The following is a 71,580-nucleotide window of genomic DNA, read 5'->3' as shown; positions in this document are numbered from 1 at the left end:
ATCACATGCTGGGAAACGGGTTCGACTCCAACAGCCGCATGGTTTCCCTTCCATCATAATTGCGCTTCTCAACTGTAACAAAGTCATTTTTTCTCTATTAAAATCTGGGCTTTGCTTAACGAGCTAAAGTCAATTATTACGTAAATTCACTCAAAAGCAACCACACACCAAAGGGTTAAAATGAATACACCAAAATTTAACAAAATGCAAGCACCATATTCTAACAAACTCATTGAGTTTTCATTTTTCTCTCAGTAATTTTCTTAATGGTATGATTCAAATGTAGTATCCTATATACTTATATAGTTCATCCCCACTAAGTATAGTTAATACTATTTCTCTCTTTTCTCATTAAGCCACGTCACTCCAATTATTTCTAGCCTTTGGATAATAGATCTATGGTTCAAATTGTCTCTTATTTCTTCTCTCATAACTCCATGCAATCTCAATTATTTTTAGGCTCAAAACTCATAAGTATCAATTTATTTTAGTTTTAATAATCATATTGCATCTTATTTGTACATATTATGCAACTTAATTTCCCGCAGCAACGCGACGGGTATTCATCTAGTTTTTATTCAGGCTGGACCCAAGTGATTTTTTATGGGGGTGATTCAGATTGTTGTTTATGTATTTAAGATAGACCGAAGATATTTGTCACATCCAGATTTTTGTTTCAGGATTTATAAATTATTTAATAAATTATTATTAGAATTTATATTAAATGTTCATTAATTTACAAGTGAAGTTAAAGGTGGGAAATAAAACTTCCTAAATATAAAGCATGGATGGATTTAATTTTTATTAAATTCTCCATGGTTAATTATACTCTCTGGAATATTCTCGGATTTTTCGGAGCTCAATTCCTAATTTTTAATCATACAAAGAGCATTTCAGTAATTACCCACATATTAAATTAATCATTAAATGGTCTAATTATAATTTTTTTAAGTACTTTGAGTGTCCAAGTATTTTTAGGATTTTTCTTGAAATTATTTGAGCATTGGAAGTATTTTTAACAATTCAAAGATCATTTAAGTGGTTATTTTAATTGGAAAAGGTTTTTAAAAGTCCCTTTTGGTTTTGGGCCGAAAGCCGGCCCAAACCGCTCTCTCTCTCCCTCGGCCCAAGTCGGCCCAAGCCGAGCCGCCCGCGCGCACGCGCTCGGCCGCTGACAGGTGGGTCTCACCTGTCGGACTCGTCGTCCTCCTCGCGCCGTCGCCCGGCCAGAACCCTAGCCGAGCTGCGCCGCCGTCTCCTTCCAAATTCGCTCGCGCCTTTCCTTCTCCGGTGAAATCTATAGAGGGGAAATGATCTTCGGGATCTTCTCTACCTTTTCTCTTTTGGAATCATCAGCTAAAATCGTTTGGAAATCCGTGGATTCGAGTTCGATTCGGATCGATCTCTCTCCTCCGAACCCTAGACTTTCCTTCGCGTTGCCGGTCGCCGTGGGCCTTCGCCGCCGCCTCCTTGCCCCTATAAAAGGACCCCCAAGCCCGCCGCTACCCGCTGCCACCCTCGCTTTCGCCTCTCGTCGCCGGTAGAGCCCTTGCACCGTGTAGCCTAGCGCCGCCGTCGTCGCCGTTCGTCCAGCCGTGCGCCGCCGCCACTCCCGTCGTCGTCGTCGCTCGGGAAGGCTGCCGTCGTGATCGCCAAGCCGTCGCCGACCTCGTCTGCCTCTCCGCCGTCGCCGTAGGTCGCCGGAGCATCGCCGTCGTCGTCAAGCCGAAGGTCGCCGCCGCTTCTTCCTCGATGCCGTCGTCGTCCGTTGATCTTCCGCCGTTGTTTTGGTCACCGGTGAGTTCGCCGCGTCGCCCTCTACGTGTTGGTGTCCTCTGTTCGCGTCGTCGCGCCGTCGTTCGCCGGCGAGTTTGCGCGCCCGAGCCGCCGCCGGTGGTGACGTCACCGCTGACGTCATCGTCGTCGTCTCTCGTGGTCTGGCCGTGGACCATTGGATCTTGGCCGTCCGTTTTGGATGGATGAATCTCGGCCATTCGTTTCCATGAGCCGCCGCCGTGCACCCGGTCCACCGCAAACCCTAGCCGTTGACGCAATAAACCCCTTTTTCCTTTTCAAAAATAATTCATTATTGAGTCGTAATTCAATTAAAATCCATATAAGTGTTTTAATCCGATTTAATCTTTGAAAATTCATAACTAATTCATCTTAGCTCGGTTTTAGTTGGTTCAAGTCTCTAAATTTTTCTAAAATTGAGATCTACATGTTAAAAATATCCACATGTACTGTTCATGCTTGTTTATGTGCTGTTTTGGTGTTTTTGCTCTTTTCTGTTTAGATTCCGACGTTTCCGGAGAGTTCGTATTCGCAGGAGAAGAATTTGAAGAGTTCCAAGGCCAGCAAGGCAAGTCACACAGATCCTAAACACCATCCTTTGAGCATGTTGATCCTATATTTAAATTCTCTATTTATTTCAACTGTGCATTTATTTTCGAATGTCACTGGGTGGTGTAAATCTATTCCTTTGTTATGGCCTGTTTGCATTGATTACTCTATTCCTTGATACCTTGGGATATTATAATTTGACTAGTTGAACTTTATATATATTGGTTTAGCTAGATATTAGATATGATTGCTTAGCCATGCTTAGAAACATTAGCACACTATTGGGATAACTTATGACTTACTATTATTTAATGATGGCTTAATGATAGTTCACGATGGTCAATCGTGATTGGTTAATTAATTACTTGCCAACTAAAACTTGATAATGGTGGGTTGTGAGCACATGGTTTTGAGAGTCGTGCTCATGACAATTAAGGACTGGTTCGCGAGCTACTGTTGTGAAACATTAACCATGCCAACCACAAGCCAGCGTGGGCAACGGCTTTACCTTTTGTATAGCATGGTTCATTGCAGAGCACCAGACTGAGAAGTGGCGGAGATAAGCCCACGGGGGTCGCTGGGGAGTCCATGCCTTGTTTATAAGGGGGTGATTATGATCCAGGAATGGTGCACTGTGGTGAGTTGTGTTGTGCAGGGGGTATTGTCACAGCCTCTATTCGGGTACTTTCCAGTATCGCGACGCATGGTAGACATGATGTTGAGGCTGTGTCTTGTGGGTACAGTGGTACACCTCTGGCTAGAGTAAAACTATTCGAATAGCCGTGCCCGCGGTTATGGGCGGGTTGAGCAATGTTTTTCGTGATTAGTCTCACACCTCTCACAATAATTATTGATGCTATAACTGGTAATAATTTGTTTAGCTCCTGGTTTGGAGTTAGATCTGTACAGCCGGGTATGGTTGTTCAGGATGGTTGGGCCTGTGCAGCATGGGTGTGCTGTTCAGTGTTGATTAAAATTTCTGATTAATTACTCTACTGTTTTACTACTCTTAACTCTTTGCTAAATGCTGCTTTCGCAAATGAGACTATATTATGCCATCCTTTGGTATCCTTGTGCATTTGCATATTTGCTGTGTGGCTTGTTGAGTATGTCATATGCTCATTCTTGCAATAATCAATCAACCTCAGTTGAAGAAAAAGGATCCAGAAGGAGAAGGCGTTTGGCTTATACCCCAGTTGAGCTGCCTGTGGAAGTGGAGCTGAAGCCATCGCTAGACCGTTATTCCGCTGCTGTTTTCTTTTCTTTTGTAAGTATGTAACGTTATTATGATGGATTTGTATATTAAATTGTCAGTTTGTGTACCTCGGCTGATTCCTGGACGAGGATTTTATGCACAAATTAGTTTGGAAATTATTAGTGAATTTTCGGGCGTGACAATATTGAGTTTTGGTTTTTTCCCTTGTGTGTAATTCTTTTTACTGGTGTTATTCAAGTGTATTTTTTTATTCATAAGCATTAACATGATTTTTTTAATGAGTAAATTTCATAAAACCTCACATATAATGGTCCAATTTACACAAAACCTTAGAAATTTTTACAATGACACATAACCCCGGTATTATGGTCCTAAAATTTCACCAAACCACGTTGTTAACCAAACTGACGTACTCCTACCTCAAACATTAAAAAGCTTTACTTACATATATATATATATAATATTTTATATGATTGATAAATAACTCATAAATTTGATATGTGATTATATAACTCAAAAGTGTGATAAATCAAAGTCAAAATTATCAATACTATGGTTTTGCCAAACTTTATGGCCATCATAGCTGGGGTTATGTGTCACATAACAAAACTTCTATGGTTTTATACAACTTAGACCATGATACATATGGTTAAGTGAAATTTACTCTTTTAATTGATATTACCTCAATGCCGGGTTGCGGGCGGATAAAAACGGACGTGGGGACTCGGGTCAGAAATAAATATTGACAGTGATAAAATGCACCGTAAAACAATTATTGTCCATGTATTGCAATGGTTGAAAATTTTCACTGCCATTTTCTCAATATGTCAGGGCGGAGTAAAAAAATACTATTTGTAATTTGTGGAATAAAAAGTTTACTATTTGTAATTTGCAGAGTAAAAAATTACAATACACGTGCTGTGTTGGGAAAAAAATGATGGATGTGGACATTATACGTGTTGACAAATCAATCACTCAACGATGAATGTGGAGTGATTTGTGTCAGTAAAAAAAATAACAGGATTGGCGCAAAGAGTTGAACCTGACCAAAAGTAAAAAAAAAAAAAACATACTACTAGAATTTTTCTTACAGTTTTGCATTGAGACACTGCAGTAAACTTTTTTTTACTTGCAACGGGCTGAAGCGGTGAGGGATGGATAAGTCGGAGGGAGGTTGGAGGAAAAAACGAAAACGGAATCGCTAAAAAACTGTCGTAAGTTTTCTAGGAAAAAACTTTCAAATGTAACTATATATATATACTATATATATACTTGTAGTGTAACTATAATATAATTACGTTATAGTTATATTGTAACTACATTGTAATCTCTATATAAGTTACATTATAACTGCATATATTATTTTAATACTTATATACAAGTTATATTATAGTTATAGTGGAATTATATTACAATTATACTCTAACTAGATTTGAAAGTTTTTCCCTTAAAAAACTTACGACAGTTTTTTATAGTCCCAAAGGAAAATAAAGGAAAAGGGTACAGGGGATGGAGATAAACGGAAAAACCAGAGGTCATGATAGATCTCTAGAAGGATGAATCTCCTCTGCAACACTGACTTGTGTCATTGAAATGTGGACCAAACAAGTGTGGGGTTCACATGTCAATCACTTAAGGTTAGAGGACACTACTCCTGAGGATCTATTTCCATCTGCACGAATGCAAAAGTGCTACGAAACCAGTTGGTGCCCTACGCGCCATGTAATTCCTCTTTGCAGCGAGTAAACATTTCCATGTGAGCTACATGCGGATCTCATGAGTTACATGCAATAGGCGAATGTAACCGTGTAATTATGCTGCAATTATACTCCTTCCATTTTTATTTATGACATCATATAAAAGGTTAGTAATAGTTATATTTAAAAGTTTTTTTTAAAAAAAGAGAAATTTGCAACATATATTTAGATATCTACCACTCAAATTGGTAGAGATGTAAAGAAACAGAGTTCACTCTAAAGTTTGGAAGTCTAAAGTTTGAAAGTTTGGTTGAAATTGGAACGATGTGACTGAAAAGTTTAAAAAAAAACTTTGGAACTAAACAGAGCCGTAGTTGACATTAGTCACTAATAAAAGCTCTTTTTTTCTTAATCTTCAACTCAGTCAATAGAAGTTTGTTATACATTCCAACCGTTGGAACGTAAGCAGAGAGACAGGATCAGCTGAAGGAACGAGCAACCTAAGTATACTCTTCATAATGTCACGTAGATGCAAACGCTGAAATGTCTTCAACCCTAAAGATTTGCAACTAATAGATACCAGAATTCAACTTTTACTTTAAATTTTGCTCTAGCTAGGTATTGCATCGATGATGATCCCTTCGTCGAAGGATTCATTGAGGTTAGTGTTGACACACTTCATAGCTAAGGCGCATAGATGCAAACTTCTCAGCAATTCCCCCTTTATCGACAGATTCATTATCCATGCACTCAACTGACATCATCCTCCTCCCTGCATGCCGCACGCTCAACGGTAGCAAGTTCAGGAGGCTGAAATGGAAAAGGGGTACAAAAATAACAACTGTCAATTAATCTTTCAAAACATTAGCAAATCGATCAACAAATCTTTACAATTCACATACTTCTCTAAAGCTCCAACTGCAACATTGATTTTCTCTCTTAGAGCTCTAGCACATGCTGATGAACCATTCCAACAATATCTCAAAATCAAGTTCTCAATGAATCAACAAATTGCCTGTCAATAGCAACAAGCGGCACACATGTCAAGATACAACATATCAGCGTATCAAATTAGCATAACAGCTACAAATTACCTGTTGGTCCATTAATTTATCCATATCCTTGGCCAAGTGAGTCCCTAAGAAAGTAAGGGCATAGAAGAACTGTTAGACAACACATTTGCAATATAAAGCAGATGCAGTTTTTTTCAGTAATACACCACAAAATGTATATACAAAACAAAAATCCATGAAATCAGAAGTACTAATTTGGTACCATTGCACACGCTTCTTTACTTCAAAATGCTCCCAGTAATTAAACTAGCGAAGAATTAACATATGGTTTTGCATCTTTACTGGAAAGCATATAGAGAAGATTACCTAGAGCCTTGTTGATCAGGTGCTTGGAGAAGTCACATTGCTGGTAGATGCGATGGAGATGATAACTTTCTTGCGAAAAGGGCGATATTCCCTCCAGCCTCTTGCTCTCAGTGTTGACAGCAATGATCCAACCGTCTGGATCATCATCCTTGATCTTGGTCATCATGTAAACAACATCGTCACGGTACAGATCCAATGTGGGGAATGAGCTCAAAACATTGTTCAGGGCAAGCTTGCGCTCCTCGTAGTCAAAGATCTCAGGAAACAAGCAATCAGGAACACACGAGTCGGCTGCAGGCAAGAGGAGGCTAGCAGAGTCGACAGTGCCGCACGGCTCCCATTGCCAATAACAATCATCATCTGAACGGATGATCCTCCTCTTGAACATGGTGGCCTCCCATCCACGGTTCAACCGCGCATCGTTAGGATCCAGGTGCGGGAATCCCATCTCGATGAACTTGAACCAGCCATCATTCCTGCAGGTGACATCACGGACATGATCCACGCAAGGTCCATCGGGGCTGCCTGAGTCCACGTTGTTGATGGGCATCAATGGCGGCAGACGGATCAGGCTCACCTCGGGGGAGTCCCCGGGGACCGAGTCGAACAGTAGGATGCTGTTCCGGAAATCGACCCAGGCCATTGATCCTCCTCGGACGACGCGCAACACCTTGGTGGGGAAGAAGAAAGGGTCGAACGCCTCCATGGCGCCGCGGCCCAGATTCGCGACAACCGCTTGGTCTTGCTCGAGAAGATATGCAGGTGGAACTGGAGCTTCATCCGGCGATCATCACCGTCGTCGTCGTCGTCGTCGTGGAATCCCCATTCGGGGTCGACGACGAGGCAGTGGTCGCCACGGGACAAGACGCCGGCGTGCCTGGACACGACGTCGAGCGGGTTGGGGCGCTGGACCAGGAGCTCGAGAGACGGCGGCGGCGCCCCGGCCGGGCCCGGCTGCCTGTAGACGAACCAGTCGGTGGCCATGCATCGGTCGGAGCGGTGGGGGAAGACGACTCGGAGGAGGAGGAAGGCGCCGTCCGAGGCGGCGACGGAGGGCGGCGACCTGGAGAACTCGCCCGCCGTCAGGCCGGCGGGGCAGTGGACGAGGCAGCGGGTGAGCGCAGGCGGATCGGCGAGCGCGAAGGAGACCTCGATGGGGTGGCCGTCGCTCGACCTCGCCCGAGCGGTGGTGGTGGTCGCGTTGTCGCGGCGGCAGCGGCCGGCGTGCGCGACGGTGTCGAGGAAGACCCAGTCGGCCGGGAAGTCGCCGGAGCTCCGGGAGGAGGTAGCGGGTTGGGCCATGGGCGAATCGGCGAGAAGCAGAAGCGCCGGATTTGGGGATTAGGGCTCGGGGGGTGTGTGCGCGCCACTGCTGGATTCGTATCGGTTGTCAAGCCCTGCCCAACTACGGCCAGAATACTACTCCATCTTCTTTTTTTTCCTTTTCTTTCTGAAAAGGAATAAGTTCACTTGAGGTCCCTTAATTTGCTGCCGAGTCTGAAATTCGTCCCTGCACCGCAATATCAAACATGACGCGTCCTCTCAACTCCTTAAACCTGCAAATAAGGTGTCAAGACGGTTTGGACAACGGTTTTAGCCTACATGCTGCTGACTTGGCACTTAAAGTCCAAAGAAATGTTATAAAACCGGTCTCGATAGCACATCGAAAACCAAACGAAAGAGACGGCATTGGAGATCCAAACACGATGAAGATACCGAGGCATGATATTTGCTAACAAGGTTCAGCCGTAGTCTACATCTCTAGAGGCTCTGATTACAGGTGCTCCTCCCGATCCAGCATATTACATCGTATCAGAGTTACAACTACCCACGACCCGATGCCGCCAATAGCCGCTCCCTCTCGCTATGTGTCGACCGTATTATGAGGGTATTAGGATACGTTGGTACTAGGATCTACACGAAAATGCATCAAGCACACAAAAGTCAAGGATTATACTAGTTCGGACCCCTCAAAAGGTAATACCCATACTACGATTTTGTTAGCAGTGAAATTTGGTAAGCCCGGAGTAGTCATCGGCTTATAGTCAGCATCGGCTTCGAAGTCCTGAGATTAGCTGATGAGAGTTGTCAAGTCGCCAGTTGTCAGATTCTTGCTATATTCGGTTAAGGAAATTGATCTACTAAAGGAAGCTTATCCAGAAGAGACCGAGTTCAAAGAAAATGCGGCATGGCAAGTTATCTATTAATTAGGAATAGTTTGTTAGTTTCTTTTTATCTTTAGGAAAGTGTGTTTAGTGTCCGATAGGGACTTTATGTTTTCCTTTTATCTTTAGGAAAGTTTCTTTCTTGTCCGACAAGAACTTGTATCAACCCATGGGTATAAATATGTACACCCGGGGTCTATGTAATCTATCTCCACGATCAATACAATTCGGCGCATCGCCACCTTTTACCTTTTTTTACTTTATTTTATCGTCCGGCGGGACTTGGCACCTGACGCGGGGCTGCATCGGTGTTCGATCTCCGGCTAAGGGGTAAGTCCAATGCTCCACCGGCCCAGGCAATTGTATCGTCTACGTCGGCGTCGTTCAAGGCTGCATCAGTACATTTGGCCTCTTGGATTACTCTGGTTTGGATGATATATTTGCCTACCTATTTATCATATGTCTATGTTAATCTAGTCTTAGCATCTCAATTTAGCTCTATCGGCTGTCTCTTGTTTTAGGGTTTTTGCCGGTATCGGCTAAATCGCCTTGCTAGATTAGATTAGCTTAGGCATCTACCACCCTGAAAACTCAGTCAACGGCTTGATTGTCTAGATATTATGTTTCTTTTCATACTTAGTGCTGCATTAGTTGAGTTTGATCTACTAAGTCGTGCTTAGAACCATAATCTCTAGCGTGCTTCTTGACTGCCAATAAGGGTTTCGTCGGGGTTTTAGCCGATGAGTTATCTGGACGTTGCATCGGCTTGTAAGGATTGCATATACGTACATATTGGATTTAGCCGATCGCAACAAAGGTTTCAATGTTAATCTAATATTGTGGATTTAATGACATCGGACCTCCAGCCGATGTATGCTTTAACCTTCGGATCGGTGCTTATTCTGTCATAACAATGCTAGCCAATTGGTTTATACTGGACTATATTATTGTTATATTTTATTATCAACAGCCGATTGCCTTTATATCATCATCTACATTGGACATATAGCCGATTGCTTAAACCCTATTGCTATCGGCTGGTATCGGCATCGGCTATTATCAACTATCGGCTGGAACCACTCAATCGGCTTGTCAGCCGATCGGCTGTTTGATCTACTGTTTACATATCTTGTCAGTTGCAGGATCAAACTGACTGACACGCCCGCATCTCATCATATTTGAACCTGCACTGGAGCTAAGCAGATCTCCCAGGCCGGTGTGTTCGATTTTTTCGTCAACAGATTTATATAAAAATATGGACAAAAACCATAGAGATTACAATAGAGGAACAATAGAACCTATCTAGATTACCGACTAGAACCCATCGAGAACGGCCTGACGAGAGCCGTACTATTAAGAACATCTCCAACAAACTCTCCATCACACTCTCCAAACCAAAATTTTGCAATTATGAATAAAAGTTGCACTCCAATAGCCTCTTCGTCCTACTCCACAAGCCATTCGGTTGACCAAACTCCTTCCCTCAATGGCCAAACTTTGTCAACGTACTCCACTTGCCATCCGTGGGTCCCACTGCATATTGCTACCGCACACCTCCACGCCACAGTGGCCTCCAGCTCGCCGTCGCGCTAATGAAGTCGCCGCTGCCGTCATCGTCATTGTCGTCTGCCGCTGCTGTTATTAGCGCCACATCCAGCGCTTCCCCCTCTACTCCGTCGTCGCGTCCTCCGCAGGCCTTCTCGCCGTCGTGGTCTCCCACTCGACGTTGCCCCAACGAGGCTGCCTCCACCATTGTCGTCTACTGCTACGTCGTCAGGGCCACATCCCACGCATCTCCCCCGACTCTGCTGCTGCGGCCTTCGAGCGCCTCCTCACCGATATGGCCTCCATCACCTCCGCCCCTACGCGGCCTCTAGACCATCTCTGCCCCCACGCGGATTTGGCTAGTAGTGTAGACTTAGGGACCACCGCCGTCTTCTCCCGGCGTTGATTTCTGCCACCTCACCATCCTTCAACGCGAAGGAAGCCCGTGGCAACGACGGGATTGGGGGTAGACGAGAGGGCGGCAACGAGCTTGAGCGCCACTATGCCCATCGATGACCTTCCTTTCATCAGTGTTGGCCACCCCGCCTCGGACGCAGAGAGGGAGAGGGATGGGGAGGAGCTCGGGGATAGTCCCAGTGGAAGAAAAGGAAGAGGGGAAAAAGATGAGGAAGAAGAAGGAATAGTAGAGCCTGACATGGGCCTCAATATCAAAGACTCAGAGTAGAGAGGATAGATGGAGAGATTTTTGTTGGAGTGAGCCATGAGTTTGGTTTGCCAAATTAATTGGATAGTTGGTTATATGGGTATTTGGAGAGTATGATTTGTATAATCTGTTGGAGATGCTATAAGGGATGTTGCTTTGAAACGTATGATTAAAATTGGTGCTCAAGTTTCAGATTTGAAGTGAATGTTACTTTGTATTGTAGTAATATCGGAATATCTGATCGATTGGGTTTTCCATTCTGAGCGAACTTTTTACCCTCGCATGAAATTAATGGTCTGTGAGAAAACTTAAGACGCAAACGCAAGATGAAACTATGCATAGTAGAAAACGTATGCATAGTAGAAAAGAAAACTACTAGAGAACACGGTATGTTTCATAGACAGTTATAGACAGGACGAAAATGAGATGCCGAACTTAAGACGATATGTTCCATAGACACGATCGACCAAATCACTTATAGCTAAAACTCTAAATAACCTGCAGCACACGTATCAACTAAACGTGCCGAGCATTGCACACCAAGTATTCCATCGACAATAAGATCCAACCGAATCAGCAGAGAGACTAACGAACAAGGTCGGCGTAGAGACGAATGCGAGTGAGCTGCCCAAAGCAATCTTGGCATGGCCTGGCTGGGGCCGCGCTACGCGCCGGTGTAGATGTGGAGCTTGCACGCGACGACGACGATGGCGAAGAGGACGAAGAAGACGATGGTGTGGACGACGGCGGACTTGCCGGTGACGCGGAGGCTGCCGAAGTCGACCCACCGGTGCGTCCCCGGCAGCTCGATCAGCAGCCCCGGCGACAGCACCACGAACAGCACCACTCCCACCACCACCGGCGCCCAGTCCTGCATCTCTCTCTCTCTCTACCACTTCACTGCGATCGATCGATCGATCGATATCTAGCTTAGCTGAACACAAATCCTGCAGTTTGTGTAGTGAAACACTGATGAAATGTATGTGTAGAGAGCAAAGAGTACAAGAACAAGATAAGGCCGGGAGAAAGGGAGGAAGGCGAAAAGGATGAGAGAGAGGAAAGAGGAGATGGAGGAATTATGAGTGAGAATGAGACATGGACATCGTCCATGAGGGTAGTTAAGCTAGCTGCTTTGATGGCCTGATGCTGAAAGAAATAAAGGAGATCACGAGTGAGAATAAAGATGGATATGAGGGGTTGAAGACGATGGAAATTAATCGTCAGTCGTGAGAAGTACACTGCTAGAGGTTCCTGTTGGATGAGGGCATTTGATTACTAATTGATTGTCAAGTGTCAACTTTTCGATCGATTATTTTGAAGGGCAAAATTATTGGCGATTGGTTTTCTTGTTTTTAACCGGCTTAGCCTTGATTAGTTTGACTGCCTACAGGTTTACTACTGTTAGTGGTACTGAAGAGATCTGTATCAGGTGATAAAATGTCTGAATCGCTTACACGTACTACTGGTTATCTGAATGTGAATTCTCTCTCTCTCTAACATTAAAAACTTGCCTTTATGGGATGGGTTCTTCAATTCTACTTTCATTCAAATGAAACGAAATGAATATAAACGAAGTGAGAATAACTCGACTGAAGTTATTAAGTTCCTTGTGACCGAGATTATCCATCAAATTTAAGATGTACGTTTGCAACAAGTGGTTACATTTACAGCTAATTATTTTTTTAAAAGTAAGTGACATACCAAACGACATAGAGGCATATGTGGTGATTTTATCAATGCTAAACTATATTGGTCCAATCCCTCAGATATGCTTACATGCGTAGGATGTGCATGTGCGTGTTCATACATGTGAGTGCGTGCGCAAGTATGTGAACCCATGTGCTTTTTTTATCATGTTTCTAAAAAAGATAATATAGACCCTCTATTTTGGAACACAATCATGCAAGATAACAGTAAAGTTTTCCCTTGAATAAACTATAAATTGGCTATAAATCCACCACCAATTCCCCTTATTTAAACTCCCATTTTGTTACTCGTACCAATTGGTGCTAAAACAAGCCGTAGTCCCTATGACACCCCTATTTGTACACGGCGTAATTTTTGTCAGGCCCATGAAATGGGGTTGTCGGCCCATACCAGTTTGACGGGAGGAAAAAGTACACCGAAGGTCCCCCAACTTGTCATGGAGCTACAAAATCGTCCTCCAACAATAAAACCAGATATCCAGCGTCCCTTAACTAATAAAAACCGGCCACAATAGATCTTTTGGTGGTTTTGACACCGGTTTTGTCCTACGTGACGGCTGATTCAGCGTGGGACCCACGTGGGTCCCACATATCAGGCTGAGTCATCTATCTTCCCCTTCTTCTCTTCCTCGGTTCCTCCTCTAATGGGGTCGTCGGCCCATACCAGTTTGACGGGAGGAAAAAGTACACCGAAGGTCCCCCAACTTGTCATGGAGTTACAAAATCGTCCTCCAACAATAAAACCAGATATCCAGTGTCGGTGACATGGGACCGGGAGTATCATGACTAGAGGCTTGGGCAGCCGCGGTCACCCACGTGGCCTGACTCCCTCGGGGGGGTCGGGCCCGAGGGAGACGTGCCCACCCCCTCCTCTGTCTCCCCGAGGGGTCGGGCTGCTCCTGTTTCGGCCCCGAGGGCTGGGGCGCCCTGACACCCTGTGGTATTGGCGCCACATGTGTGGGTTAGGTGGGCACAGCGGCGCTCACCAAACCACATTTATTGCGGAATGGACAAGCGCGCCACGCCGCATTTAATGCAGCACGGCGCACGCATATCCGGTCCGTGACCGGTCGCAGTGTGTGACCGGTCAGATCGCGGGTTAGGTGGCAGCAGGCGGCCTGTCACACGCCTCGCCCCGTCCCGTCGGAATGATGAGAGCCTCTTGGCACTCGTCCCTAGCTGGAGCCGGCGTGGTAACTCCTGGAGTTAGCACGTCAGTCCCGGCTCGATTCATGCCAGGCTTCATCGCAACCATTGCAAGGAAGTCACTGTATGAAGAAGGGCAGATGTGCGGCATGCTAAACTGACACGTGGTGGAGAAGAATGACCGGTCTGTGACTGGACTGACGCCGGTCACGTCATCGGCAGACAACCGTGCTCCCACGTTGCATCTGCTTCCGGCGGAGTGGAGGTAGGTATGACCCATCCCATCGGAGGGTCATTCAGACAGCGGCCATTGAAGATCTCCTCCCATTAATGAAGAAATGACAGGGTGATCCCCTGTGTCCGACGAGTGACGGCGCTGGGCATCACTCAAGGACAAGCGGTGATTTAGCTTCCAGGCGGAGGCGCGAGTCAAGATTTGGTCAAGATAGGGTGGGTCCCCACCCAAAAGAAGAGTAGATAGAAGTAGTGCATGTGGTATCCCCTTGAGATATAAAAGGAGGACCTTGCCCACCTAAAAGGGGGAGAGAAGGAGATGGAGAGAGAAAAGGAACCAGAAGAGAAGGAAAAAGAGGGGTTCTAGAGCTTGAACTCTCTTGCTCTCCATTTGCTCTGTAACTCCTTCACACACAGATCCACCAGAACACAGGAGTAGGGTATTACGCTTCTCAGCGGCCCGAACCTGTATACATCGCCCGTGTCTTGTGCATTTGCTCTCTCGCGAACGTTCCACAGATCGAGGGTGAAGAACCTCACTCAGCGCACCCGGCCGAACCGGCAAAGGGGGGGCCTGCGCGGTCTCCCGGTGAGGAGCCCCACGCTCCGTCATCTGGCGCGCCAGGTAGGGGGCGCGTGTGTTTTTCTAAGCCCTCGTCCTCTTTCGTGTGCGCCAAGTTTCTCCCGCTCAGCCCAATGGCCGAACGGGCAGTGGCGCACAACCTCTCTCTGAGCGCTAGCGGTGACGACAGGGAGCAGAACCCGCGCCGTCGAGCTCGTACTCCATCGTCCCCCTCTCGCCGAAGTCTTGGGCGGGAGGAGGCGCTCGAGGGGGTCGAAAGATCTGCGATTTCGCCACCCACGGGTAATGGAAAAGGACGGCGAGACGGAGAATGTCGCCTCCTCGTCTACGGCGATGGCAGCACGCCCCAGGGCGCGCTCCAGGCTGCGGGCGCGCTCCTGCGTCACCCGCCCGTCGTCCCCGATCCAGAGACTCCAGCTCGACGTTGGCTGGATGACGTGGCCGACTTGGTCATGACGGCGCAGCAGCGCCTAGGCGCCGGTGGGCGGTCCTTCGCCCCCAAGGCCTCTGGCGCTGCTACCACCGGCTCCGTGTCGTCGAGGCGGAGGGTGCGGCGAGCGGCGGCCGTTACCCGCCGTTCGTCCGCTATTCCCTCGTCAACGCCTCCGACCCAAGAAGATGTGCGTGGGGGGCCGGATGCCCGCCTGAATATTGAGCGCCGGCGCAATGGTCGTCGTGCTGCCCACGCAACGGAGGGCGCTTCCTCGTCCGGAGCGCCACTTCGGTCCGGGCATGGGGGCCAGCCTCCCATGTCCCCGGTTGGCGGTGCCGGCTGTCGAGCCTTTGTGGCGAGCCTTCGGAACGTCCGTTGGCCCCCAAGGTTCCGGCCCACCATCACCGAAAAATACGACGGAAGCGTCAACCCCGCCGAGTTTCTCTAGATCTATACGACGGGGATTGAGGCCGCCGAGGGTGACGACAGGGTCATGGCGAATTTCTTCCCCATGGCCCTGAAAGGTCAGGCGCGGGGTTGGCTGATGAACTTGCCACCCGCGTCGGTACACTCTTGGGAGGATTTGTGCCAGCAGTTCACCATGAACTTCCAGGGCACATATCCGCGCCCAGGTGAAGAAGCGGACTTGCACGCAGTACAGCGAGGGGACGATGAGTCTCTTCACTCGTACATTCAGCGGTTCTGTCAAGTCCGCAACACCATACCGTGCATCCCCGCCCACGCGGTGATCTACGCGTTCAGGGGGGGCGTGCGGCACAATCGCATGCTCGAAAAGATCGCTTCCAAGGAGCCCCAGACCACCGCGGAGCTTTTTCAGCTTGCGGACCGTGTGGCTCGCAAGGAGGAGGCCTGGACCTGGAACTCCTCTGGTTCCGGTGTGGCAGCTCCGGCCGCCCCCGGGTCCGCCGCTCGGTCAGGGCGGCGGGACAGGAGGAGGAAGAAGAGGTCGGCCTATTTCGACGACGAGGGGCACGTCCTCGCCGTCGAGGGCGCTTCGCGGGCCACCCGAAAGGGGAGGCCTGCGAGCGACAGAAAGAAGGAGGCCGGCGCTCCCAGCAGGGAGCGCCCGACCGGCAAGTGGTGCTCCGTGCACAACACCTCCCTCCATGATCTCGCGGACTGCCGCGCGGTCAAAAGTTTGGCTGAGCGGACGAGGAAGTGGGAGGAGGAGAGGAGGCAGGAGCGCCGTGAGGGCAAGGCCCCGGCGGCCCCCGCCGGCAACCGGCGAGGTGAGGCCAAGCAGAAGGCCCCCGCCGAGGACGTCGACGATGGCGACGATAACCTGGGGTTCCAGGAGCCTCAGGCCACTGTCGCCACCGTCAATGGGGGAGCGTGCGCTCATGCTTCTCGCCGGAGCCTCAAGGCCATGAAGCGAGAGCTTCTGGCCGCGGCCCCTACCCATGAGGCGACGCGGCGGGCACGATGGTCGGAGGTGGCCCTCACCTTCGACCAGACCGACCACCCGCCGTGCGTTGCCCGGGGAGGACAGATCGCGATGGTGGTTTCCCCCACTATTTGCAATGTGAAATTGAGGCGTGTCCTCATAGACGGGGGTGCAGCCCTCAACATCCTTTCCCCCGCAGCCTTTGACGCAATCAAGGCCCCGGGGATGGTGCTCCGGCCGTCCCAACCGATCATCGGTGTGACGCCGGGGCACACTTGGCCGCTAGGTCATATCGACCTCCCGGTCACCTTTGGTGGTTCCGCCAATTTCCGCACGGAGCGGGTGAACTTTGATGTGGCGGACCTCAGTCTGCCCTACAACGCGGTCCTGGGGAGACCCGCGTTGGTGAAGTTCATGGCGGCAGTCCACTACGCCTATCTCCAGATGAAGATGCCGGGCCCTGGTGGCCCCATCACCGTCCATGGCGACCTCCAAGTCGCGCTTGCTTGTATGGAGCAGCGCGCGGACCAGCTCGCCGCGGCGTCCAAGCCCGAGGGTGGCGACGAGAGGCTCAGCGCCTCCGTCCCGGCCGCCCCGAGGCAGCGGATGATCACGTGCGACGAGGTCCCGGTCAAGGAGGTTGCCCTGGGCGACGGCCCGTCCAAGACCACGCGAATCGGTGGTCTTCTGGACGACAAATAGGAAGACGCGCTCGTCTCCTTCCTGCGGGCAAACGCCGACGTCTTCGCCTGGAGACCGGCGGACATGCCCGGGGTCCCCAGGGAGGTGATTGAGCACCGTCTCGCCGTGCGGCCGGGCGCAAGGCCGATCCGGCAGAAAGTGCGGCGGCAGGCCCCGGAACGTCAAGCCTTCATCCGCGAGGAGGTGGCGCGACTTCTGGAGGCCGGATTCATCCGTGAGGTCATCCATCCGGAGTGGCTGGTGAACCCGGTCGTCGTCCCCAAGGCAAACGGCAAGCTTCGGATGTGCATCGACTACACCGACCTCAACAAGGCATGTCCTAAGGACCCTTACCCCTTGCCACGTATAGATCAGATTGTCGACTCCACCGCGGGGTGCGACCTTTTGTGTTTTCTAGATGCATACTCTGGTTATCATCAGATTCGCATGGCTAGGGAGGATGAGGAAAAAACTACATTCATCACCCCCATAGGAACTTATTGTTATACGACAATGCCTTTCGGGTTAAAGAATGCAGGACCTACTTTTCAACGTACCACTCGAATTTCTTTGGGTAGCCAGTTAGGACGCAACGTTGAGGCTTATGTTGATGACTTGGTTGTGAAGACGCGCAACCAAGAGACCTTACTCTCGGATCTAGCGGAAACTTTCGAAAGTCTCCGCTCCGCCCGCATAAAGCTGAACCCCGACAAGTGCGTGTTCGGTGTGCCTGCGGGCAAGCTTCTCGGGTTCTTGGTCACTGCCCGAGGCATCGAGGCCAACCCCGAGAAGATACAAGCTATAGAGCGGATGCGCCCCTCCCAGCAAACTTAGGGATGTGCAATGCGTCACCGGCTGCATGGCCGCCCTAAGTCGGTTCATATCGAGGCTGGGAGAGAAGGCGCTACCCCTATTTAAGCTCCTCAAACGTTCCGGGCCGTTTACTTGGACGGAGGAGGCTGAACGGGCCCTCACTCAGTTGAAGGCGTACCTCAGTTCTCCCCCGGTCCTGGTCGCCCCGAAACCAGATGAACCGTTGCTACTTTACCTGGCGGCAACCCCGCAGGTGGTCAGCGCGGCGTTGGTCGTGGAGCGCGACGAGGACAACCCTCGCTCCGCGCACCCCCACCCTGTGTCGACTCGACCCGGGAGAGAGCAGGGAGGAGAGGCCCCCGAGCCGAACGGCGGCCCGAGGCCCCCGACGGCCGGAGCTGGCCCTCTGCCCGCTTGTCCGACGGTGCCAGGCGCCCCCGACCCCCAGGATGGCCCCGGGGCCACTGCGGGAAGGCCGCGCTTGTCGCCCTCTGACCCCGAGGTCGTCGGCACAGAAGCCGAGTGCGCCCCGCGCGGCCTCTCGGACGAAGAGCACCCTGTATCGACTCGACCCGGGAGAGAGCAGGGAGGAGAGGCCCCCGAGCCGAACGGCGGCCCGAGGCCCCCGACGACCGGAGCTGGCCCTCTGCCCGCTTGTCCGACGGTGCCAGGAGCCCCCGACCCCCAGGATGGCCCCGGGGCCACTGCGGGAAGGCCGCGCCTGTCGCCCTCCGACCCCGAGGTCGTCGACACAGAAGCCGAGTGCGCCCCGCGCGGCCTCTCGGACGAAAAGCGCCCTGGAGATGCGGCTGGCGAAGGGGATCGGCCCCGCCGAAAGGTGCAGCGGCCCGTCTACTTCGTTAGTGAGGCCCTCCGGGACGCCAAGACCCGATACCCTCAGGCCCAGAAGATGCTTTACGCTATTCTGATGGCTTCGAGGAAGTTGCGCCATTATTTCCAAGCGCATCGGGTCACAGTGTTTACGTCTTACCCCCTCGGCCAAATCTTGCATAACCGAGAGGGTACTGGACGGGTGGTGAAATGGGCAAATCGAACTCTGCACTTTGAACCACGCCACGCGATCAAGAGCCAGGCCCTCGCCGACTTTGTGGCAGAGTGGACCCCAGCTCCCGAGCCCGTCTCCATCCCCGAGGCCAGCTCGGGCCCCTCGCAGCTGCCTCACACCGCCTACTGGGTGATGCAGTTCGACGGGTCCCTGTCTCTTCAGGGTGCCGGTGCGGGGGTCACATTGACCTCGCCGAGCGGAGACGTCCTCAGATACCTGGTCCGCCTCGACTTTCGGGCGACCAACAATATGGCAGAGTACGAGGGACTCCTTGCGGGACTCAGGGTGGCAACTGGACTGGGGATCCGCCGCCTCCTGGTGTTAGGCGACTCCCAACTGGTCGTTAACCAGGTCTGTAAGGAGTACCGGTGCTCTGACCCGCAGATGGACGCTTACGTGCGCCAGGTGCGGCGTATGGAGCGCCATTTCGACGGGATAGAGCTTCGGCACGTGCCCAGACGGGATAACGCGCTCGCCGACGAGCTCTCAAGGCTCGCTTCCTCGCGAGCCTAGACCCCACCGGGCGCCTTTGAAGAAAGGCTTGCCCAGCCGTCGGCGCGACCCGACCCCCTAGGGGAGACGGACGCGCCTGAACGGCCCCCGAGGCCCGTCGGAGTCCAGGCCTCGGGACCCGAGGGGAGCGCTCCCAGCTCCCTTAGATAGATTGCTTGGATCACTGAGATCCAGGTGTACCTCATAGATAAGACTCTACCCGAGGACCGCGAAGGGAGTGAACGCGTCCAGCGCATCTCCAAGCGCTACGTGCGGGTAGAAGGGACCCTCTATCGACGCGCGGCTAACGGAGTCCTCCTGAAGTGCATTCCTCGGGAACAAGGCGTCGAGCTTCTTGCCGATATCCACGAAGGCGAATGCGGAGCCCACTCCGCCTCACGCACCTTGGTTGGCAAGGCCTTTCGCCAGGGTTTCTATTGGCCGACGGCTCTCAACGATGCGGTTGACCTGGTCCGGCGGTGCAGGGCGTGCCAGTTCCACGCCAGGCAACCCCATCAGCCAGCCCAGGCCCTGCAGACCATACCTCTTTCATGGCCGTTTGCTGTCTGGGGGCTCGATATCCTGGGTCCGTTCAGGCGGGCCCCTGGCGGGTTCGAGTATCTGTATGTCGCTATCGACAAATTCACTAAGTGGCCTGAGGCTTATCCGGTCATCAAGATCGATAAGCACTCCGCGCTTAAATTCATCAGGGGCATCACTGCTCGGTTTGGGGTGCCTAACCGTATCATTACGGATAACGGCACCCAGTTCACTAGTGAACTCTTCGGTGACTACTGCGAAGACATGGGCATCAAGCTCTGCTTCGCCTCCCCCGCCCACCCCAGAAGCAATGGCCAAGTGGAGCGCGCCAACGCGGAAATCCTCAAGGGCCTCAAAACCAAGACCTTCAACATCCTCAAGAAGCACGGCGACTCGTGGATCGAGGAGCTGCCAGCGGTGCTCTGGGCAAACCGAACCACGCCAAGCCGAGCAACCGGGGAAACGCCTTTCTTCCTTGTCTACGGCGCGGAGGCGGTTCTCCCATCTAAGCTCACCCTGAGGTCCCCTCGGGCCACCATGTATTGCGAGGCTGATCAAGATCAGCTTCGCAGAGACGACCTCGACTACTTGGAAGAGCGAAGGCGGCGCGCGGCCCTCCGAGCCGCGCGCTACCAGCAGAGCCTGCGGCGCTACCATCAGCGCCACGTCCGGGCCCGATCACTCTACGTCGACGACCTCGTCCTACGCCGCGTCCAAACGCGTGCTGGACTGAGCAAGCTCTCACCAATGTGGGAGGGTCCGTATCGAGTGATCGGCGTCCCCCGGCTGGGCTCCGTTCGGCTGGCCACGGGCGACGGCACAGAGCTGCCTAACCCGTGGAACATCGAACACCTTCGTCGCTTCTACCCCTAGTGGGGGTCGGGTGTCAGGTCTCGGGCTCAGGCCAACCCCGCACCCCCCCCCCCCGGGCGTGCAGGGTTGGCCGGGGGCTACCACATACAGATAATTGTCTTTTTTCTCTTCCGTATTTCAATAAAAGCATTTTCGATTTCCTAAGGACTGTGTTTGTGCCATTGTTTCCTTTTGTAGAATCTTGACTTGAATTAGCACGCTCGTGCTCGATCCTGCCCTCGGTGGCCCGGGCCGGCTAAAATTGCCAAAAGGGGCCCAGAACCGAGCCGTGCCCCGGGGCGTGGTGAACTCCGGGGGGGAATCGGCAAAGGCCCACAATCGGGTCATCCATAACCCTCGGTCACCACGCTCCCGGCCTGGCCAGTCTCGACATGTGGATCTCCCCAGGCACTAGCTCCGACCCGCGCCGCTTGAGGCTGGGACCCGGGCACGAGCCCTTGTTCAAGCCAAGACACAGAAGGACCGCGGCACAAACCATCCTCGTCTCATACACACAACAAATAGAATTGACACAGAAATTTCCTCTTTATTTGATTGCAGATTAAGTTAGTCTATACAAGAAGGGGGCCCGAAGGCCTCGGAAGAAGAAAGAAAAAACTATATAAGATTGACATGGGCCTGGGGGCTCATTCTGACACGCCCGGGTCGCCGGCCTCATCGCCGCTGTCGCCCTCACCGCCGTCACCGCCCTTTTCGTCGGAGTCGAGGGCGAACGCGAGCCGGGGGGCCGTACCCTCGAAGCTGTGGACGATGTGGTCGGCAGCGTCCTGGACCTGCGCGCGCGCGTCGTCCTCGGTCCCGGGAGGAAACTCGTCCAGCGCTGCCCACGGGGAGAAGTCCGGGTCCCTGACCTGGTAGCTTGCCAGTACGAGCTCCACCGCCCCCCGGGCGAGGTCCCTCGAGGATGACTTGATCGTCTCCTCGAGCTCCTCGGGGAGCCGCTGGAGGGTCCCGGCCATCTCTGAGAGGCGCTGGGCGAGGCCCCCCTGGTTGGCGGCATACTTCGCAGTCTGCCCGCCCCAGAGGCCCGCCTACCGCCCGGCACGGTCTAGACGAAAGACGGCGTCCCGAAGCATGCCGGGTCCTACCTCGCCTGCCAAGCGGAGGGCCTCGACCTCCCCGACGGACGAGTCCAACGCGCCCTGTAGATCGGCGATGGTGTGTTCGGCAGCTGCGAGGCGGGCGGCTAGGTCGCCGTCGCCCGCGGCCACCCCGCCGCTGCGCACCCTCGCGTCCAGTTCCTTCACCCACGCCTCGAGCTCAGCGGCCCGCTGATCCAGTGCGGCCCTCTCGGCGCGGGCGCCTTCCAGATTACGGCGCGCCTGCTACTCCCGCGCTGCCTCGCGGAGGGACAGGCTGTCCGCCAGCCGCTGCGCCGCGGCCTCGGCCTCCTCGAGAGCTCGCTCCCGCTCGGTGAGCACGTCCTCGCGGAGGCGGAGTGTGGACTCCTCTTCGGCGCAGGCGGCCTCGTGCGCCGCCAGCGTTGCCTCCCGGATGGCGACGGCAGCCTCGCGGTCTGCCAGGTCCCTCTCCCTCGCGCGGGCACGCTCTTCCAGCGCCTTGGCGCGAGTCTCAAGGGCCTCTTCGCGCCGCCGGGACGCCGCCTCGTTCTCCGCCGCCCGCCGTTCCCGTGCAGCGGCGGCGTCAAGGACTCCCCGGGCGGCGTCGAGTTTCTTCTCTAGCTCCGCCGCCCGGCTCCCGTATTGGAGGCGGAGATCGTCCCGCGCCTCGTTGAGCACGGCGGTGGCGATGAGGGCAGTCTGCCGCTCCTCCTCCACCTCCCTGGCGATCTCCGCCAGCTCCCTCCGACGGGCCTCGAGCTCTGAGGCATGCCGGCGGTGTGCCTTGCGGCCCGCCTCCACCATGGCTTCCACCGAGCGCCGCCCCTCCTCGACGCGCGCCCACGCCGCGTCGAGCTCCGTCCGCTCTGCCTGCAGGACCTCCATCTGGGCACCTAGCCCGTCCAGCACCGTGGTGTTCGCGGCGGCTAAGGCCTGCAGGAGGGGCTCCGCGTTCAGTGGGGCAGCGGAAGGCAGAGGGGAGAGCCGCCTCGGTATGGGCGCCGCGCGGCTCGGCCCGCCGATCGACGTGCCGGACCCAGGGGCGTCCCCCGAAGCTGGCTCGTCCCAAACGTCGCCCGAGGGGTCGGGCCCGAGCGGTGCGCCCGCGACCTCGTCGTGGGTGGCCTCGGAAGTCGTCGTCACCTCGGGCGGAGTCGGGTCGGGGGTTTGGCAGCCCGCTTGGCGTGCGCGCGCCACCTCCGCCTCCCGGACGGACTCCTCGGCCCGGCGGAGTTTGGCCTCCTCCCGAGCGGCTTCCTCAGCCTGGCGAACCCGGACGGCCTCCTGGGCAGCTTCCTCGGCTTCCCAGAGACGGTCTGCGGCTTCTCGCCGGTCAGCCTCCCGCCTCCGGGCCTCCGCGGTCGCCGTCTCCTCGGCCTCAGACTGGCCGGACTTGGAATGGCGGGAGGGGCGCGACGGGATCTCGCTGAGGCAGAAGAAAAACCAGAGGACAAAAAGAAACGGGTGAGTGAAAACTTGCCTTGGGAGATGGGAGAATGAATACGGCCGCAGTGGGCGCGGGGACGAACCTGCGAAGAGGTCGGCTAAACGACCACCTTGGGAGGAGATAAGGTTTCCCCGGCATGGTTCGGTCTCCCTCATCTTGCGGAGCCGCTTCTTCTTTCGCTCCCCCTCGGGCTGTGACGTCGGCACGGCACCCTCCGGGCGCCTGCTGCTGGCACGCGCCGCCCCGCCCCCTCGGGGAGGATATGGGGAAGGGGTACCCTCCTGCTTCCTCTTCCCCCAGGCGTCGGCAGGGCGGCTGCACCCCGGGCCCCCATCGCGGGGCCCAGAAGCACGACCCCCTCCCGGGGTAGATTGTTCCCCCCTGCGGCTCCCGCCCGCGCCATCGTGACCTCGAGGAGACCGTTCCTCCGACGCCCCGACCGCCTGCATGATGGTCAGGATGTTGGCGCGATCTGGATCGCTGCAGAGGGGGAGGACTCCTTGGGGGATGAGGGATGCCTCCACGGAGCTGAGATTCAGCACCCGTTGGACCACCATCTTGAAGTCCTCAGGGGCCCAGTCCCATCTGCCCCCCTGGTGGGTCCTCATGTAGTCCTCGGACCCGGTGTACTCCCAGGCGCCCCGAGCGCGCCGCTGGAGCGGCACGATCCGGCGATGAAGGTAGTCGCCGTACACCATGGCCCCCGTGAGCCCCTGGGATCGCAGACCTGCCAGGCGGTCAAGAACGGCGTCGTAACTGTCTCCCAGATCTACCGGCGCCCGCCAGTTGGAGGCCTGCGCCGAGGGCTGGCTCGGAAGTCGGAGGCGCGCTTCATCGGCGAGGGGGGTGTAGAACCAGTCGCTCTTCCAGTCGTCCCACTTCTTGCGGAGGACGCAGGGAATGTAGCGGTTCAGCACCGGCCCCCGCGGCTGGAAGTAGCAGCCACCAACTACCGACGGCGGCGACACCGGCTGTACGGTGAAGAACCACCGGAACAGCCGGAGAGATGGGCGCACCCCGATGAACATCTCGCACAGGTGCGCGAAGATGGCCAACGTCATTACCGCGTTGGGGGTGAGGTGCGCCATCTGGAGATCGTAAAGCTCCAGAACATCCATGAAGAAAGAAGAGAATGGCGGGACCAGTCCTGCCATTGCGAAAGAAAGGAAGAAGACGGACCGCCCCGGGTAGTGTGGCGCCGGGCGTCCCTCACCCAGCGCGACCACCTCCCGGCCGGTGGCAGATTCCGGCATGAATCGGCGCGGCAGCCCGGCCTGCCTCTCGCTTACGATGCGGGAAGGCGGCAGCACGCTACCGTCGAGCGGTGCGGAGCCCCGTGCCATGACGCCGGCGGAGGAGGAGCTTGAGAACGAGTGAGTGCGGCAAGGGTAGGGCACAGGAAACAAGGAGTTAGGGCGCAAGCGGCGAAAGCAAGGGGAATAATGGCGAGAGGAAGGAAACGAATCTCTTCCTTGGCGCCTTTATACCCTTGCCAACGTTATGCCCGGCTCCTCGTTTCCCGCGCCCACTATCTCGCCCCCTCGTTTCTCGCGCCCACGTCTCCACTAATCCCACTTGCCCGTTTGCGGCGCACGAGACGGATGTGCGGCCGTGGCAGTCGAGATGGAACATATCGTGCGCGCGTTAACTACGCTCGCCGACCGAAGCGCCATCATCATATCTCCAGGCGAAATGAACCGGCTCGTCCCGATTCGCGCGCTACTCGAGTAATGTAACGGTCTTGAAGAGGCCACTCATTGTTATCGGTCGTTTTTCCCTAGCCGATGCGCGCGATTTGCGACCGCTGGGTTCCTGCCCGCCTGTAGAGAGCGGCCCCACCTGTCACCAGGTCTAAAGAGTGGCGTCACGCCCGAGCGCTTCCCTCGAGAGGGGCGAACGCCCTGGCATAACGCCGGGGGCTACTGTCGGTGACATGGGACCGGGAGTATCATGACTAGAGGCTTGGGCAGCCACGGTCACCCACGTGGCCTGACCCCCTCGGGGGGGTCGGGCCTGAGGGAGACGTGCCCACCCCCTCCTCTGTCTCCCCGAGGGGTCGGGCTGCTCCTGTTTCGGCCCCGAGGGCTGGGGCGCCCCGACCCCCTGTGGTATTGGCGCCACGTGTGTGGGTTAGGTGGGCACAGCGGCGCTCACCAAACCACATTTATTGCGGAATGGACAAGCGCGCCACGCCGCATTTAATGCAGCACGGCGCACGCATATCCAGTCCGTGACCGGTCGCAGTGTGTGACCGGTCACAGACCGGTCAGATCGCGGGTTAGGTGGCAGCAGGCGGCCTGTCACACGCCTCGCCCCGTCCCGTCGGAATGATGAGAGCCTCTTGGCACTCGTCCCTAGCTGGAGCCGGCGTGGTAACTCCTGGAGTTAGCACGTCAGTCCCGGCTCGATTCATGCCAGGCTTCATCGCAACCATTGCAAGGAAGTCACTGTATGAAGAAGGGCAGATGTGCGGCATGCTAAACTGACACGTGGTGGAGAAGAATGACCGGTCTGTGACTAGACTGACGCCGGTCACGTCATCGGCAGACAACCGTGCTCCCACGTTGCATCTGCTTCCGGCGGAGTGGAGGTAGGTATGACCCATCCCATCGGAGGGTCATTCAGACAGCGGCCATTGAAGATCTCCTCCCATTAATGAAGAAATGACAGGGTGATCCCCTGTGTCCGACGAGTGACGGCGCTGGGCATCACTCAAGGACAAGCGGTGATTTAGCTTCCAGGCGGAGGCGCGAGTCAAGATTTGGTCAAGATAGGGTGGGTCCCCACCCAAAAGAAGAGTAGATAGAAGTAGTGCATGTGGTATCCCCTTGAGATATAAAAGGAGGACCTTGCCCACCTAAAAAGGGGGAGAGGAGGAGATGGAGAGAGAAAAGGAACCAGAAGAGAAGGAAAAAGAGGGGTTCTAGAGCTTGAACTCTCTTGCTCTCCATTTGCTCTGTAACTCCTTCACACACAGATCCACCAGAACACAGGAGTAGGGTATTACGCTTCTCAGCGGCCCGAACCTGTATACATCGCCCGTGTCTTGTGCATTTGCTCTCTCGCGAACGTTCCACAGATCGAGGGTGAAGAACCTCACTCAGCGCCCCCAGCCGAACCGGCAAAGGGGGGCCTGCGCGGTCTCCCGGTGAGGAGCCCCACGCTCCGTCATCCAGCGTCCCTTAACTAATAAAAACCGGCCACAATAGATCTTTTGGTGGTTTTGACACCGGTTTTGTCCTACGTGACAGCTGATTCAGCGTGGGACCCACGTGGGTCCCACATGTCAGGCTGAGTCATCTATCTTCCCCTTCTTCTCTTCCTCGGTTCCTCCTCTAATGGGGTCGTCGGCCCATACCAGTTTGACGGGAGGAAAAAGTACACCGAAGGTCCCCCAACTTGTCATGGAGTTACAAAATCGTCCTCCAACAATAAAACCAGATATCCAGCGTCCCTTAACTAATAAAAACCGGCCACAATAGATCTTTTGGTGGTTTTGACACCGGTTTTGTCCTACGTGACAGCTGATTCAGCGTGGGACCCACGTGGGTCCCACATGTCAGGCTGAGTCATCTATCTTCCCCTTCTTCTCTTCCTCGGTTCCTCCTCTCTCTCTGCGCCTGTAGGTCGGTCGGCGGAGTGAGTGGGGAAAAGAGGAGCGCGGCGCCGCGATGGCGCCGCCGGCGGCGGCCACAGTGGGGAAGCCCGACGGCAGCCCGGCGGAGCTCCACGACCTTGCGCGGGCGTCGACAGGGAGGCGCGGGCGTGTGCAGGTGTCGCGGGCGGCTGGAAGGAGCGAACGACGCGGGCATCGACGGGGCGAGGCAGGAGAGGAGGAGGATGGCGCCGCGACGGTGGCCGGCGGTGGGCGGTGGGCACGGAGGTCAAGCTCCCAGCCCTCAACCGAGCTCGAGCAGAAGGGAGGTGGTGCTCACCAACGCTAGTTCATGGTGCTGCTCGTTTTCTCAGCTCGATACTCTCCCGCTCGTCAAGCTCCACTACTTGACCGAACAAATCGCGGCCACGCTGACTCAAAACAGAACGAGCAGAAAACCATGGGAGGAGGGAAAATAGCTAACAAACTTACAGAAATTAAATAAGAGTATAAGATCAAATCCCAACTGACAGAAGTTCATTTATTTAACACATACCATCTTCTCCGGCACCACGGCAGCATCATGATGGGCCAGATCACCCCACGGCGATGGCGGCAGCGCCGCTTTCCGCCGCTGACATTCCAATGGACGGTGCACCCCATCGAGCTGTGGAGCTGGTTCGGCGTCTCCGGCGGTGAGCAGCTGAGCTTGGCGTCCGCTACACCAAGGTCAAGCTAGTCAGCGAGTTCCTCCAGCATAGCGGTTCAACTACGGCACTGTCATCGCCAATTCGCTGTTGAGCTACCCGAGGAAATCCGGCGACGCCGTCAACGAGATGACGAGCCTGTCCAACCTCACCGAGGAGCTCACGCTCTACGTCCCCACCGTTTCGGAGCCATTCCCACGTGGACGGTTCGGGTGGCCATTCCTTCAGCTCAAGATGTTCTCGCTTGGATCGCTTGTCGGTCGAGCCTCGCCAGCGTCGTTTCTAGGGACGCCAGTTGCAGAAGGACGCAGTGGCTGATGAACCCGCAGCGGCGCTGCCGACCGTCTTCATGGGCGCCTGGGCGGCGACATCGTCACCGGCCACTCGTCGGTGGATGCGGCGTCAGAGCTGGAGCTGCTCCCATCGACGGAGTCCGTGAACACTCACTGGTAGAGAAACCATCTTTGGTCGGTCGACCCATATCCACAATAGTCCCGGTTCCATTAAAAACCGGGACTAAAAATGATTTTTAGTCCCGGTTAATAAGAGGAAGATCTTTAGTCCCGGTTGTTGTTACCAACCGGGACTAAAAATCATCTTTACTCCCGGTTGGTAACTCCAACCGGGACTAAAGTTCATTTTTAGTCCCGGTTGATTCCATGTCAGGCTGTGTCAGGGCCTTATGATCTTTAGTCCGGTTAGTAACACCAACCGGGACTAAAAACCTATTTTTAGTCCCGGTTGGTGTTACTAACCGGGAATAAAAATCAAAACACACTATATAATCCATAGTACCGATCCTCTTTTCCCGTCCACACAACAAACTCCTCCCTCTATCTCTTTTTTTCCTCTCTAACTTCTTATCTCTTTCCTTATCTCTAACTCCCCTCCTCTCCTTCCTTTTTTCCTTCACCACAGTGCAGGCGGTCGGCGCGGAGGCGGCGACGCGGGGGACGGCGCGGAGACGGCCTGCGCGGCGGTCGGCGCGGCAGCGCGTGGGGCCGCGCGGCGGCGGCGGTGGGCGGCCGGCGCGGCGGCGCGGGAGGCCGCGCGGCGGTGCCGGGGGCCGCGCGGAGGCGGCGGCTGCGGTGGGCGGCCGCTCGGCGGCGACCGACGCGGCGCTGGCCGGCCGGCGCGGATGGGAGGAGGGGAGGCGGCAGTGGCCGCCGGCCGGATTTTTTTTCTTTTTTTTTTTGAAATGTGAATCTGTGATGTATTTTTGTGTGAGATGTGAATCTGTGATGAATTTTTTAGAACCCTGTGATGTAATTTTTTTAAGAGTTTGTGATGTATTTGGAGATGATTTGTTTGAGGATTTGGAGATGTTCTGTAATATGTGATGATTTGGATATGGGAGGGGATGGTGTGAAATCAATATTCAATATTAAAAGCAGAAAAAAAAAAGAAAAAATATCTTTAGTCCCGGTTGGTGTTATCAACCGGGACTAAAGATTCTCCCATCTTTAGTCCCGGTTGGTAACATTAACCGGGACTAAAGATTGATTTTTAGTCCCGGTTATTTGAACCGGGACTAAAGATAGCGATCTTTAGTCCCGGATTCGTAGTCCCGGTTGGAAAACCGGGACTACAGGGGGTTACGAACCGGGACTAAAAAGCATTTCTCCACCAGTGACCGCCTCGCTCGGCGCCTCCCTCACATTCCGTCCTGCTACCGTCACGTCTCCATAAAGCCATCGCCGCCCCGTCGGGCGAGCGCGGTGGCGGCGGGTGAGCGTGGCGGCGGCTGCTGCTGGCGCCCCGTCGCTGCCCAACTCCGGCGGCGCCCGCCCCCTGCTCCGCTTCGGCCGCGCGTCTCTGCCTGCTCCGCCCGCGTGCCCGTCTTGGCCCCGTCACTTACGCGCTGAAGAAGACGAGAGAAGTGAAGAAAATAAAAGAGAAAAGAGAAGAAAAGGGAAAAAAAAGAGATGAAGTGACATTCTGACATGTGGGGTCTACGTGGGTCCACGCTGACTTAGCCTCCACGTAGGACAATACCGGGGTCAAAACCACCAAAAGACCTATTGTGACCGGTTTTGATTAGTTAAGGGACGCCGGATATCCGGTTTTACAGTTAGGGGATGATTTTGTAACTCGATAACAAGTTGAGGGACCTTTGGTGTACTTTTCCCCGCATTAGCTGACATGAGAGATCTCGTCGGCCCAACAATCGGCCGGCCGGGCCGGTGATCCGTACGGCACCGGGCTTGACGGGCCCAGCTGTCAGCCTAAACCCCCCGACGCCTCGTCCTCGTCCGGTGCCTTCCAGCCTTGCGCACGCCATCGCACCGCCACCGTGGCCCGGGACCGCCCGCACCCGACCCCACGCCACTGATCCCGTGGGGCCCACGCTTGCCATGGCCCACCCGTCATCGGCACCGGGCGCAGCAGATCTGAGGTGGGGGCCCACTCTCCTCGTCGTATCCTATTCCTACCTAGCGCAGCCGCAGTAGTGGTAGTAGTACCCCACTCCAGTCCACTACTGCGCCGCACAAACGCCATTTCCCCAGAAGAGAGCTCCAGATTGGAATCTCGAGAGAGGGAGGAAGGGGGAAATGGCGGACTGGGGGCCGGTGGTGGTGGCGACGGTGCTGTTCGTGCTGCTGACGCCGGGGCTGCTGTGCACGGTGCCCGGGAGGGGGCGGGTGGCGGAGTTCGGGAGCTTCCACACCAGCGGCCTCGCCATCATCGTCCACGCCGTCCTCTACTTCGCACTCCTCACCATCTTCCTCATCGCCATCGGCGTCCACATCTACGCCGGCTAGCTATGTACTACTCCTTTCACTGATTGATTTTGGTGGATTGGTTGGTTGTCTGGTGAATTGGGGATCTCGCGTGTGTGTTTGCTGTACTAGATGTCATACTGTCATGTCAGGTCGCTTGTGTTGTACTAGTACGGCAGAATCAAAGGGTGTGTAGTAATTCTCTTTTGTTCATCTGATTAGTACTAGTACTACTAATTTGGTGCTGTACTACTGTGATATTGTTTCAGTGTTTTTGGTTGTACTAGCTAATTAGTTGCATCATCGATCGCTTTTCTTTTTTTTTTTTTTTTTGGTTCTGTTTATTTCGTTCGCGTTTGATACTTGGATTGGGAAAATGCGATCTGTTCTTTGTTCATGGAATCGAATCACAAATTCAGAATGAGGAGGGGTTGATAAGCTTTGGCGGCGATTGGCTACTTACTTAGCACGACTTTCTTCTTGTGTTGCGTATTCCTGCCGTGAAAAAGGGGCTCGCTTTGTGTGTGTGTCGGTGGCACAGGCACACTGCTACCGTGGCACGCATGAAAGATTTTGGGCCTGTACGTATGCTCGTTTTACACAGCCCACCGCAGCAGCCGCTTTCGCTGCCGCCGCAAATAAGCAGCAGATTTGCTGTCTATCAGATGCGGCCAAACAGGCCTATTAATTCAAACTTCTGTTTTTCTAAAAACGCTCTTTACCGCTATAAACCGTACACACGCACAATCTCTTCATGAGTAGCAACACCCGGCTGTTTTTAATTGGTGTTTGGGACTTAACTTTAGTCTCATATTTAAACACTAATTTAGAGTATTGGTGTTTGTGGCACGTCCATCCTACGGCGGCACGACGCGTGGGCACGTACGGCCAGCTCCCACCCCTGCCGCCTCCGCCTCGGCCACCACCCCACTCCGGTATATATGTATAGTTCTCCGGATAAGCTGGAGGAGGAGACCCATATGGCCATATGCATCAGATTCAGAATTAGACCAAAGCTGCTACTGTTTGTGTTCGTCTTCGCTGCTGCTGCTGCTGCTGCTGCTTCTTCTTCTTCTCGTCGAGTCCCGGGTATGGTGTGGCCTCTGCTCTCCTCCTGCTATAGCTGAGAGCTAGCCGCGTCCAGGTCAGTGTCAGTGCCACTCTGCTTTGTTCTTGCATGTAAGCTCAAGAGAACGCTTCGGTTTTCTACCTTCGTTTGAACGTAGAAAAAAATCTTTTAGTGAAATCGGTTGGAGTTCTTCTCATTACATTTCTAGCTTCTGAATTCGTCCGTTCTTTTTTTTACTGAAAAGCGCAAAATATATTCATCCGTCTAAAGAGATGCTCTGAAAGTAAGGTGAGATTTGCGGTATGGGTTTATGAGAGAAGCGAGAAACCATCCCATCCATCCTGCTGGTTAAATAAAATACAGGTGAAATGGGGTGAAGAGGGATAGAGGAATTTTATGAGGTGTGAGTGTGACGCAATTTCTACGAAATTTTTCAAAAGGTTTGATCGAACTGATTCCTGCGCAATACCAGGTCCGCGCCATTCTACTCGCATGCATGGAATCTGAAGTGACGCTTCAGCGTTTTGCTTCTTTTGAACGTACAAATTTTATAGGGATTGGTTAGACTTTTTCATTAAATTTCTTCTAAATCCCTCCATTATTGTTTTTTTAGTGAAAGAGCAAAATTCATGCGTTCTATAAGAGGCTCTAAAAGCGAAATTTCCGATCTTAAGAGAGAAGCTTAAGAAAAATACTCCATCCAATGTTTAAAAGATTGGTAAAATGGGGTGAACCTTCCTTTGGAATAGAGGTTTGGCCGAATTCTACGAGTTCTCTATACATTTTGTGCATTTGAAAAGGTTTCGAACTAATTCATGAAAATTTTCTGAGCTCGAAGAATGGCCCGTGCCATCATCCCCTGTCAGTCTGTCACCTGAGCTCATTATCCTTTTCATGTGAGCATATGAATGTCTAGCTAGCAGTCTACTCTCTGTCTTAAAAAAAACTCTAATCCTAAATTCACAATGTGGCGTATTCTCGAAAAACTTCCTAATGTGGATTTAAAGACAGACAAAGGACACCTAAATAATAGCAAAATAAGTTAAATTGATGAATGGGTAGGTGAGAAGTATTGAAAAGATAAAACTTCTCGATTTGCAGACCGATGGTAGGTAAGAAGGTAAAAAGCTGGTTTCTTTTGGATAGATTTTAAACTCTAGAAATTGGTTTATTATAGAACGGAGGGAGTAGCACAGCGTAGCAGGTACATCGATTGGTACTTTCTCGGTATTAAAATATTAACTTTTCAGGTTGGCAGGAGTATTAAGAAAATAAGTGAAAATGATTGGAGAAAGTGTGTGATTGGTTGAGAGGAGGAGGTAGGTGGAGAAATAGATTTATTTTGAAACAAAATACTATGCTAGAAATAGCTATATTTTGGGACGGAGGTAATAGCAGTCAAATGTGTGCCATAACTTACACTGCTATGAATGAATGCAGTAGGACCGAAGATTATTACTTAGGCTGAGTTTTTTTTGCTAGCTTTCCCAACTCACTTCTTCGTTTTCCGTACGCACACTTCCCTAATTGTTGAAGGGTGTGGTTTTTTTTAAAAAAATTATATATGAAAGTTGCTTTAAAAAATCATATTGATCCATTTTAAAAATAAATACTTAATTAATCACACGATAATGAATAGCTCTGTTTTGCGTGTTTAGAGCGTGAGTTACTCCCTTTACCGAACTCAGCCTTAATGGTCTGGTCATGTTTTGTTCTTTGCCAACGCCAAATCTTAGGCAAAACAACACTAGGAATTGGTTAACTGCACTAAATACTCATCCATTCATGAATATAAGCATTTATAAGTTGTTTAACAAAGATTAGAGATAGGAGAAAAAATCATTTTAAATTGCTTAGGTTCGTACTCTAAACAAGCCAAAAAATGCCTAGATTATCGTGTTGAAATCAGTATCTCACAAATGTTTATATTGCGTACTTCATAATTTGAATTCAAGAAATGTGTATGTTTATTAATGGAGGGAGTATAATTTGATAATGCCGATGTTTTTTTCTACAAATCAAATGTATAGCTAATATTTTGGTGTAAGCAAACCCTTTTCTTTTCTTTTGCTTGATTCAGCTATATGCATACAATAAACCACACAGGCCGTCCAATCACGACATGCTTGAGCCTCACCGTCTTAGGGTCAAGGATTATCAATAACCAAACCATATGCGTCTTCTTTCGCATGCATTGCACATTAGCAGTAATTTGCAGGCACAGCCAGCCTTATTAATATATATACGGATACGTACGGACACACACAGCGTCCCTCGGCATGAACCGCTACAGTAGTAAAATTATTAGCACAGTAACTTCCCAGCAACAGTATAACTTCGAAACATTGTTTACGGCTGTAAACTGTTACTACTACGCTGTGTTATGGGCTCGGATTGCTGTGCTGCAACAAATGGTGTTTTGTCCACGTCTACTGCAGCTGACCCGCGTCCCGGCACGGCACGTTGAGGTCGACCGCCGGCGGCGGCGTCGTCCGGTGCCGTTGCTCCGCCGCGCCACCGCCACCATCGTCACGGTCGCCGGTGCCCAGGCTCAGGCGGTGCCTGAGCACCACCTCCATCTCCTCCTCCTCCTCCTCGGCGCTCTGCTGGCTTCCTCCTGCTACCTGTTTCTGCACACAAAGCAGAGCAGGTGTGTCACAATTATTTCAGGTTTTGCAGAAAGATTGAGAGTGTTGTGAGTGATGGAGTAATCACTGCAATCAGAGTCACCTTCTCATGATCAGAGGGCATCTCAGTGGAGTTGCTCTCTGTCTCAGCAGTCGCCGGTTTCTTCTGTACCTGCAAGAACATGCGTAGCATATGGTCATTTATTTTGTCCATATTGCCATCTGGCCATCTGGTATTCTGTTTATTGCTGAATTTTATCTCTTTCTTTCAAGGGTGTTGCTGCTGCAATCAACTTATCAAGATAAACTGGAGGTCCTAGGGAATGGAACTCATTAAGGTGCACACAGAAATCTTTCCCGCATGAAACACATACGGCTTGTGCATCTCTGAATTTTTCAGTTATGCAAAATAGTGCTTGCTGAATGTTGCTGCCGGTCAGGCCGTCAGTCTGGTAAAACCAAGGGATCAACTTAAGCTAGTCTTTTGTGAGGAGATTTCATCAGATGGCATGCACCAATTTTCACTCGTATGGTCTACACATCGAGCTCAGTGTATGTTTTTGGCTTTTAGAGATAACTTACGTTTTACAAAACTTAGTGCTGGTACTCAGTGCATACCTTTTTCTGCAACCTGGCAATTCTATCTGCCACCACCTGTGTCCATACAAAGGTAGTTCGTTAGATTTGAAGTGAAACCGGTTGCAAATCAAACTGAAATTATCTTAATGACACTCAAAGATGGTGAAATGCCGCAAGTTCAAACATCCACTGTTTGCGTTCACAATGATGTACAGGCATAGTACGTATTTTCTGTCACCAGGAATGCAGGATGGGGCAACTAATATTGACTCAAAATTGACTGGTTCGAAATACTTGATTAATATTGACTCAAAATGTGTTTCTTCTAGACTCTAATAATGAATCAGCATCAGCTGAGAATAGGAACATTTTGGATACACCATTCTTCCAAATTACCATGTGAAAGAGACTAACTTGTGAGTTATGAATCACTGGAAGGGCCAGGCTGAACAAATTTTTGGTATTTATATCAAGTAAAATAGTGAGACAGCCATGGAAAATCTTCCAAGGTAAAATAGTAAGGTAAAGACTTTTCCTGGAAAAGAACTGGAATGTCTACAAAAAATTCTTTAAGTGACGCACATAATCTAATGAGTTAAAATAAATGAAATATTCATGTTCTACAGAGATACATGTTGTCTTCTTCTATTTTGTCTATTATTAAGATACCACATACCTTTCTTGCCCTTGTCCACCTCAGTTCATCTTCCAATAATATTTCAATTTGGCTAATCTGGTCCATGTTTAATGTGGATATGTCTTTTTCATCAATAGGTCTGCAACTTGGTCATATTAGTCAAATGTTCGATAATATTTTATTTTGTTAAAGTTGTTACTTGCAGAGACATTTATCAGATACCGCATGTCATCATTGATTGGTCCTTTATCTATTGTTTCCTTGAGAACTTGAAAATCCTTGCTCTTCCTCTGGTACAATAATTATCATCAGCATCAGCAAGAAAAATTTCATAAATGAAAGTGTATCTGTGCAAGTGTGCATGATATATAGTTAACTTATCAGATAAAATCACTAAAATCACAACTTCATTCTTTTTTTTGTTTATACAATTACATGGGTCAAATTTCAAATTTGTAACTAGCCATACACTTCTTTTAATTAGTTGAATTTTCTGACAGCGCCTGTTTGCCATACTTTTTAAAATGTTTTACACAGTACGAATGACTACTCTGTTTGTCTTAAGTAATGATGATGCTTCTACTCTGGAAAAAGGTAAATATGTTATAACCATAGAAGATTTGATCTACTAGTATAAATAAATTTATGGCACATGATCAGAGAAATTATATATCTTTTTTATCTTCATTAAAAAGAGAACAAATACACTTCTTATATAGTATTTTATTTCTGTTGCTATTGTCCTCATTTTACCTTTTGCAGAATGCACCTGCCATGTACTCCTTTTTGTGCTGCTTGAGAGTGCTCATAACGTTCCACAATGTTTTCAATACTGCAAAAAATGTTGCTGAGTAAGTGACATGAAGTTATAGAGAAAATGAGTGGAACAATTACAGGCTGAAGAAAAAAGAGTCATAAAAGTGAATAGGTGGATGCTCTCTCTTTTTCTTTTATTTCCCGAAAACGCAAAAGATTTGCATATCATTGCAGTAAGAGAAAAGTGGATGAAGTTCATGAAAAACCACGGCCTGCATGCAAAAGGCCACCCACCAGTATCTTAGATTACAGCTTAATTTTCATATAACCATTTCATGACCAAACACAAGTTTTGCACTTTCAGGGCACCAGATGAAGCACTTTTGCTCCAGCTGCGGCCCACTGCTTTGCTCCTTTTGTCATCGCCATAATCAGTTGTGACCGGTTTTTGCTATCAGGATTGAAGATGTGATTATTTCATTCCTTCCAAACCAGTGTTCTTAACCTATCTAAACTCTCCATATGGGATTAGTCCCACCAACACCACACCATGGACCATATGGGCCTATGCTCTTTCTGAAGGTTGAGGCCGCATATGCGTAGCATCCTACTTACAATTCAATCCTCTGTAAAAGGAGGTGCCCTGGTTGGAATGTGTGAGTTTATATGCTAGCAACAACCTAGCTACACTTTTCATGTGGGACTAATCCCCACACCATGGGCCACGCATGCCTTCACTACTAATGGACCGGGGTATTATAGATCACCACAATGCTTGGGTCAAGCCCTTGCATCTCAACAGCCACCCTTATGTCACAGGTCTAATGCCAAAACTATAGCATGTTTAACGCTTCCCTTTTCTGGCATATGGACTTACAAATGTGTTGATACAGTGTTGGGAAAATGAATTCAACACATTATGTGTCAATCCATTTGTCCCTCGAACACAAGATATTACTTGCTATTCTACAAATGAAAGTGGATCCAAGCTTGAAGAATGCGGACATTGCTTTTGACGTTCTTCTTTGTAGCCCAAACTATGATTCTTAGCGTTGAACTAGTGCCAAAGCCATTTCACCCTTATAGTCCTTGTATTTCCAGATTGTGAATAACCATCCTCTATGCGAAGTTGGTGAGCACATTAGACCAAGCTAGCCAACAACGCTATCCCTTGGCATGGCCATGGTCCCATGACCTCTCAGAAAGAACCTTCTTGTGGTTTTGTTAATTGGCTTGGTAGTCCATTTAGTTGGCTTCATGGCGACTAGTAGGTAAATTGGTATAGAAGTTAGGATTGACTTAATTGGTACAATTTGTCTGTTTCATAATGAGTTAATGACAAAAGCCAGACGAGAAGAAAAAAAAAGGATCATAGCATGCAATGATCAGTTAGTTAAAAAGACCAGACCAAAATAAACCGGTGATAAATATATATATTTTTTGCTTCGCGCGAAAGGAAAGGATATAATTCATGACCATCTAGGTTATGTGCGCAAGAGTATGTTGATAATTGAAAGTTAAATAACTTGATACTTGCAATTTTTACCTCATATACCCCTAAATTGAACATAAAAAACTAAATATAATATGTTTGAACCAAGTTATTCATCGTTGGTTGTTCTGATTTCTAGCTTGCACCAACTCGGATTTTCTAATTGGGTTCGAATGGGTTGAGTTGCTCTAATTTCTAGCCCAACAATCTCCTCATGACCTTATCAATGACTGGCCGTAAATTTTTTTCATATGCCCATAGGTAGTCCTAGATATTTGTAAGAAAATCAGCCAATCATTTTCTTGCCTTATGCTTAGCGATAGCGCTAGGCATGATGGCTATTAAGGATTTAGCTTCGACCCGACTCATCTATTGCATCATTCTTTGGAGTTACAGGCTAGTTGGAGTTACAGGCTAGATAGAACATATAACTAAATTGATTTACTTACTAGGATGTGTGGGATACCTGCAGTTAGGGACCGCAATGAGGCTCCGTACCCCATTACCTGTCAGGGAATTCCTCTATTAGGTGTTGGAAATGGGCCAACTATTCCCCCCATGTGAAAGGAAATAGGTCACATGATCATCCTATCGGGTATGTTGGGCCAGGGTGTTTCCCCCTTCTCCATCCCCATTCCCCATTGGAGGCCCAACATGACTGACAAGTAGGCCAAACATATGTATAGCCACATGTTGGTGCATACTAATCCCAAATACCTTTCATTTTCCTTGCCATTCTACCCCAGCCACTACCTCCTACTCTTTTTTCTTGTCCCCAAACTCAAGACATAGAGGCACGACTCATGCCGCTACACGGAAAGCTCAACGCCGCAGGGAGGATGACCTACCCTCCCATGGGATTTAGTGCCTAGCGATCCCCTCATAAGGTTACTTGTCAACACTTTCTTTCTTGCTTGGCATGCCGCTGTCATCGGATAATTCTTGAACTAAGGTTCTGGTACCGTGCTTCACATTGAACCATTGGTGGCACATGATTTTGGCTTCTTGAAGCATCTACTACAGGCCTACAGTACGTCTTTCCTACTCAACCAGCTCGAGTGTATGTGTATTCAGGTTGTGGTTCTTACTGCCTAGTGAATGAGTAGATTCATAGCAATTCAAATGGGGACTCCTTTGTGATAATTGTTGGCTTGACATTGTTGCAATGTATTTGCTCCACTGATCATTCAGAGTAGTTTGCTTGACCAATGCTCCCCAATGATTCGTAGGATCTCCTTAGTTTTGCATAGCTTCAAGCGTGTTGGCTTGATGAGAAGGGCTACTCTATGAAGAATGTTTAGTAGGGAGAAGAGCCCTTGGTGTTATGCTTCTTGAAGAACGTGTTTTAGGCATCGTTACCAATATGAATATTGGTGGCAACAAGGGGTCTCCTTGGACTCCTTATTATTCCGTTCATGAGGAATTACCATTGAAATGATTTGAATGCTTGAACTTACCAAATTTGAAAAAAAAAAAGAAATGGCATTCTTACGTTGTGTAGCTTCTTCATTGTTTGGTGTACTAATCGAAGTTGTAATGTGTGAAGCGGCCTTTTATAAAGGCACTCTAGTTCTTCACAATCAACTTCATAGTAGTGCATGTTGAAGTGCCAAGATATTCGGGAACAACTTGGAGAAGATGAGAAGGAAGCTTATTGTCCAATAATACCATAAAGTAGTAGCATTAGTTTTCATAAGAATCAATGGGATGAATGGCCGATTCGACTTCTTAAAGCTAGTTACATCTATTCAGAAATGTCGGTTGGTTGCCGTCAGGATATCTTTCATTATTGTTTGCCATCATTGGTGATAGAAGAGGCTCAAGAAATCATCAGGTCCTTGTCTTCTCTTCTCGTCTTGCCTAAATTTCTACCCACACCTCTTTCTTCGAGGACTTGGCCTATAGCTATGCATACTTGCCCTTTTTGCCTCAATGAAATTTAAATTCAAGGAGTTGGGTTAGTCCTGTGGAGTACCCATTAGGCTTGTGGACTAATGCGCCAACAAGGCCCATTCTTCTTGCGACCATATGGTATGGTATTATCTAAGAGTTGTTAGATGAAGGTGTGCCAATTGCGGAGAGTTGTGTGGTGATGAAAGAAAGTAGTGTTTGCACCACCTTCTTTGATCAAAGCAATCCTCACTTGTTGCCAGGCTATTGTTTTTCGGAAGGGAACAAAGCACTAGTAATTCCATTTTGAACTCCTATCACCAATCACTCTAGTAATGAGAATTTCAATTTCTCCTCGAGGATTCTTGTCTACGGTAGGACCTTGCTAACTATGGAGATTTACATACTGATGTTATGTAATTTCTTGTTAGTTCAACTCTATAATTCCCTAGTAGTTTGATGCAAATGTCTATCTCGACAGTGAATATGAGTGGCGATCGAGCATTGGTCCAGCTAAGCTTTTTTACTATTTGGTGGAAACCTCCTATTTTGCACTAGAAATATTCTTTGTGAAACCTTCCTTTGCTCTGTGTTGAGTAGGATATTTCTAGGAATAGTGAACTATTGTCAAAGACCATAGGAGAGAGGGCGCGCAGGAGGAAGTTATTAGGAAAACATGTTTTCCCATGATAGGTAGGGGAAAGCACGATTAAATCACACCAAGATGTGCCTTTCTCTATCATTCAACCTATTGATATTGCGCCTATTGTGACTGAGTTCCTTTAGCTCTAGATCATCCAAAATGCAACGAAAAAGACCCATCATGTGCCTATTGGAAAAAAGAGTTATTATTATCCTAATTTTGATAGATCAAGGTTATGTCGCCCACCAACATCCAAGGGTCAGTGGTCAATCTAATGTTTCTGATCTCATCAAACAAATGGATTTTATCCACGTCATCCCGTGGATCACAATTGATTGTAGTCCAATAGCTTGCTCCATATGGGAATGAGAGCTTTGTTTTGAGATAATTCCCCATGGAAGATGATCATGGATGTCACTGATGTCGAATACCCCTAGTATTGCAGCATGAGAAGTAGTAGAAGCGATCATCTAGTTCATTTTCCTAGAGGCTGATGACCAAACACTTAGTTCCATTGACCATGTGCAGATAGCTTCTCATTTTACCAACATGCTTAGCCCCCCTCATATTTACTCTTCATGAAACTATGGTTCACAACCACACATCGGCTAACAAAGCCTCTACATGTAGGTGCGAGAGTGACAAAAACCTTATTGTGCTCCTTATCTAAGGGTCTCCAGGGACATCGAAATTGAACAACTCCGCTAGGGCCTAATGGCTTGGATATGTTCGTTTCTTAGAAGTTTCGACAAGATCTGTTTATACTCAGTAACTACCGTATATGAGCTAGTTCCCACAACAGAAAGACAGGGGTGGGTCTAGAGGGGATCATGGGCATTCAATTGAATACCATGTTTTTAGAAAATATCTCTCCATTTAAGTATAAAACTAAAAAGATACATCCTAGTTTTCACCAATGACATATTATAGTGTAAAGTTTCAATACCTACCATCAAAACCTTGCCCTGCCTTTGCAGAAATATCATGCCCAAATGCTTCGAGAATGCCATGTAGGATTCTAGCGGGGAATTGCTATGAGATGTTAGTTGTCAAAGAGTAAAAGTGATCTTTGAGGATATCTTGGATCCATCCTGTGTAAATACCATTACTCATTCGTCAGTTGCGAGATTTGGTCGGGGAGCTTGTTTGCTTATCATAAGTATGCTAGCGGCCTAGCCTAAGGCAAATTCGCTCCACAGGCAAAAGCGATCTTCGGGGGTTGGGAACATTAGGGAATCCGAGCCATATGGCCACTATGATTTTTGATGGCCCACGAACATGCCTTGAGTTGGTGACCTTGGAGAAGTGCGTTTGATCAGAGCTTGCTAGGGCGAGAAAGTTGATCCAATGGCTCCTAAAGACAGGGTACATCCATCCTTTGGATCAAACTACCTTCTCGATCAACGAGTAGATATTGACTGGTTTGGTAGCCAAAACACAAGCCACACAAATCAAACCTTTTGTCTCACAAATCCCATATCTTGTGTTTGCTCTAACTCAAGATGACTGATTCGCTAGAAGAGAGTCCATCCCGACTATCAAAAGGAAGGACGAGACACCGCCATAGGTGATTGCTTTGTATGTTGTTTAGTGAATGTCTCTCGGCATCCACCAGCCCATTGCTTCCTCCTACATAGTTAGTCGACCAATTAGCGGGACCCTAATGGAGGACTTCCAACTTGGGCAATGAACATATGTTTTATTACCCTTCCAAGTAGAGGAAAACATACTAGACCATGCAATGTGTCAACCTAGGAGGTTCCCTTGTATAGACCTATTGATATGGACATCCCTACCATGCTTATGGTCACTAGTAGTTCAACTATCCTTTAAGTTGAATATATGATACAAAGATGACTCACCCAACCTCATGCACGTCAATTGATCTATTAGGTAAATTCGTTCTTAGGCTTGCACAAACATGATTTATAGAATATAATGAAATGTTACTTGATTTTATTATGCTTAGGAATGAAATGAAGGAACATAAAGCAAAAGGATGAAAGTACCACTTTGCTAGTTTGGTCTCCTAGACAACCACGACTAGAAACAAGCATGACTTTTGCTCCAGAAGTTTGCTTTGGGTCCTAATTAATTGATGGAAAAAAAAACTCTCTTCATCCTTTTTCCAGTAGATCTGGGTCCACCTCCAAACTCCTAAGTCGGCTATAATGAATGTAACAATGTCGAACTATTCTTGGAAACGAGGGGAAAATGGGAAATGTAGCACCTCCTAGCCCTTATCCTATAAATAGGTAGTCACCCCTTAAGGTAGGGATGCAAGCGGGGCGGGCAAGCGGGTATTTTTAGCCCGCTTATCTCACTTTTAGTTTATTTTTTTTTCTAAATTTTATACTACCATGTGGGAAATGAACTAGCAAGCGGGTTTTTATGTGGGTAGCGGAACTACCCACTTGCATCCCTACCTTAAGGGTTCCCATGTAAATATAAGACTTCCCGTTTGTCATATTCGACTTTTCCGTGTAATGTATGCGTCGGCAAGATTGCCCATTTCTTAGTTTTGGAAATTCACCAAGTTTGTGTTCAGATTAAAATCCTCATCTTATATTCACAAAGTTTGGCTAGCCTTCATCTTGCTCTTGCTTATTTTTTTTATTGCTTGTAGGGCTGAAGTTGACCGTGTGCCACAAAGAGCAACAACTTGGCACATACACAACGGGTGTGTCAACCGCTAAGGATCAAAACTTCATGTAGTTGTAGTTTGCTCGCTAACATCTCTTTATATAACTGAGAAAAGTCCGTAGTTGATCCCTCAACTATGGCCTTGGTCCAATTTTCACCTACTTTTGGTCCATCAACTATTAAAATCATCTATATTTTATCCTTGGGTCCAAACCAAAGTGGGTTCGATGATGATGCACTTGCATGGAGTCTACATGAGCAAAATAGTTATCTCATATCATCGAAATATCAGGATATTGAAAAACAACACCCATCCTCAAGATATGAGAAGGCCAACTTGTTTGAGGAGAGGAAATATGGGTTTGTACAACTTTTTTTGCCAATAAAAAGAATTTTTCACGTGGTTGGGCCCTTTTTATTGTCGTTGCTATCATCATCGTCATGCTTCCCACCGCGCATGATTACAACGATGGTAGACCACAAATTGCAACCACACCATATTGACAAGTGTCCCCTATGATCTTTTCTCGACTAAAAGGTATCAGTTTGGTCTATCACTGGAAGTGAGCTCCCCTTTGTGTAAAAAGTTTGTGTAAAAAGTGTGCTGAAGAAGTGCCTACAATGAGTGTCGCAATTATCGTAGTAAGAGGATGATAGTCCACCATGTCCACATTCATCGCTCGATGGTGCAAACTTCTAGGAAGCCACCGACTATTATGCTCGGTCCTTAACCGTAGTTTGTTGAAAGCTCCATTGTAATCAAGGAACATCTTACTCCTACTAGATGTATCTTCAACCTACCAAGAGATGGCCACGGTCTTCTCCTTAGTGATTGCGCATGCACCGGACATGCAAACAATACTAGTTGGATCTTCAGCCTACTCATAAATGAATTGAGTCTTATTATATGCTTTGGCGATTGCGCATGGATTTGTTAGCAAGCAATCATCTAAAAGTTCGACGTAATAGAATGCCATGGTTTCTAGGTCAATTGACTTGATCTAGCAAGAACCTTCAAGATGCATATGGATGAGGTGTCGCAATATCTCGCCTAGCCTAGTCCATGGGTTGAGGGCAAGCTTGAAATTTGCGGCATAGAGGAGGCTATTGCAAAGAGTCAAGTCTAAAAGCTATGAGTTCTGGACACCAATGAGGAAGTTCTTGTGAAGGAGGGAACTAAGCATCTTAGTGGTGAGATGCTCCATTCGGTTCTTAGTGCTACCTCCATCTCATCTACACTCATTGACGAGCGTGAGGCAAAGGCATTAGCTACCAACACATTATGGAGTGCAACGTTTATTGAGTGCATCTAGATGGACAAGTTAAAGACACACGTCTCCTTACTCACTAGAATAAGGGGTCTTCAGGTTGCAACACAAAATAATTGTTCACACGTCGGCCTGATAGTGACAAGTTGTTCATGGTGCCCCATTGCCCTCCACTAGTGCTAGGGAGGGAGGGGAGGAGAAGGCTATCGAAGGCAGTGACAGATGGAGATTTAGGCATTCCCTTATTGGCGTTCAATGTGTACTGAGTACGTGACTCAACAACCACATAGATAGGGTGCCACAATGGCCTTCTGAAATTATGCCATGAAGGCAAGCAAATTCTCTTAGGCCCCGGTGGTCTCTATTGCACACTAGCTAATAAAAAACCCCTTGACGAAGATGTAGAAGCTCCAGACAATGCAAAGGTTGTGCAAAATGACCCATAGGATGTTGAGTAGTAGAGGCAGAAATGTGAGCAATCTTTCAATGTGTGGTCGGACTCTCCACATCCAAAGCATCACGATAGTCGACAACAAACTACATGGATATGATTGACAGAGAAGCAACTAAAGTAGAGACAGTCGAGGTCCTTGGTAATTAGGCTATGATGCAAGAGGTGGGTGACCAAAGGTTATGCTAGGGCACCTACATTTCTCAATTTGCGAACCTCTGATGCCTCCACCTCCGTGGCGAAGACTTCCTCACGATACTAGCAATCAACTGAGCTACCAGTGGCAACATCTAAAAGAGTCAATAGAGAAGGCCTTCGCATGATGTTAGTCATAGAAAATAACCAAAGAAGCATAGGTTATAGTGACTATGATGTTTGGATTTGTTAACCTATGTCAACAAGACATGCAACTAGGATTGTAGACCTCCATCCGCAAAGTAGACAACCTCATCTTTGTTGTTCCAGGTTAATAGCATACCAACCGTATATGAAGTGACTAAATCCTCGTTTGGGATCAATGATTTCCACAATCTACCCTTGATGGTTGAGTCCTTCGGAAGAACCACTGCATGAACTCCATCCTAGAGGGCAACTGAAGTCGTAATACGACATATAGTGTAGATGGAGGATGAGGAGAATCAACGACAGTAGGGGGTGACCGAAGCAATGGAGTGGCAGCCGAGACTAGAGTGCTCGCTAGTGAAGGGAGTACAAGAGAAGGGGACCTAGGGTGGAGATGATTCATCAAAATCCACTTTACAAGAACTACATAAGTGCATTGTAAAAAAAATACATAATCAAAATTAAGCTAACAAATATCCCCAAAATGCAAAAGATAACTTTACGATATACCAAATATCAACAAAGGGCAGAAAATAAGAAACAAAAATACATGTAAAACAATTTCCAGAATTGAAGGTAGGGAAGATATTGAGGCTTAATTTTGCTTCTACTTTAATCTTGATTGATGCCATGTTATGGTCATATTGATGAACATAGAATATCTTGAAAATTCTTGCTTAGTTATCAAGGGGTTATGCCACAGTAGAGAAGGAGGCAACTCCTTCGTAATTTGGGAGGAAGACCCTTGCTTGTATCATGTCAACTAGTTGGAGAACATCACGATTTTTGTTAACCCCCTGCCCCCTTCATCCTCCCAATGCATGTGAACTAATGGTGCAAAAGTAGACATAGAATTGTAGGAGTAAGGACCCTTCAATCACCATGCTAATGTCTAGGTTAGTATGATGGGACCAACGCCTAACTTCATGAAAACAATCAAAGTGAAGAGATGCTTCTGCAAAGCTAATAATTAGGAAGAGTTCTATGAACTGACAATTACAATTTAGATTACTTTGGTAGGTCCATGTAATAGTGATTACACTATTAAAGCACATTCACATAAAAGAAATGCTCTTGGTTCAACCATAGCTCACATCTAGTATCGCTATCACCTTGACACACTATGAATATTTTAGTGAAAGGGGGGGATATTAAGAATATTTTATACACCTTCATGGTTAAAGTTGAAACAATATTTTAGTGTTGGCCAAAATAAGATCTATGGCCACGAATATGCAAAGCCATATGCATGATTGCGTGCCACATTTAGTTAATGACAATGAAATGAAGCGTCTAGGACATAGCATATTTGTTTACAATATTTCATATAGTCTCGTTAATGTGTCTTTACAAAGTAGGTGTTTTTTATGATAGCATTATAATATACTAAGCATTGTACCCATAAAATGTGTAGAAAAATGTTGTCACAAACATCAATCCTAAAACTTCAAAACTTAAGGGAATTTCTCTAGTATAGACAAGAAAAAAAATGTCAAAGACATCAAACTCCATTCAATCAATCATAAAAATGGTTCAAGCTTGTCAGGATCATACAAGGTCCACATCTGAAGTGCTTATGGTAGTGATGCAACTTATCATTTCAATCCTCGTGTAAAGTCAAATTATTAGTTAATCCATGTGTAAAGTGAAAACATGTGGAGGTACCATTTATTCTACTCCCTCTGTCCCAAAATAAGTGCAACCATAGTTTTCCATGCCTAACTTTGACCATTCGTCTTATTTGAAATTTTTTTGAAAAATATTAAAAACATAAGTCACGAGTAAAGTATTATTCATGTTTTATCATCTTATAACAACAAAAATGCTAATTATAAAAAAAATTCAAATAAGACGGACGATCAAAGTTGGGCGCGAAAACTCATGGCTACACTTATTTTGGGACGGAGGAAGTATATTTTAAGCCTTTGTGCAAATGTAGTTGTGGAAACTATTACACCTCATTTGATAAATCAAAATAAATTTAGGCAAAAATTATCCACCTATTGCTTCTCTCACACCTATTGTGGAGAACACGGAACCGCTGATTATGAAGGTTTTTTATCTCACCAGCCCAAAATGTAGGGATGATCTATTTCTAGTTGTCGAGGCCCAACAAGCTCAATTTTAGTGCCAGTTCTAGACCAAGCTCATCTCTCGTGTTGAGATCCAGTGTTTTGGTAGAAGAATTGCGGAAAGCTTACCTCCACAAGTCGGAAATCAATATTTCCAAACATAAATACATTGGATGTCTCTCTTGCGCTCATTATTTTGAACACTAATTTGTGCAATTTACATTCCTATAATTGAATTGTCTACAAAATGTCTACAAAATTGACTTAGATTTATGTTGTTGGTGCCCTAGACAAAGCCTAGGCATTGGATCCCTTTTTTAAAAAAATATGCTTTTAATTCCTATAAGAAATTATTTTGGCCAAATGAGTTTTCAAGACCACCTATTCAACTCCACCACCCACCCTACCCTCTTTCTCTTGTCTTGTTGGCAATCTTGACCCTACACCGGTACCTCAATGAGCACCATGAATGGTGACTTCGGGGTAGGGGCACTTGGATCTATGTGTGGCGTTTGTTAGGTGAAAAGGGATTTCGACAATAGGGGCACTTCTTACTTTGTGTGATATCCGTTAGGTGAGAGACAAAAGTGAAGAATTACAAGGTCCCATGTGGTACTTGTAGGAGATACACATTTTATAGTATTATTTAATACTCCCTCCATTCAAAAGTCTAAGGTATATTTGTTTTGTCACCAAAACTAAGGAAAAATTAACTCATCCCATATTAACAAACATCAAATGCATGCAACTAATGAGTATTAAGATGACTGCTCGGTTTCTGGTCAACAATTTAATTTAGCACCGTAAAACGAAAAGATAACTCCATTTAAGTCTTAGATGCATAGAGACTACAAATATGTCCATCTTATTTGGAAAAAACTAAAAATAAAATATGTTTTAGACTTTTGGATGGAGGACATGAAACTTAGTATACATGAAAATTTCTCAAACTTATAGATACATGTCTCATAGTCCCTATAACACCAGCGCTTTTTTTTATTACGTTTTATATTGGAAACGATTTATGGTATCACAATATGGTTACTTTAATTATTTTGCAGGGCGTCTAAATGATCTACTACATGTAGTTCACTCCCAACCGCTTAGAGAAGCAATCGAAGGCATTTATATAAACCAGTCAACTGCTACTTTGCCTAAATGGTTTGCTAGTCATTATTTCTAGGTGAAGAAGACAACTTAATTACAACTTGACTACATCAATAGACTGATCAATCCAAAAGATAGTTTCTGGTTTTGATCTTGGGCAAATTTCTATAAGCTGAACAATTACATCTCATATGGCAGAGCAAACTAAATATAAAAATTAACTCCAAAACTACAAATCATCCAAAAAATGCACATCAAATCATAGATACGTCACCTTGCCTCAATGGGTATCCCTGGCCTCAATAGTACTACTCCTATAAACACTAGACCCCCAATTCAATTGCCCATATGCATATGCGTACTAACACACTGTTATTAGTATGTATCACAAATATTGACTATTGCATGTGGGTTTACATTCTAAACTGAAACAAATGGTGGCTCGCTCGATCGACAAACATCTCAAAACAAACTCTTTTCTGAAAGTTCTTTCAACTATTTTTTTCCCCATGGCTTTAATCCCGTTTAGCATCCGCAGGTGTTAATGAAATACATGCAAAACTAAAAACACATAAAGATATCCAACGAAGTTGAGGTCTGAATCGCCTGATAAGTTCAACGGGTGAATGAGCTGCTTGGATTTTGGGTTCTATCGATAAACCATAACAACAACAACAAACAAGCACCTGTTTCTTCTAACTTATATCGGGGATTCTATGTTTATCTGAAAAGAAGCATTAATTTCAGCAAGTTCTCAATGGAACAGAAGCTCTAGATGTCTGAAAGCAGAAGACAATTAACACTAGAACATTAACTAGCTCACTACACAAAAGACACAAAGCGACTACTCCAGAAGAAGAGCAGAAGAAGAATAATAGCAAGGATCACTCACTGCAAGCGCACATACGCAAGGAAACATTTTGCTGGCCGGCCGGATCGCTCTTCTAATGTCGTGTGAAAATTAAAAAAAAATGGAGAAAAATGAGATGAACATGATTTAATTTTTTTTAAAAAAATAACACTGCGGAGGCAAGCCCTTGGAATAGTCAAAATCGAGCTGAGCTACCAACCATTTGAACACACTCCATCAAAATTGAGCCAAAGATAGCCACTACACTCCGTCAACCGAGCAGATTCGGAGGGAGAAGGGGGAGAGGGAGAGAGAGGAATGGAGCGTACGTGGCGGGCGCGGCGAAGTGGTGGGGGTTGGCGTCGTCGCCGGAGCAGGAGAGGACGACGAAGCCGACGTGGGCGTCGCAGAGCACGGCGAGCTCCTCCACCTTCTTCTCCAGCCCGGCGAGCCTCTTCCGGAAGCAGATCCCGCGCCGCACCCGGTCCTCGATCCGCCGCAGCACCACCCGCCCCCGCCTCCCCATCCTCCTCCCAATCCCGACCTCCCAATCCGACGCGCCGAAGCCCGGAGATGCGCCGCGCGCCCCCTTATGTAGGCTCGAGAGGCGAGGCAACCACGGGCGGCGGCCATCGCTGTCTCTCTCCTCTCCGCGTCCGCGCCCGATCCCCTCGCCGTCGCCGCCGCTTTGCCGGATTCTGCGGCCCCGCCACCCCGTGGGGGGTGGGGCCCACTGTCGGCAGGGGAAGATTCTTTTTCTTTTTTTTCTTGTTTTGTTTTCTCTTTTGGGGAGGGAGGAAGGGAAGAAGATTCTAGATTCTTTTTTGGTTCGAGGCCGTGGCGCGGAGGATGGATGAGCGTCGTCGCCTCTGGTCCTCGATTTCCGACCGGCTTACTTACGTGGGGGCCCACGAGGCAGTGAGACGTACAGACACAGCCTTGAGACGTACAGACACAGCCTTGAGACGTGTGTCGCGCCCACGTGCAGACATGGTTCCAGCACCAGCAGCACTACACGGCGGCGGTTCCAGCGGCTCTACACGGCGGCGGGTGGCGCCCGCAGGATTTTCACCGATCACGCTAAATGTATACAAACATTAAAAATTTGTAAGGTGAAGATAGGCATTAAACTACTACACACTATAACACTGAGGGTCCCTTTTATTTATAGAAAAAATATAGAAATTTTGAAGAATTTTAATGCTATGAAAAAAAATCCTAGGAAGAACTTTGAACCAAAAGATTGAATCATATCTAATCCTTTAAAATTCCTATAGAATGGGTAATTCTATATACATTTTGAAGGAAAGTTAGCAAGAGGTCTAACCTCTTGGAAAATTTCCTTAAGAGTCTATCTCTCTTATCTGATTCCTATATTTTTCCTGTGGTCCAATCAACCGGTCATTCATGTGTTTTGCAATCCTCTATTTTACAATTTTATTCCTGCTAGAATCTTGTGTTTTCGTATTCCTTTGTTTTATCATTCCTCCGATTCGAAGGGGCCCTAAGGCTAAGTTCGGACCAAACCCTCACTCCCAACATGCAACACGGAGCGACGATGAGTGCATGAGTATTAAGTATCAGCTAAAATAAACTTAAAAATTGGATTAATATGTCTTTTCAAATCAATTTTCCTATAGAGTTTTTTTTTTTTGCAAAATACGCACCGTTTAGTAGTTTCGGAAGCGTGAAAAACGAGAGAGATGAGTTGGAAAGGTGGGGGAAGAACACAGCCTAAACCAACTAGGGGCTCATTCGGTGTATTGGATTTTCATAGGGTTATTATAGGAATTGAATCCTTAATTTTTTTTCCTATATGCATCATTAATTTCATAGGAATAATTTTACCAAATTCATAAGGATTGTAGTCTTACGAGCTAATTCCATAGTATTCTTAGCATGAGGTGAGGCCTCTTGCTAAAATTCCTAAGGAATGAAGTGCACATGACATTCTAATCCTTTAGTTTTTCTATACCTTTGATTTGGAAATCCTATGAACCTAACTAGCACAAAATGTACTGCTATCATACACTTAATCCTGGAAAAATAAAAGGTTAACTAAAAATTGAACAAGACAGTGCTAATGTAAAAGGTCGAGTACAAAGTGAGCGTAACTCAACTGATTAACTTCCTTATGCTCAAACCAGTATATCTGGGGTTCAAATCCTAGATTTGATATATGTGCTCACATTTACAGCTAATTATTTTTTTAAGTGGTAGGCGACGTACCTATCGACAACGATGGTCCATAGTGACTTTGTTAATTTTAAGATATTTCAGTCCAATCTTCTGAGGTTCTCATAGGGATCAGTGTGCACGTGTTGTGGGTGCCTTTGCAAAAAAAGGAAAAAAAAGAGAAGAGGACAGGTCGAGGTATGACGATGGCGTTCATGTTAACTTTGTTAATTTTAATATATTGACGTGCAATCCTTTTGCACGTTCTCGAAAAAAATAAAACTTCGTTAATTTTGATATATGTCGGCCTAGTCTTTTTGAGGTGCTCGTAGTGTGTATACGTGTGTTGCGGGCGCCTGCCAAAAAGAAAGCAGATCGAGGTATCACCAATATGATATTTTTATGAGTGAATTTATTCTATAACACTGATTTTACTTTATTTAACATCTACTTTATATTTTCAATACGCTATTAACTGTTAATTTCTTGTATAATATATCATTTGGGTACATACTTTTAAAAATATCCAAATGCCCTTCAAAACATGTAAGATATTACAATTGATTGGCCCATATAGAAGTTTCGGAAAATATAATTTTTTTACATAACCTCCTTATATAATATAGAAGTGCATATATTTCAAGATTTTTATTTTGCATGTATTAATTTATTTTTTAAAAAAATATATTTTATGTTTTATATGCTATAGAATGCTCTTGTGTTAATGTTTTTATTATGTACATCATCATACGTGCTATGTAATTTTTTTCTGATGCACCTATCTTTTAGATATGTGATTCCTCTTTTATATGCTACATAAATACCTAAAATAAGTTATACAAGATCGAGGAATCACAGATAGTATTTTATTTGCCAGTGCCACGTCTGAAGATTAACATTGTTTATTTATTTATTTTTTTCCTACTGCCTGGTGTGGTCAGTTATCAGATCACACGGATTACACAATCTGTTAATTACTTTTTGTTCTTCGGCCGTTAATTTACTCGCCAATTGAAAAAGCACCGGCGAGTTTATCAATTTGTTTATATCATTGGACTGATATTTTTTCTTAATCCAAAATACCCTTATAAACCTACAAGATTATTAACAAATGATTTATCCTGTCAAAAGTTTTAAAAATATTATGACTTTTAACCTCTTTATATAATGTGGAAGTTTGCGTATAAATTTTTAAGATTTTTGCATTTCTATTTATTGTTATCCATTATATGTTATATAGAATATTTTTTTTGTTGATGTTTTTAATGTAAATCGTCTTTCATATTCTACCCAAAATATTGTGCTATTATATTTTGTGTAGACAATTCTCTCATATACCACAAAAGTATTTTTTTAAAAAAATAAAATACCAAAAGAAAACTTAAAACTTATATATAAACTTTTTTCATGTTGTGTAAGGACGCTATGTAAAAAGTTCATATTTTTTTATAAAAATTGAATGTGATAAATCAATTGCTAGCTATATGTGTTTAAGCGTATTTCAGATAAAGTACAGATTATAGCATATTGTATAATAATTGATAAACTCGTCGTTATATTATAGAAGAAGATAATGATAATGATGAATCATTAAACTTTGACAAACTGAACCACAACGGTAGATCACTTTTGTATTTTTCTTTTAGCTACATTCCGATTCCGGAGCACTGAGAATGACAGGGGAGCGAAATCGGCACATTGAGAGATTCCAGAATTTAGTGCGGCCATAAATATGCCATTCGCCGACACACTCATGCCGACACATGAGCGTGGTATGCATTTGTGATGGTGTGCGCTCTGGTGCGTTATCCTTGTTTCTAGGTAATGGATGAAATCCGACCTTCACTTCAATATAAGTTATAACCAATTATTACATAATTATTGACTTAAATCCAGAGTAAATAGCTACGATAAGATGAAACGGAAGACAAATAACCAACAAAAAAAATGGATACATTTATTCAAACAACAATCCTATCAGAAAATCTCCATCTAATTAAAGTTGTGCCCTATCCTTGTATAATAGAAAAAAAGAAAGTTAATCAATTTAATTAATTAATATGTAATATGTGGTTTTTTCTTGAATTTTTTCTACTATTCCGTACTTTATGGAGTATTTCTTTTGGCTACATTAATTCCGAGACCGGGAGAAAAGCCGGCAAGGTCGGGGATAGACGAGATAGAGAGGCCACTAAAAATTCCACGTGGCACGCCCACTTCCTACGGCGGCCCGACGACGCGTGGCATCTCCCCCAGCTTCCACCAACGCCCCGTATTTCTCCTCCGGATAAGCGGGAAAACGAACTGAAACCGATCGAGCTGCGGCATCACGCATTCACGCCAACGAGCTTAGCTTTGTCTCTTCTCTTCCGCTGATTCTTGTGTTCTTCTTCTCTTCCTCGATCGTCGCTAGCTCTCGCAGATCGCAGCAGGAAAACCAGTGTCCGGTGAGCGTCCCAGGTCAGTGCTGAACGTAGAAATAATCCTTTTTTTATACAAAAATTTGGTTAGATTTGCGCCGAATTTCTTCGGATTCATCCATCCATTCGTTTTTAGGGAAGGATGTAAAATTCGTCCGTTCTGAAGGAGAATTTCAGAAAAGAGAATTGCATGGGGGTACGGTGGGGACACTTATGAATGAGGAGGTTGATACTCCTACCGATAATTTTAATAGAAATATAAACGAAAAAAAAACAATGTTCCACTCTAATGTTTTGAAAATATGTAAGATGGTCTGGCTTACTTTGGGACATAGGGATCGATTTTACGAGAATTTAATGGGCTTTGAACTAATTTTCTGCATAAGCCCTGTAAAATTTCTGGGTTTCGTGGAGAATAGCCGATGGCCTAGCAGGCACCAGGAACTCATGCAGGCAGTCATGCTCCTATTCTATCTGTACCAAGAGTATCAGGTACGGAGGTAGCAGCGAAATGTCTCATAACTTAGGAGTACACCTCTGGAAAAAAAAATAACTAATTTCTCGCTACGAATTTGTAAATACTCTTTCCTTTCTAAAATATAAGAATATAAAACCGGATGTGTCATATGTATTCGTAGTGCTCTAAAATATCTTACTTGATACTAGGTTATTCTTCTTATTCTTATATTTTGAGAACATATGTAGTAGTTCTTTTTATTAGAGGATGTACCCTATAGTTACGGAGCTTTTGAGTCGATAAGATCGAGAAACGAAATATACTACTTGTGAGAGGTTTTGATACAGGTGAGGACGAATGTTCCTGGATAAAAAACACTACGGCATTGTTCGTTTAATTCCCTAATAGGGAGGGATTGAGAGAATAATTTCACACCACAATAGATATGGAATAAATCATCTCTAAGTTCTTCTTGGTCCCTTTTAAGGAAGGGATTAACCGAACAAGACCTACCTTGTTTCTTTCTTGTGACTATAGTGTACCCCTCCGTTCTAAAAAGAATCAAATCATAGCTATGAAATTGAACAAGCATAGCTAGGATTTGAGTTTTTTTTTTGGACGGAGGAGTACACTATTGCTAGGAATTATTAAGGCAGAACATTATTTAAAACCATGACACACATTATCAGTACTAATTTGCAGGCACGGACAGTCTTATTACAGAGCCCACGGGTACACATCGACCAATACCGATGCCGGTTTATTTGGTTTACAATTTTCCACCGAACATGAACTAGAACTAGTAGGAAGTAGGAGAAAAACACATTTTAAAATACAATGGTGTCACAGTACATTTGATTTGAATCTGGTGTGCTCCAGTTACGGCACAGTATCCTGGATATGAACGGCTACAGTAAAAAAAGATTAGCAAAGCGTAGTAGTAGTTTCCCAGCAACAGTAACTTACGACACTGTTAGTACCGGGGACAGTAGTAGCGACTAACGTTAGACAGACTCAGATTGCTGTGCAAAGATAATGTTATCTACGTTTACTGCAGAGGACCTGCGTCCCAGCAAGGCATGTTGAGGTCCAACGGCGTAGTCCGGCTCCGTTGCTCCTCCACAGCCTCCCCTCCTATCTGTTCCTGCTTACAAGCAGAGTAGCAAGTGAATGTTTGCAGGGTTTGCAGAAAGATTGGAGTGTTTGTGACTGACAGAAATAGTTACTGCATCCAGTGATCACCTTCTCCTGCCCAGATTCTATGGGAATCTCCATGGAGCCCCTCTCAACCTCAACAATCGCCGCTTTCCCCTGCACCTGCAAAGCATGCGTAGCATGGTCAATTTGTTCATGATTTCCAAATGGACATCAGGGATTCTGATTATTGCTGACATGCACCAGTTTTCACTTGTATGGACTACAAATCGAGCTAACTTACGTTTTACAAAACTTAGTTTTGGTACAGACTACTCAGTGCATACCTTTTTTTGTAATCTGGCACTTCTATCCACCACCACCTATGTCCGTACAAAGATATACTGTCAGATTTGAAGTGAATTTGGTTGCAGATCAAACCAAAATTCTCTCAAGGACACTGAAAGAGTAATGCAGCAAGTTGATACATCCACTGTTTGAGTACACAATGATGTATTGGGATAGCAAGTATTTTCTTCCATCAGGAATTCAGAATGGGCAATTAATATTGCCTCAAATTGATCGGTTTGAAATACTAGATTATTATCCTAAGGAACACACTAGTGTTTCTTCTAGATTGTAGTAATGAATCAGCATTAGATGAGAAAAGGAACATTTTGGACAAACCATTCTTACAAATTACCGTGTGACAGAGACTAACTTGTGAGTTGTGAATCACAGAAAGGACCAAACTGAACAATATTTTGGTATTTCTATCAAGTAAAATAGTGAGACAGCTAAGGAAGATCTTCCAAGGTACAATAGTAAGGTAAACACTTTCCTGGAAAAGAAATGGAATGTCTACGCAAAAATCTTTATGTGATGCACATAATCTAATAAGTTAAAATAAATGAAATATTCATGTTCTAAAGAGATACATGTTGTCTTCTTCTATTCTGTCTATTACTAAGGTGCCACATACCTTTCTTGCCCTTGTCCACCTTAGTTCATCTTCCAGTAATCTTTCAATTTGGCTAAGCTGGTCCATGTTCAATGTGGATATGTCTGTTTCATCAATAGATCTGCAATTTTCTCATATTTAGTCAACTGTTTGAAAATATTTTTGGTTGAAGTTGTTACTTGCAGAGGCACTTGTCAGATACCGCATGTCATCATCGTTCGACCCTTTATCTGTTGTTTCCTTGGGAACATGAAAATCCTTGCCCTTGGTATGGTAAAATAATTATCATCAGCACCGGCAGGAAAATTTTCACCAATGAGTGTCTCTCTGCAAGTGTACAATATATAATTAACTTATCGGACAAAGCCACTAAAATCACAACATGATTCAATTTTTTTATACAAATACATGGGTCAAGTGTCAAATTTGTAACTAGCCACACTTCTTTTAATTAGTTGAAATTTCTGCCAGCACCTGTTAGCCATACTTTGTAAAATGTTTTACACAGTAAAAATGAGTCTTTTTGTCTCAGGTAGTGATGTTTCTACTCTGAAAAAAAAGGTAAATATGATATAACCATAGAATGATTGAACTACTATTAAAAATAAATTCATGGCACAGGATCAGAGAAATTATATATCCGTTTATCCCGATTAAAATGCGAACAAAGGCACTTCTTATATAGTGTTTTATTTCTGTTGCTATTATCCGCATTTTACCTTTTCCGGAGTGCGCCTGCCATGTACTCCCTTTTGTGCTGTTAGAGAATTCTCATAACGTTCCACAATGTTTTCTATACTGCAAAAAAGTTGCTAAGTCAGTGATATAAATTTATAAAGAAAATGAGTGGACAATCACAGGCTAAAGAAAAAGGAGGCATAAAAGTGGATGCTATTTTTTCTCACAAATACGGAAAAGATTTATGTATCATGGTATTAAGAGAAAAATGCAAATGAAGTTCATGACAACCCATGACCTGTGTGCAAAAAGGCCACCCATCAGTATCTGTAGATTACAACTTGTAATTCTCATATAACAATTTCATGACCGATGTATTATTGATCACCACAATGCTTGGGTCAAGCCCTTGCATCCTAAGAGCTACCTGAAAGTTGTGGATCCAATGACATATTTGACACCGGATGGGCTTACAAATGCGTTGATATAGTGTTGTGGAAATGGATTCAACCCATTCTATGTCAGTTCATTTGTCTTCCGGAAACAAGATAGTACTTGTCATCCTTCTACTAAAAGTGGATCCAAGCTTGAAGAACATTGACATTGCTTTTAATGTTGTTCTTTGTTGCCTGAACTATGATTTCTTAGTGTTGCGCTAGTACCAAATCCATTTCACTCATAGAGTTTGCACTAAAATTTCCAGATTGCAAAGTTGGTGAGCACATTAGACCAAGCTATCCAACAATGCTTTGCCGTGGCATGGCCATGACCTCTAAAAGGAACCCTCTTATGGTTTTTGTTAATTTCCTTGATAGTCCATTTAGTGGGCTCCATGGTGATTAGTAGTAAACTGTTATTTAAGTTAGGACTGGCTTAGTTGGCATAATTTTTTCGGATCACAATGACGAAAGCTAGACAGGAGAAGAAAAAACTAAGGGCAAAGCATGCTATGATCGGTTAGTTAAAAAGATTAGAGGGAAAAACTAGCGATAAATATAATTTTTCGTTTCGCACGAAAGGAAAGGATAAAATCAATGACCATGTTTGTCACTCTACATGTGAAAGATCATCGAAGCCATACCACATTCATGAATACATTGAAAAGTGAAAGTTAGTTAACTTAATACTAGCAATTTTTACCTTACATACCAGTAATTTGAACATAAAAAACTAAAGATAATATATTTGAACCAAGTTATTCATCATTGGACTATGGTTAAACTAGGGTACCATGAACCAAGGACTGACTAGTTCATCAGAACAACTTCGATTTTCTAATTTGGTTTCAATGGTTTGAGGTGCTCTCATTTTCAGCTCAACAATCTTCTCATGACCTTATCGATGACTAGGTGTAAATTTCCCTTCATTTTTTTTGTATGCCCATAGGTAGTCCTAAATATTTATAAGAAAATCGGCCAATCATTTTCTTGCCTTGTGCTTAGTGATGGTGCTATCCATTGGATTGCTATTGAGTATTTAGCTTTTACCTGACACATCTATTGCACAATTCTTTGGAGTTAGGAGCTGGATGGAACATATAACTGAATCAACTTACTTACTAGGATGTTAAGGAAATTTATGTTTAGGGATAACAAAATAGGACTTCATACTCCGTTACATGTCAGGGAATTCCTCTATTAGGGGTTGGAGATTGGCCATCTATTCCCTGTTCCATTGTGGTCGGGGTGCTCCCCCACTCTCTGTCCCCATTCCCCACAGGAGGCCCAAACAAAACTTACAAGAAGGCCCAACACATGTATAGCCACGTGCTGGTGCTTATTGGATCTCTAATCCCTTCTCCCTTTTCCTTTCCATTCTACCCAGCCGCCCCGTCCTACTCCTTTTTCTTGTCCTAAATCTCATGCGATTCATGCCGTCCCATGGCAAGCTCGATGCCGCATGAATGGATAGCCTACCTTCCTGTGGGACTCAAATGGCTAGCGATCCGTTCATGTGGCTGCTTGGACAATACTTTCTTTCTTGCTTGACTTGCCGCTAGCATCATGTGATTCTTGGTTCTAGTAATACACACAAGCAATAGTGGCACATGATTTTGCCTAGAAGCATTTGTTGTAGGTTTACAATACTTCTTTCCTACTCAACTAGCTCAAGCGTATGTGTATTTAGGTTGTGGCTCTTATTGCCTGGTGAATGTGCGGACTTGTAACACCTCACATCGGAGCTCCTCAGTGATAATTGTTAGCTTGTCATTGCTGCAATGTATTTGCTCCACTGAACATTTATAGTAGTTTACTTGGCCAATGCCCCACCAAGATTCGAAGGATTTACTTAGTTTGATATAGCTTTAAGCAAGTTGGATTGATGAGAAGGGCTATTCTAGGAATAATGTTTAGTACGGAGAAGAGCCTTTCTTGCAATGCTTCTTGAAGAACGTGTTTTGGATGTGATTACAAGTATCAATATTTGTGGCGACAAGGGGTCCGCTAGTGGACTCCTTGTTCATGCCAGATATCATCCCCAAGCATCCCATCCATGAGAAATGACCATTGAAATGATTTGAATGTTTGAACTTACTGAATTTGAAAAAGAAGAAATGAAAATTTTACCGCTATGTAGCTTCTTCATTGTTTGGCGTACTAACTCGAAGTTGTAATGTGTGAAGCGGTCTTTCATAAAGGCACTCTAGTTCTTGGCAACCAACTTCATAGTAGTGCATGTTGAAGTGCCAAGATATTCGAGAACAACTTGGAGAAGATGAGGAGCAAGTTTATTATCCAATAATACCATAAAGTAGTAGCATTGGTTTTCATAAGAATCAATGGGATGAATGTCCGATTCGACTTCTTGAAGCTAGTTACGTCCATTCATAAATGTCGGTTGGTTGTTGTCAGGATATCTTTCGTTTTCCATCATTGGTGATAGAAGAGACTCGAGAAACCATCGGATCCTTGTCTTCTCTTCTCGTATTGCCTTAGTTTCTACCCGAACATCTTTCTCCGAGGACTTGGCCTCTAGCTCTGCGTACTTGCCATTTTTGCCTCAATCAAGTTTAAATTCAAGGAGTTGGATTAGTCTTGTGGAGAACCAATTCAAGGAGTTGGATTAGTCTTGTGGAGAACCAAATAAGGCTTGTAGACTAATGTGCCAACAAGGCCTTTTCTTCTTGCGACCATATGGTTGGATATCATCTAAGAGTTGTTGGATGAAGGTGTGTCAATTGCTGTGAGTTGTGTGGTAATAAAAGAAACTAGTGTTTGCATCACCTTTTTTGATCAAAGCAATCCTCACTTGTTGTTAGGCTATTGTAATTCCATTTTGAACTCCCATATCCAATCACTCTAGCAATGAGAATTTCCATTTCTTGACGAGGATGCCTGTCTGTGGCAAAACCTTGCTAACTATGGATATTTATGTATTTAATTTCTTGTTAGTTCAACTCTAAAAGGGCACTACGCATGAGATGGTTATGGCTTCAAAAAACTGATTTTGCTAGGCCTTGGGCCGGTTTGTCTATTCATGTGCCTCAGAATGTCCATTCTCTTTTTAATGTCGTTGTCAAAACTATGGTTGGAAATGGAGAAAATACCAAGTTTTGAAGTGATAGGTGGCTACATGGTAAAACAGTAGCAGAGCTAGCCTCTAATCCCTTTGCCTTGATCTTCAAGAGGGCAAGGAAGCAACATACTGTGGTGCAGGCTTTGGAAAACAGAAGATGGGTGGCTGACATACATGGGGGACTATCTGTTCAGGTCCTTTATGAGTACTTGACCATTTGGACTTTGGTAGACGAGGTGGTTCTGCTACAAGATGTACAAGACCAGCATGTTTGGAAGCTAACCGCTGATGGGATGCATACTTGTAAATCTACCTATGAAACTTATTTCCTGGGATCGATCAAGTTTGCTCCTTGCAAATGCATTTGGAAGAGTTGGGCTCCTCTTCGCTATAAGTTCTTCCTCTGGTTGGCCGTCAATAATAGATGTTGGACAGCCGACAGGCTTGCAAAGCGCGGACTGCAGCACCCCGCGGCCTATCCCCTTTGTGATCAAAGTGAATAATCCATCCAACACATTTTGATCTCTTGTGTCTTTTCCCGCTAAGTGTGGACAGCTCTGTTCTTGAAGCTAGGGATCTCTGGTATAGTGCCTCAACCTTCAACCATCGTTTTTTGAGGTAGTGGAGCCAATCTACAAAATATCGGCCAAAGGATGTGCGAAAAGGACTCAACTCCTTGATTATCTTAGTGGCTTGGGAGATTTGGAAGCATTGCAATAACTATGTTTTCAATGGCACTAGTCCTAATGTTGTGACGATCTTGCAGGTGGTAGAGAATGAGGGTAATCTTTGGTGTTTAGCGGGGGGCGTCTGCCCTCCAAAAGTTTCTTAGTAGTTCGACAAACCTATGCACCTAATTGGCCGGGGTTGGCCGGGGTGTGGGTGTGTATGAGGGATTTGGTCTCTCCTACTTTGTATTTTTTTCCTTTATTTTTTCCTCTTAATAAAATGAAATGCAATTCTCTTGCGTTTTCGAGAAAAACAATGCCCTCGTAGTTCGATGCAAATGTCTATCTCGGCTGTGAAAATGATTGGCAATCAAGCATTGGTCCAGCTAAGGTTTTTTACTATTTTGCACTAGAAATATTCTATGTGAAACCTTTGTTTGCCCTTTGCTGAGTAGGATGTTTCTAGGTATATTGTCAAAGACCATAGGAGAGAGGGTGCGAAAGAGGAAGTTATTGGGAAAACATGTTTTCCCATGCTAAGTAGGGGAAAGCATGTTAAATCACACAAAGATGTGCCTTTCTCTATCTTTCAACCAAGTGATATTGCACCTGTTGGGATTGAGTTCCTTTAGCTCTAGATCATCCAAAATGTGACGAAATAGACCCATCATGTGCCTATCGGAACAATAGTTATTATTATTATTATTATTCTAATCTTGATAGATCAAGGTTATGTCGCCCACCAACATCCAAGGGTCAGTGGTAAATTTGATGTCTCGGATCTCATTGAACAAACAGATTTTATCCACGTCATCCCGTGGATCACAATTGATGGTAGTCCAATAGCTAGCTCCATATGAGAATGAGAGCTTCATTGTGAGATAATTTCCCATGGAAGATGACCTTGGATGTCACTAATGTAGAATACCCCTAGTATTGGAGCATGTGAGGTAGTAGAGGCCATCATCTAGTTCATTTTCCTAGTGGCTAATGACCAAACACTTAGTTCCATTGACCACTGTGCAGATATCATCTCATTTTACCAAACATGCAGAGCTCCCTCATATTTACTCTTCGTGAAACTAATGTTCATAACCACACATCGGCTAACAAAGCCTCTTCAAGTAGGTGCGGGTGTGACAAAAACCTTATTATGCTCCTTAACCTAAGGATCTAAAGGAAGGACGAGATGACGCCCTAGGTGATTGCTTTGTATGTTGTTTAGTTAATGTTTCTTGGCATCCACTTGGCATCCACTAGACCATTGCTTCCCCCTACATAGTTAGTCGCCCAACTAGTGGGACCTCAATGAAAGACTCCCAACATGAGCATCGAACATATGTTTTTGTAGACTCCCAAGTTAAGGAAAAAGTACTGAACTAAGCAACGTGTCAACACGGCAAGCTTCCTTGTCTAGATCTATTGATGAAGGAACATCCTTACCATGCTTGCTAGACATTGCAACGTGTCAACATGGGAGCCTTTATTGTCTAGACCTATAAATGAGGACATCCCTACCTTGCTTACAATCGCCTATAGTTCAACTATTCTAAGTTGAATATATTATACAAATACGACTCAGACAAACTCATGCGTATCAATTGAGCTATTAGGTAAATTCATTATTAGGCTTCCATAAACATGATTTGCAAAATATAATGAAATGTTACTTGATGCTATTATGCTTAGGAACGAAAGGTAGGAACACAAAAAAACAATGATGAAAGTATTACTTCGCTAGTACGGCCTCCTATATAGCCACAACAAAAAAGAAGCATGACTTTTACTCTAGAAGTCTGCCTTGGGTCCTATTTAATTGATTGAAAACCCTCTTCATGCATTTTCCAGTAGATCCCTGTCCACCTCTAAGCCGGTTACAATGAATGAAACAATATCGAAAATATTCTTGGGAACGAGGGAAAAATGCGCAATACACCACCTCGTAGCTATTCTTCTCCTATGAATAAGTAGTCAACCCTTAAGGGTTCTCGGGTTTTGTTCACTTCAAATTAGCATCTACGTCCCTACTTTACCGTGTAAATATACATATTGCCTAGACTTTCCGTTTCCCATCTTTGACTTCTCCATGTCGATGCACGTGTCGACTAGACTTTCCATTTCTTAGTTTTGGAAATCCACCAAGTTTGTGTTCAGATTAAACTTCCTCTTATATTCACAAATTTCGGCTAGCCTTCATCTAGCTCTTGCTTTTTTTGATTGCTTGTAGGACTAAAGTTGACCATGTGCCGTTAAGATCAACGACCTGCTAGAGTGGTTATGTCAACACTAAGGTTCAAAATATCATGCATGCGTAGTTGGCTCATTGACATTTCTTTATATAACTGAGAAAATCATACATTTGGTCCCTCAACTATGGCCTTAGTCCGATTTTGATTCCTCAAGAATGAAACTATCTACTTATTGGTCCTTCAACTCTTAAAACCGTCCACATTTCATCCTTGAGTTCAAACCTAAGTGGTTTTCGATGATGAGTCCCATGCATGGAGTACATATGGGCAAATAGGTAATGACATGAAACACCAATCGATATTAAACAATAAAATAAAGAGAGAAGAAGAAAATATTGCAACCCAATTGTCAACATTGCTTCCTTTCCCCCTTCATATCTCTCTTGATCTTATATATTATTTAAAACCACATCACTCAAAACCACCCAAGTTTAAGCCTAGGGATGAAATATAGACCGTCCCAAGAGTTGAGGACCATTAGTAAGTTGTTTTGTAGTTGAAGGACCCAAATCGAACCAAGGTCATAGTTGAAAGACGAAATGTGGACTTTTTTCCTTCATAATTGAAAAGTTATCTCCTCTCATTGAAATATCGGGACACTGAGAATCATCATCTACCATCCAATGACTCATCTAAGGAGAGGAAATCTAGGTTTCTAGAGCTTTTTTCTTGCAAAATAAAAAGAAAATATGTTGTGTTTGGGCCCTTTTTCACGTTGTAGCTTGTCATTTTTATCATCATAGTCATGCTTCCCACTGCGCGCAAATATGACGATTGTATGCCAACAAACTTCAACCACACCATCATGACAAGTATCCCTAGGAGCTTTTCTCTACCAAAAGGTGTCGATCTGGTCTACCACTGATGGTGAGATCTCCCTTGTCCAAGAAGGGGTGTTCAAGAAGTGACTAGAGTGAGTGTCACAATTGTCGTAGTCATAGGACAATATCCCACCATGTCCACATTCGTTGCTCAATGGTGCAAACTTCTGGGAAGCCATCGACTATTGTGCTTGGTCCTCAACCATGGTTCATCAAATGCTAACATTATAATAAACAAAACATCTTGCTCCTACTAGATGTATCTTCAACCTACTTAGAAATAGACACGGCCTTTTCCTGAGCAATTGTGTATGCATCCAACATGCAAACAATACTAGCTGGATCTTCAGCCTACTCATAAATGAACCGAGTCTTATGCTTTGGCGCTTGTGCATAGATCTATGAACAAGCAATCATCTAAAACCTCAACATAATAAAATGCCAAGGTTTCTAGGTCAATTGACTTGACCTTAAAATAACATTCAAGAATCAGATTTGCCGTGCGTAAAATCAGGATCTTTCAAGATGTAGATGGATGAGGTGTCACAAGATCAGACCTAGCCTAGTCCATGGCTTGAGGGAAAGCTTGAAATCTAGGCATAGTGGAGGCTATTGTGAAGGGAGAAGTCCAAAAGCTATGGGTCTAGACACGAACGAGGAAGTTCTAGTGGAGTGAAATGAGCATCTTGGTAGAGAGATCTGCCCCCATTCAGTTCTTAGTGCAACCTCCACCACATCTACAATCATTGATGAACGTAAGACAAAGGCAGTAGCAACCAGAAAAGTATGGAGTGCAACATTTGTTGAGCGCATCTAGATGGACACGCACATCATTACTCATCTAGAACAAGGGGATGTCAGGTTGCAACACAAAATAACATTTCACATGGGAACTAGTTTGTGAAAAGCTATTAAGAAGTTTGCCCCTACCTTCTAGTGGACCTAGAGAGCGAGGGGAGGGGCAAACTATTGGAGGTGGTAATGGAGATTGAGATTTAGGCATCCCTCGTGGTGGTGTCCAACATGCACTAAGCGTGTGACTCAGCGGCCACCTAGACAGGGTGCCACAATGGCCTTCTGGTATTGTGCCATGAAGGCAAGCAACTACTCTTAGGCCCCGATGGTGTCTTTTGCATGAGCTAATAAAAAAAATCCCCCTGAATGAAGATGTGGAAACCCTGGATCATGCAAAGGCGGTGCGAAATAACCCTAACGATGTTAAATAGTGGAGGTAGAAATGTAGGCAATCTTCCAATACATGGATGGACTCTCCACTTTCAAACTACATGGATATGATCGATAGAGAAGCAGTTGAAGCAGAGACAGTCAAAGGTCCTTAGTGAGTGATACAAGAGGTGGGTGTGCAAGGTTACGCTAGTGCACCTAGATTTCTCCATGTCAACCCTTTGATGAATCCACCTACGTGGCGAAGACCTCCACACTATAGCAACAGTCAAATGATCTAGAAGTGACATCTAAATGAGCTAGAGGACAAGGCCTTTGAACCATGTTAGTCATAGGAAATATCAGAGGAAGCAAAGGTTATGGCGACTATGATGTCTGGGTATGTCAACATATGGCAACAAGACAAGTGACTAGGATTGCAGAGTTCCATCCACAAAGTAGACAACCTTGTCTTTGTTATGGGTTAATAGCATAGCAACCGACTAAATCATCCCTCTAGATCGATGATTCCCACCAGCAACGCTCGTTGGTTGTTCTTTGGAAGAACCACTGCATGAATTCCATCCTAGAGGGCAAGGGAAACCATAATATGATGTATGGTGTGGAAGAAAGGTGAGAAAAACCACCGGCGAAAGGGAGTGGGTGATAGGAGCAGTGGTTGCCAAAGCAAATTAGTGGCATGACTAAGAGAGGTGAAGGGCGTTAGTCACTGGCACAAGAGAAGGGGGCCTAGGATGGGAAGATTCATCAAAATCTACCTTAGAAGAACCACAAAGTTGGATTGTAAAAAAATATATAATCCAAATTAAGCTTACAAATATCCCCAAAATGCAAAAGATAACTTTATAGTATACCAAGTATCAACAAAAGGCAGAAAATAAGAACAAAGATCCCTGTAAAATTCCACATAAAAAGGTTGGGAACATATTGAGCTTTAAGTTTGCTTCTACTTTCATCTTCATTAAAGCCACATATTATGGCCATATTATGAACAAAGTATGTCTTCAAAACTCTTGCATAGTTATCAAGGGGTTACGCCACTGTGAAATCAAGATATTGGTTTAATCTATGTGATGAACAATTATCAAAGGTAAGTGTTTATTGAAAACATGGTGAATAGTGTTTTCGGTCGGCGAAATGCAGTCGGCACTGCGTGGTCGGTCAGACCAGTCAGGTGCCACCAGACAGACTGGAGGTGTCCGATGGTCAGACCGGCAGACTCCGGGTTGGAGTCGGTTTTAGATTGTCTTCGTGAAATTTCTCGATTGCTTCATGTTTATAACTTCTAGATGGTTTCTATTCTTATGTGATACTGTGTGCTGATGTGAGTGAAGTTGTTCCAGCTTAACTTGTACTCGGATATGGGAGTTCCTTTGTTGTTCATGTGCAAGTGTTGCTTGAGGCCATAAGAGTATAGACGGCGATGGATTGGGACTAGGCTTGAGAGAAGTTGAGTTCCACACGGTCAAGGATATCATGCAGGATGCTAAGGCTAGAGAACAATGCACGTGGAGGTGAAGGTTTTCATATGGCATACACATGGTGTTGTGTGCGTATGGAAAGATGAGTCAAATTTGGATTGGAGTCGAAGTTTGGAAAGATTGGAGTGAGGAATTGTATGAGGATGTTGTTTCCCTAGTTTGTATAAATAGATGAGGGATTGAGACTAGAAGATATCGATTTTTTGGGAGAGAAAAGTTAGGGTTTGCTTCGAAGATTCAATCCTAGTTCGTGAGTTGAGAGTGGAGTGCTTTAGATGCTCTTTTAAACACATATTGATACAATAAAGTTGATCTACTTTCAAGAGTTTCATCAGTTTGTGTTTTTCTGGATCTTGACGATCTAACCGGATTACAATGGGCAATTAGACAGGCGGCGGCGCCAAGTAGGCAAGGAGATCGATGGGTGGTCACACCGATGGCGAAGCGGCGGTCCAACCAGTGGCAAGGCAGCGGTTAGACCAGTGGCGGACAAGCAGTCAGACCGGCAGCTATACTGCGGTCAAACTGGAGATAATCTGACGGTCAGACCGGAGTTAATCTGACGGTCAAACCGAGCTACAAGGCAACTTCATCAAGTTAGAAGGTAACTTTTATTTCCGCTAAACGTTTTTTGTTTTTGGTGTTCCTACCATTCACCTCCCCCCTCTAGTAGGCTTGGTTCTTGTGTTCGATCCTTCACATAGTAGAGTAGGAGGCAACTCCTTGGTAGTTGGGGAGGAAGACCCTTACTTGTATCATGCCAACTATGTGGAGAACACCGCAATCCCGTCCCCCTCGCCCCCCCCAACCCCGCACACTAAATTGCATGTGAACTAAAGATGCAAAGGTAAACATACAATTGCAGGAGTAAGGACCCTTCACTCACCATAAATACTAGTGTCTAGGTTAGATAGGATGGTGGGACCAACGCCTAACTTCATGAACATGATCAAGGCTTATGGTAGTATGACTTATTTTTTTCATCCTTGTGAAAAGTCAAATTATAAATTAATCCACGTGTATATTGAAAACATGTGAAGATGCCATTTACTCTACATTTTAAGCCATTGTCCAAATATGATGTGGAAACTATTATATCTCGTTTGATAAATCAAAATAAATTTAGACAACTATTATCCGCTGATTGCTACTCTCACACGTTCCTTCTGACATCCTAGCCAATGGAAAAAGGTATGAACATCGAAACTAACATATGGATATGAGACAATAATTTATTTTAGTCCCACATTGCCACCTTGAGAGAGGTAGACACAAAGATATGGATGCAAGACACACACATACTTACGCCCCTAGAAATAAACCAACATGTAGGGAAAATAGTATAAGTAGGGTTTATGCATGTGTGTGATCTATTGCATGTAGTATTTGGCCTAAGATTTTTGAGACATGGAGCATTAAACAACTTTGATGTAATAAAATCACAAGGAATATAGTTAGCCAAACACCAAAGTTTCTATATGCAATTGCACCAACAAATTACCATAATTCAATCAACTCCGAAAGGGAGATTCAAGTCACAAAGTACTAATAAATTTTGCAACAAATTGTTTTCCCTACTCTTCACTACTCACACTTTAGGCCTTATTTGGATATACTAAAATGTTGGCCCATTGCATGCGCATCTTCACTTCTCCTTCTTTAGGCCTTATTTGGATTGGCTAAAATCATGGTCGTCCATGAGCATGTAACCAATATTATAGTTTAATACTTGGCCACTACATATGCACAAGAAGGGATAGAAGCCCCATCGAAATAAAACCTTATTAGGGTAAATTACCAGTGGTCTGACCGTCGAGAGCTCTAATAGCGGTCTAACCATTAGCCTCGGGATGAAGGGGTTTTTGGTCCCCAATGGCTAGATTTGGTTGGATGGGTACGGATAATTCGCCCCTATTGTACGTACCAAGGGAACTCTAACACTCTTAAGCACTTAGCTTCCATTTGAGAGGTGAGAATTAGTTGAGCCAAACCAAATACATTGTATCATATTAAGCAAGTGTGGCAATTGATCAACATTAAGAAAGCGCCATCCACTTCTAACTCTAGTAGGTTGTTGCCTCATAAATGGCTAGGAGTTGTGCCTGTAATTTCTTTAAGAAGGCTATGGAAAACCCTGAGGCTTTGATTATGAAGGTTTTGAGCCCACCTACCTAAAATTAAGGGAAGATCAATCTCTAGTGATCAAGGCCCACAAAGCTCAATTTTAGAGCTAGTACTAGACCAAATTCATCTTGTGCCGGAGATCTAGTGGTTTGGTAGAATGGTCAAGCGAAGCTTACCCCCATAAGTCAGAAATCAACAAATTTTCGAACCTAAATGCATCGGATGTCTATCTTGCGCTCATTATTTTCAACATTAATTTATGCAATTTACATTCCTATAATTGAATTGTGTACACATCATCACATGTTTGCAAAATTGACCTAAACTTAGGTTGTTGGTGCACTAGAAGAGACCTAGGCATTGGATCTTTCATGGAAAACAAATGTAATTTTAATCCCACATAAAATTATTTTGGCCAAATGAGTTTTCAAAAACCTCCTATATATTCAACAATGGGCGATAAATGAAGGATGGTTCCACTCACTTGCTTTGTAGGACTGATGTGGGCGCTTTGGATTAACGGGGGTGTGCATATGATAAAAATATATGAACTATAGGTAAATAATATAAATACCCCCCCCCCCCGGGCCGCCCTCCAATGTAGCTCTACCCCTATATTCAACAAAAGGGACACTTCGAACTTTGGGTGACATCCATTAGGTGAGAGACCAAAAGTGAAGAATTATAAGGTCCAAGTGATATTCGTAGGAGGTACACATATTTTATAGTAGTATTTATTAGTACAAGCTAAAAACTTGGTATATATGAAATTTTCTCTAACTTATAGATACATGTCCCTTGCATAGTCAGTACGTATAGCACCAGCGTGTTTTCATTATGTTTTGTATATATTGTAAACGATTTATACTATCGCAAATGGTTATTTTATTTCGCAAGATCTCTAAATGATCTACTACATGTAGTAATTCACTCCCAACCACTTAGAGAATCAATAATCGAAGACATTTAATTTATACAGACTACTCAACTGCTAATTTGTCTAAATATATAATGGTCTGGAAGTCACTAATTATAGTTTCTAATTATAAAACACAAGAAGACAACTTAATTACAGATTGACTACATCAATATCAATCCAAAGGATACTATCTGGTGTTGATCTTGGAAAGTTCCACTAAACTGAATATTTACATCTCATATGGCAGCAAATACTAAATATAAAAAATCACTCCAAACTGTAAATCATCCACAAAATGCACATCAAATCATAGATAGGTCATCTTGCCTCAACTGGATATTCCCTGTCCTCAATAGTACTACCACTATATATAAGCACTACCCCTAATTCCATTACCCGTATTATATATGCATACAAACACATTATTGTATCACAAATATTTTGACTATTGTATGTGGGTTTACATTCTGAACTGGAATAAACTGGTACTAGGTCACTCGACAAACATCTGTAAACAAATTCTTTCTGGAGGTTACTTTTAACAAAATTTCGGCCCTTAGCTCTCTAGCTATATTCCCGGTTAGCATCCATGTGTATTATACACATGTGTGCAAGCGACTTTTTCTTTTTGAGAACTGTGCAATCGAAATTCAAAATATAATATATATATATATATATATATATATATATATATATATATATATATATATATATATATATATATATATATATATATGATGTGTATGTGTGTGTGTGTCGACAGTGTTAATGAAAGAACGGATTTGCATATCATCTAGAAACAATTCTGTTCCTACATAAAGAGATATCCAACGGAAGTTATTAAAAGTCCAAGGTCAGATCATTTCAACGGGTGGTAATTAAACTGGTAAATGAGCTACTTGGATTTTGGGTTCTATTGTATTGGATGGTAGGATAAATTAAACCATAATAATACTACTATGAAACAAGCACTTGTTTCTTCCTAACTTATATCGGCGATTCTATGTTTCTCTGAAAATAAGCATTAATTTCAGCAAGTTCGTCATTGAACTGAAACTCTGAAAGCAGAAGACAATTAACACGAGAACATTGACCCAGCTCACCACACAAAAGGCACAAATTAAAGCGCTCGACTACTCCAGATCAAGAACTGAAGAAGAAGAAAAATAACAGCATCACTTACTGCAACTCTGCAAGCAGCCAGATACAAGAAAGCATTTTGCCCGGCCGGAGCGCTCTAAGGCCAGTCACAATGGGGGTTTCACTGGTGTGTCATGCACATTTAATAGGGGTAAGACTGAATAAAAAATGATTATTTGCATGAAATGGGGATGAGAGAGAAGGAAAGAGTTTCATCCTGGTGAAACTCGTCAGCGTCGTTTCCAAGTCCTCGGTAACAGAGTGAAACCCCCGTTGAGGCCGATTCGTTTCATTCACCGGATCTCTTGCGTCCGCCTCCGCCGTGCGACCTCTGCATTCTCCCGCGCCGCGCCGGATTTTGGGTACAAATGATCCCAGCAACTTGTATCAATTAAATGCTTTGCTTAGTCTTGGAAACGTCAAAGTGAAACCCCTCCACTGTGGGGATTGTTTCATAAAAGATTTCATTTGAGAGAAGATGGTATAATATTTTGGGTAGCCGTGCAATGACACTAGCCATTGTGACTGGCCTAATGGAGCGTGAAAATAAAAATAAAAAAATTGAAAAAAAATGAGCGGAACATGATTTTTTTTAAAAAAAACACACTAAAGAGGCTAGGCGTGCAGCTAGCCTTGGAATAGTCAAAATCGAACCGAGTAATATAATACCCAACGATATTTGAATATACCAGTCAAAATGACAAAATCGAGCTAA

The 71,580-nt window shown here is 45.8% G+C and overlaps 4 protein-coding genes and 1 pseudogene across 7 annotated transcripts in view; 1 reads left to right on the top strand and 4 right to left on the bottom strand.

The window, feature by feature from the left end:
* Positions 1–5,636: 5,636 nt before the first annotated feature.
* Positions 5,637–7,975, bottom strand: LOC107277665 (uncharacterized; annotated as a pseudogene).
* A 3,361-nt stretch (positions 7,976–11,336) lies between these two features.
* LOC112938625 (uncharacterized) lies at positions 11,337–12,155 on the bottom strand. Its single transcript, XM_026024650.2, has one exon. The coding sequence runs from the start codon at positions 11,884–11,886 to the stop codon at positions 11,674–11,676; it is 213 nt and encodes a 70-aa protein (XP_025880435.1). The 5' UTR covers positions 11,887–12,155; the 3' UTR covers positions 11,337–11,673.
* An 18,122-nt stretch (positions 12,156–30,277) lies between these two features.
* LOC4335661 (uncharacterized) lies at positions 30,278–30,814 on the top strand. Its single transcript, XM_015778703.3, has one exon. The coding sequence runs from the start codon at positions 30,344–30,346 to the stop codon at positions 30,551–30,553; it is 210 nt and encodes a 69-aa protein (XP_015634189.1). The 5' UTR covers positions 30,278–30,343; the 3' UTR covers positions 30,554–30,814.
* Positions 30,815–33,721: 2,907 nt separating this feature from the next.
* LOC4335660 (protein VERNALIZATION 1-like) lies at positions 33,722–49,678 on the bottom strand. Of its 2 annotated transcripts, none has more exons than XM_015781629.3 (7): positions 49,267–49,678; positions 36,177–36,255; positions 35,646–35,713; positions 35,463–35,562; positions 34,826–34,861; positions 34,311–34,379; positions 33,722–34,210 (listed from the first exon to the last, which is right to left on the bottom strand). In XM_015781629.3, the coding sequence occupies exons 1-7, from the start codon at positions 49,461–49,463 to the stop codon at positions 34,010–34,012; spliced, it is 750 nt and encodes a 249-aa protein (XP_015637115.1). In that variant the 5' UTR covers positions 49,464–49,678; the 3' UTR covers positions 33,722–34,009. The 2 variants fall into 2 exon arrangements, with proteins under 2 accessions (XP_015637115.1, XP_015637118.1); XM_015781632.3 differs by having other exon boundaries at positions 33,722–34,204.
* A 4,971-nt stretch (positions 49,679–54,649) lies between these two features.
* The window catches only part of LOC4335658 (uncharacterized), a 17,446-nt gene continuing 515 nt past the window's right edge, over positions 54,650–71,580 (bottom strand). Inside the window, exons 2-7 of one of the 3 annotated variants that reach the window (XM_066309618.1) lie at positions 56,804–56,877; positions 56,287–56,411; positions 56,106–56,205; positions 55,471–55,506; positions 55,232–55,306; positions 54,650–55,133 (exon numbers count right to left, since the gene is read on the bottom strand). In XM_066309618.1, coding sequence (XP_066165715.1) covers positions 55,038–55,133; positions 55,232–55,306; positions 55,471–55,506; positions 56,106–56,205; positions 56,287–56,291 — 312 coding nt within the window. In that variant the 5' untranslated portion in view covers positions 56,292–56,411; positions 56,804–56,877 and the 3' untranslated portion in view covers positions 54,650–55,037. Of the gene's footprint in view, positions 55,134–55,231; positions 55,307–55,470; positions 55,507–56,105; positions 56,206–56,286; positions 56,412–56,803; positions 56,883–71,580 lie in introns of those variants that run through there. The other 2 variants (XM_066309619.1, XR_010740800.1) reach the window with 2 other exon arrangements.

The sequence above is a fragment of the Oryza sativa genome, chromosome 4 (genome assembly GCF_034140825.1).
Source record: "Oryza sativa Japonica Group chromosome 4, ASM3414082v1".
Lineage (NCBI taxonomy): Eukaryota > Viridiplantae > Streptophyta > Magnoliopsida > Poales > Poaceae > Oryza > Oryza sativa.
Note: the sequence above shows the minus strand (reverse complement) of the source record. Positions and strands in the feature narration are given on the sequence as shown.

Bases quoted from the DNA above. Each gene is read 5' to 3' on its own strand.
- LOC112938625 (XM_026024650.2), bottom strand. From the start codon at position 11,886: ATGCAGGACTGGGCGCCGGTGGTGGTGGGAGTGGTGCTGTTCGTGGTG.
- LOC4335660 (XM_015781629.3), bottom strand. From the start codon at position 49,463: ATGGGGAGGCGGGGGCGGGTGGTGCTGCGGCGGATCGAGGACCGGGTG. The intron at 36,256-49,266 runs GTACGCTCCATT...CATTTTTTGCAG, and splicing joins CACTTCGCCGCGCCCGCCAC to TATTGAAAACATTGTGGAAC. The intron at 35,563-35,645 runs GTATCTGATAAA...ACCAAGTTGCAG, and splicing joins CCAATCAATGATGACATGCG to ACCTATTGATGAAAAAGACA.
- LOC4335661 (XM_015778703.3), top strand. From the start codon at position 30,344: ATGGCGGACTGGGGGCCGGTGGTGGTGGCGACGGTGCTGTTCGTGCTG.